Genomic DNA, 71,641 nt, shown 5'->3' with positions numbered 1-71,641 from the left:
GACAATGCCGTGTGGATGGAGGTCTGGGGAAATAAAAACTCGCATGTAACTGTGGGTAGGAGCGTAGACTGGTGCAGCCATTCCAGAAGGGATAGGGCAGGTCTTCATCCAATTCAGTAAGAGTGTAGCCTGTGACCTAGGAACATCACTCCTGGGTATACGTCCCAGAGAAATTCTTACCTTGGCCCATAGGGGAACATCCGGAAGGACCTCCTCACAGCATTGTTTATAGAAAAGGGGATTGAAGGCAACCTAAATTGGCAGGGGAATTGGTCAGTTGGAACTGGTCCATTGCTGGGGGACTAGGTCAGTAAAATGTAGACGCACACGATAGAGGACCAGGCAGATGCTTGCATCAATGAACCAGATATACACAGTTCACCATGGTTAAACTGTAAAAATAATGCTGAATGGGGGAAAAAGAGAGACACAGAATGAGGTCCGTAGACCAGTTTATGGAAATCATGTCTTCACGTAAATTTAAAATGAATATGCACAGAAAATAACATTACATTTTCCAAGGATACATGCAAAGTCAAATATATTTATGGAATGCACCAGAACTGTTGCGGGAGATGAGACTGGAGAATGCTGATGAGAGAAAACAACATGCATTCAGACAGAAAAATGTACAAGAGAAGCGTCTTGAGAAATGGAGGCTAAGAAAAAGGATGTATGCACCCCAGGTCTACCAAGTTATTACTGTGTGACCTTGGATAAGACATGCCATCTCCTTGATACTAGTTTTTCTTGTGTGGAAGATGGGGGATAAGGACCTTCACATCCTGTGTCATGAAGGATGTCTACAGAGGAAGTCAGTGCGGCAGAATGGAAAGTGCACGGGCTTTGGAGCCAGACAGATCCAGCCATTCACTGTGTGGCCTTGAGAAATCACTTCACTCCCTAAGCTTCTGTTTTAAATGATGTGGTCGAGGCAAGCTTCACTGAGAAGGGTACATCTGAGCAAAGCCTTGAAGGAGGTGGGGGAGTGAGCCATATGGTTATCTGGGGGAAAATGTAATTCAGGAAGAGGGCAGAGTCACCTCTATCCACAGGTAATACTGTGAAGTAGTCCTCACGGTGCCTGGCACACGGTAAGTGGTCAGCAAGTGTCAGATATTCATCTCTTTCCCTCCTCTTACAGAGAGGCCAGGATCCAGGTGACCAGTTAATACACTGTTAGCTTCAGTGACAATGGCACTCTGGCTTCAGAAGTTCTTTGAAACACTGCATTCATGTGCACCATCCACCTTCAGGAGTGCCCTCCCTAACTGACCACAGGAGCCTCATCCTGGAAAGAAGTCATTGCTGCTGGGGCTTCAGCCTACATGGGGAACAGGAGAGCCCTCAAAGAAGACTCTTGAAACAGCAAGGCAGGGGCCCTTGCCAGCTACTATTCCCCTTGAGGGATCCCTGCCCCAGCGCACACCAAAGCTGGGACAGTGCCTAGAGCAGCTTGGGTGAAGGCACAGTCACACAGGGGGAGGAGAAAAGGGAAGGGACCCATATTTTCTAAGGCAGATCCGGGTTTGAATACTATTCTGCCACTTACTAGCTGTTTTACAAATCACTGAACCCCTCTGAGCCTCAATTTTCCCATCTGTAAAGTAGGCATGAAAATATCAATTCTGTACAGTGGTTGTGAGGACTCAAGGAGATAAGATTTATGAAAGTGGCAAGCAGCTGTCTGGGGCTTAACAAAAAGTAGGCCCCTTTACCCCTGTACCGAGTACCTGGGAGGCAGCCACTGTCTTATTCAGTCAGCTGCAGTCCTTATTACTTTATTCATTTCAGTGGGGATGGAATCACCTACCTTTTGGGGAGGATGTGAGGTTTCAGTGAGACAACAGGTAAAAATTGTGCTCCGCATAGCTATTGGACCAAAATAGGTACTCCATAGGTGTTTGTTGGATACCCGGATGGATGGATAGATGGTAGGTGGGAGTACGGCTTGCTGGCAGGATGTCAGGGGAAACATTGTTTGTATTATAGGAATACAAGTCTGCACAGAAATCAGGTGTTTTACAGGGAGGTTTTATCATACCTATTTACAGCCTTAGGTCTTAAGCACGGATTTAACATAGATGAGTAAAAACAGGCATAAACATGCCCAGTTCTAGTCATCTGTGAGCTACACTTACCACTCCTGTGGCCATGACTCATCTCGATGAGGTGAGGGCCAGGCCTTGCCCGCTCCAACATTCTCCAACTGAGATCACTGTGGTTCCCTGGGGTGAAGGCGAAGAGCAGAGGCAAATGAAGGGTGAGAGCTTCCTGACGTATGAGGTAGCTTAGAAATCCTGACTGGTGATGTTTCATCAAAAGAATTACAACTCAGCTTTTCCTATAATCGCTGGCACCATTGCAAGAAGCGAGAGAAACAAATGAGCAGCAAGAAGCGAGAGAAACAAATGAGCAGGCAGTTCTGTCCTGGCTGCAGTCCCACGCTGGGTAATTTCTGCAGTCACTTAGCCCCTCCGAGTCCCATGGTTCCCTTAGTAAGATGAGGAGAGTGGGTCTTCCCATCTCCAAAATGCTCTGATCCTCTGAAAATCCCTGACATCTTCTTTAAAATATGAACATAGAACTTTGGAAGAGTATGTATTAAATTCCTTCTTATTTGTCCCTAAAGAGTCTCCTTAAACCCTTTCAAAATAAGTGCATGGATATGTCAACACGTCTGTTTATGCTGCACTCAGAGGAGAGCAGTAAGCTTTGAAGACAAACAGATCTCAATTCCAGGCCTAGATATCTTCAGGATTAAGACACAGTTCCTGCCCCAGGATGGGGAAGACAGACATTGAAATGGATAAACTTTGATAACCACGGTAATTAGGGTATAAAGAAGTTGGACCCTCCCGGCTAGAATGCTGCTAGAAGGAAGCCATTTACCCTGCCAAGAGAAATTCAGGAAGGCTGCCTATAGGAGGTGTTCTGGGCTAGGTCAAAAAGAAGAGAAGACATCTGAGAAGGTCACAATGGGAGTAAATGTGGCTGTATTCAGAGTGGTGAGGAGATGAGCAGGACTGTAGCACGGACTGCAAACTAAGATACGCCTCCCACCCCCAGGGGCCTTGGTGGGGCGGGAGACCCTGGCCTGTGTGTAGGGCCAACATTCTGGGAGAAGCAAATGGGCAATCACGAGTTACCATCTCAGGACTGTCAGACTCACTCTTTATTGAGCACTTACTGAATGCAGACCCTGTGCACTTTATACACGGCACAGCGGTGTTTCCTGAAGTGTGCTGTGTAAGTCACTGGGGCGTATGAGGTGACTCTAGACAGGACATCAAAGGCATTTTTATTTTAATAGTTACAGGCTTTAAGTTTGTATTTACCTTCTATGTGTGACAAGTAGTATTAGTTTTCATTTACGATTTAGTTGTAAAGCATCCTTTTAAGGAGACAAGTTTTGAAAAGGATTTAAAGATTTAAAGAACAATATTTATTAAGTAAACATACAGATGGTACATAGATATGCAAAAATTGTGAGGAGGGTACACGGATGACCGAAATTCGAGAGACACTGTGCTTTAGCAACAAGATTTTATCTTATTCAGAGCTCTTTTGGTTGCAAGTAATAGATAATACTTCAAATCAGCTCAAGCAAAACAAGAGAATGCATCCTAACAAGGGCATCTCACAGGACTCAAAGGAAGGAGGGCGGACTTTGAGGCTCGAGAAGGGTTTGGCCCGGAGGAGGAGCGCCGGCAGGCTCCGGGAAGCGCCTCCCCCTGGCCTCTCCAGGTTCCTGGGGTCTCCCTCTGGTCTCTGCTTTGCTCTGCACATCTCCATCTTCTCTCTGAGTCGAGCCATTTTCTCTAATACACTCATGCAGGTGGCCACCCCCTGCCGCCACCACCCCCAAGGCTTGGGTACATAGAGACACACATGTAGACACACGCTCACAGCTCCAGAGTTTGTATATCTTCAGGTAAGTGACTTGCAGAGCTGGAAACAGCATCCCTGAGTCTCGCTGCTTATTCCTGAGAGAGAGAACCAGACTGGCCCAAGTAGAGCCAGATGCTCGCCTCTCATCCATTCAGCTCCTATATGAGGACCGAGGGGAACAAATTCTCAGAAAAAGGGAGAATCTGGGATGAGCAGTCACCTTGACCAAGAGGCATCTGCTTCAGCATCCACTGCTCATTACAACCCTATGAGGTAGGAAATTCAGCTCACAGCCCCTCAGCAGGCAAGAGGTGACAAAGTGAAGACTCGAACCTGGGTCTGTGTGACACCAAAGCTCTAGGATGCTGCACTATCCACCTGGTCACCATCAGCTAAGTCCAGCCCACAGCTATCATTCCAGACCCAGGCAGGTTACTGGCCCTGGGAGGCATTTATCAGATTCAGCAATCCAGTGCTTGCCCAGCAGATAGGAAATAAGGATCCTAGCTTTATGCGGACACTAGCTGGAAGGTAGGAAAATTTCTCAGGAGAACCACGGGGCTCTGGACACCAGGGAAAGCTCCTCCAAGCACAGGGTCTGAGGCTGCCAGGTGTATACTGCAGGCACTCAGCTCAGAGTGTGAGAGGAGGCTCATTTGAATATATTTTCCGACATTCACAAGCAGGCATCTAGAGATCCTCAAGAGAAGCTGACACCTCTCTTCTGCCCCCAGAATTCAAAGCGCCAGCTGGCCCTTGGAACCATAACCACTCCTCCCACCTCCTGGAAGCTAAATTAGGAGGGCCCCCCAGAAAGCGAGGCAGGAGAGGAGATCTGACAGGCTCCTTCTACTCTGGAGGCCTCACCCACACCCAGGCACTTCCCAGCCTAAGTGCCCACTCCCGTGGAAGACTCTGGGCCTCGTGGTGCGCTGCATGACCTGAGTTTCGCTTTGAGGGACCTTGACTCCACAGTGCATGGCTGCCACATAGAAGGTAATTCATCAGGGTCTGTTGTTGAGACAGACAGATGGATGTGGAGGTTGTGTCTCTCCCGCTGGCCCAGAACTGACCCAGGCTTGAGGCGAGGGCTGTGCAGAGAGACACATCTGCTTCAGGAGACAAGCTCCCCATTCTAGCTTTCGGTTTCTGCATGTTTTATCTTCTCTGGTCACCATTCAGGACAGGTTGTTGGGTGAGTCAGAAGATGGTTCCACCAAGCCACTTCCCCTAAGAAGAGTCACAAAGACCTTGTGCCTGTGGGTGGAGACAGGGTGGCACTGTTCTAGCTCAAAAGTCGGCCCCAGGGGCCGGCCCGTGGCCAAGTGGTTAAGTTCACGGGCTCTGCTTTGGTGGCCCAGGGTTCACTGGTTCGGATCGTGGGCATGGACCTAGCACCGCTCATTAAGCCATGCTGTGGTGACATCCCACATAGAAGAACTAGAATGACCTACAACTAGGATATACAACTATGTGCTGGGAGTTTGGGGAGAAAAAAAAGAGAGGAAGATTGGTGACAGATGTTAGCTCAGAGCCAATCTTCCTCACCAAAAAGCATACTTTAAAAAAAAGTCTGCCCCAAAGATAATGTCACTCAGCTAGAGGGTTTCCGAAACCCCCCTTCTCTAACTTTATAGTGATAAAAGGAGTGGTTGCCCAAAACTTTAGGCCACACTCACTTGAGGTACTGCCCTGCTAGGGTGAACTGAGTGGCTCAGAGTCTGCCCCCAAGGTCTGCCCCTGGCCCTGATGTTCCTCCCAGAGCTATCAGACTCAGGCTCAGGATAAGGTCACCAGCCAAGATTGCTATGGCCTATGCCTAAAGGTAGCTGGAGGGGCTCATTCAAGTTCCGGATTTTCCCATAATCTGGTTCTGCCATCATCCCCACCTTGGGGAGCTAGCCTCCATATCTAACGGGCACCAGTGCCCAGGGAGGAGGTGACCAGACCACAGCAGATACCCCTTCTTCTCCCAGGTTGGTCTGTGATGTCCATGGAGGAGAAGCCTCTGGGCCTGGCCCCAATAATCAGGAATTAATTTTTGAGGGAATTGACAGGGATCTGGTTGAGTGGCATGACCCCTTCAATGCCCGTCTCTGTGGTGGCCAGGGGGCATTTCCGGCTGCTGCGCAAGCTATACAATTTCTGGGTGAGGTGCTTGCGGAAACTCTTGGTGAGGAAACAGTAGATGATGGGGTCTAAGACACAGTTGGTGCTAAGGAGGCAGAGGGTGACCTGATGTGCATCGTTAATAGCCTGGTGGAATTTGTTGTTCTGGAAGCCCAGCTCAGCCAGGGTCCAGGGCAGCTGCACCATGTGGTGGGGCACAAAGCAGATGATGAACACAGCCAAGACCGTGCAGACCATCCACAGTGCCCGGCGCTTGACTTCTGCATTGCGCTGCAGATGCTCTGGCTGCATGAGTAGCTTGCGGATGATGACCAAGTTGCAGACGAGGATGATAAGGAAGACAAGGAAGAAGCTGAACACCAGGAAGATGTGGATGATGAGGACTGGCACACTGCCTTTCTCATAATGCTCAAAGCAGCGAGTGATGTTGCCTGAGCCAGCCTTGTTGGGCACTATGTTGGTGGAATCCATGAATAAGAAGTATGATGCAGCAGCCACAATGGCCAGCCAGATGACCAGGGACAAAGAGATGCCACGCTTGCGGGTGGAGGCCTGAGCGGTCTTGATGGGCTTTGCCACTGCCTGGAAGCGGTTGTAAGTGATGACGCCCAGGAAGGCCACAGAGCAGTAGGTGTTGATGAAGAAGCAGCAGCCAGTCAGGTTGCACAGGAACTTGGGGAAAATCCAGTTGCCCTGGTTGTAGTAGTAGACGACCCACAGTGGCAGGGTGAGCAAGAAGAGCAGGTCGGCCACGGTGAGGTTCACCATGAAGATCTTTATCTCATTGAGTTTCTTGGAAGAGTACAAGTGGCCAAAAACCCACAGCACGTAGCTGTTGGCGATAACCCCCAGCACAAAGATGATGCTGTAAACAATCGGGAAGAGAGTGTACCGAAACTCAGAGTCCACACGAGAGCTATTATTTGACTCCATCGCTCTGGGCTGGAATGAGGCAGCTGGTCACAGGGTCCTGCCTGTGCCTGGAAGATCACACAGGAATTCTGGTCAATGAGGGGCCAACAAAGGACTATCTTATTTCATCAATTCCAAGACTACCGCTTTGCACATTTTTAAAACCCTAAAATCAAAGGCGTCTTCCAATTAATTGGCAGCATCTTTTTTCTTTCTAGAGAAAATAATAGTGTGTTTCTACAATGGATGACATCTGAGATTCAATGAAACTAATGGCAGTTCAATATCTTTTCTACAAGAGAAATGTTCCATTTAAAAATACATCTTTATATGCTTCTACATGGCAAAAGAAACCATCAATAAAATGAAAAGACAACCCACCAACTGGGAGAAAATATTTGCAAGTCATATACTGGCAAGTGGTTAATTTTCAAAATATATAAAGAATTCATACAACTCAACAACAACAAAAAGAACAATTTGATCAAAAAATGGGCAGAGGATACAAACAGACATTTTTCCAAAAAAAGAAATAGCGATGGCCAACAGGCACATGAAAAGATGTTCAACATCATTAATTATCAGGGAAATGCAAATCAAAACTACATGAGATATCACCTCACATCTGTCAGAATGACTATAATTAACAAGACAAGAAATAACAAGTGTTGGAGAGGATGTGGAAAAAGGGAACCCTCATACATTGCTGGTGGGAATGCAAACTGGTACAGCCACTAAGGAAAACAATATGGAGATTACTCAAAAAATTAAAAATAGAAATAGCATATGATCCAGCTATTCCATTACTGGGTATTTATCCAAAGAACATGAAATCGCTAATTCAAAAAGATAGATGCACCCCTATGTTCATCACAGCCTTATTCACAATAGCCAAGACTTGGAAGCAACCCAAGTGCCTATCAAGGGATGAATGGTTAAAGAAGATATCTATATCTATATCAATATCGATATCGATATAGATATAGATATAGATATAGATATAGATATAATGGAGTACTACTCAGCCATAAAAAAGACAATATCATGCCATTTGCAACAACATGGATGGACCTTGAGGGTATTATGCTAAGCAAAATAAGTCAGACAAAGACAAATACTGTAAGATTTCACTCATATGTGGAAGATAAACAAACACATAGACAAGGAGAACAGATTGGTGGTTACCAGAGGGGAAGAGAATGGGGTGGGCATAAGGGGTAAAGCAGCACATATTTATGGTGAAGGATAAAAACTGGACTATTGGTGGTGAACACTACGCAGACTATACAGAAGCTGATATAATAATGTACACCTGAAATTTACACAATCTTTTAAGCCAGTATGACCTCAACAAAATAATTTTAAATATATGTATATACCTTTTTATTCTTTGGCTTATTTTGACTTAAAGTTTTAGATAATCTATTTATGGTGATAAAATACATAAAAATTTATACTATGAAATTTTTAATTTTCTGACAAAATTTGTATATTTTTCTATTGATGACATTTGAAATAAAAATTTTGATGGTAAAATGTTCTACATTGAAGTATAATTTATGGGGCCAGCCTGGTGGTGTAGTGGCTAAGTTCACACACTTCACTTCGGTGGCCCAGGGTTGGCAGGTTCGGATCCTGGGCTCATCAAGCCACGCTGTGGAATAGAGGAAGCCTGGCACAGATGTTAGCTCAGCGACAACCTTCCTCAAGCAAAAAGAGGAGGATTGGCAACAGATGTTAGCTCAGGGCCAATCTTCCTCACAAACACACAAAATACTAATAATAGTAATAATGATTTATGTGTTTATAAAAAATCAGGAAAACACAGAGAAGTATAATATTAGTGTCATCCAGGGATTGAAATACTAGCCAGTTGTTCAAAAGAGTGAGTTAGATCTGATTGTACTGACGTGGAAAGTTGTCCCTGGATAATATAGCTAAGTAAAACAAAACGAGTTGGTAGGACCCCAGTATATAGGTGTGTATGAATAGAAAATGATCTAGGGTACACCTCAAACAGTTGACAGTGGTAAGTAACCACTGGGAAGGTCAAGTGGGCTTGGTAGGAAGTCTATTTACTTTGTAGATTTGTTTGTTTGAACTTTTTATTTTTTATTTATTTTTTTTAAAGGTTGGCACCTGAGCTAACAACTGTTGCTAATCTTCTTTTTTTTTTCTGCTTTTTTCTCCCCAAATCCCCCCACTGAATAGTTGTATGTTTTAGTTGTGGGTCCTTCTAGTTGTGGTGTGTGGGATGCCGCCTCAAGATGGCCTAACAAGCAGTGCCATGTCCGCGCCCAGGATCCAAACCATCGAAACCCTGGGCCGCCAAAGCAGACCACGCAAACTTAACCACTGGGCCACGGGGCCGCCCCTGTTTGAACTTTTTAGGAGCATTTATTACTCTAGCAGTTAAAAATTTTTGAAGATAATTTTAAAAGAAAAGTATACAGTGAAGAAGCCCTTTAGACAATACTTTAACCAAGTGATGGAGATTAACATCATCATTAGCAAGACTTATCAACATCATGTCCCCCGGAATTGATGGACTGGAAAGGACATAACATCACTTCTCTGGTATTCTTCCCCAAAATGCATAATCTCAGTTTAGTCATGAGAAAACACCAGACAAACCCAAACTGTGAGACATTTTACAAAATGACTGATCAGTACTAACCAAAAGCGTCCCACAACTAGAAGGACCGATAACTAAAAATATGCAACATTTGGCTTTGGGGAGAAAAAGGGAAAAAAAATTTTAAGAAAAACAAGTGTCAAGGTCATGAAAGATAAGGAAAGACTAAGGAACTGTCATAGATGACAGAATATTAAGGAGACATGTGACAACTAAGTGCACTGTGGGATCCTGGGTTGCATCCTGGAACAGAAAAGGTCATTAAGAGAAAAACTGGTGAAGTTCAAATAAGGTCTATAATTTAGTTAATATTCTATCAACGTTCATTTCCTGGTTTTGGTCATCGTATTATGGTATTATAAGCTGTGAACTCTAGGGAATGTTGGGTGAAGGGCATACTTGAACTCTTTGTACTGTTTTACAACTTTTTTGAAGGCCTAAAATTATTTCAAAATAAACAAGTTTTTAAAAGTATATTAAGGAAGATTAAAACCAGCCACAACCCCATCACCCAAAGTGCAGTCCATTTTCAACAGTGCCTCGCTGTCATCTGCTCTCCATCAGAACCCGTGGCTCCCTCCCCACCTCTTGTTCCTCCCACTTTGTCGCTATCACATGAGCCTGGAAGGCCCTCTGATGTTTTGTTGCAGCTGATGGGGAAGGGATGGCAAGAGACTTAGATTGGAATTAAGCAAGGCCTGAGGCTCGTCATATATCATAATGCAGTGAAAAGAGCCCAGAATTGAGAGTGAGAAGCAAGGAAGACAGTTAACACTTCAGAGCACTCCTTTTAGAACCAGGCACCCTTCTAGATGCTTCCACATGCACTACTCATTTGAGTTTCACAAAAGCCCTTTGAGATAGGAAGTAAAACCCCCCTTTTATGTAACAGGAAACTGATCGTAGGGTGGTTATGTGACTTGTCCAAGGTCACACAGCCGTTAAGGGATGGAGCCAGGATCTCAAGTCCAGCTCTGTGTTCATTTGTTCATTCACATATTCATCCAACAAATATTTCTGAGCATCAACTGCCTGTCAGGCTCTCTGCTAGGCACAGGAGATACAGGGTGAACACAGCCAATGGGGCCCTGCACTCAGGAAACTTACAGTGTCATGGGGGAGGCAGACAAAAGCAATGTAAACAAACATAGCTGCTATACAAAGAAAATGGGGCACTGATATGGAGAATCAAAAAAGGGATTTGCTTAGAAAAGAGGTGACCTTTCCGTTGCGGCCTGAAGGAGGAGCAGAGGAAGAATTTCCCAGGCAGAGGGATCTGCACGGGTCCAGGACTGAGGCAAGAAAGAGCTTCGTAGGTTCCAGGAACTGAAAAAAGGGCCACCTGACAGCCCTTTGTCCTAACCTCCAGCTGCCACTCCACCCTCACTTCGTGCTACCTTCCCCCGAGGCTGCAGCCAAAATGGACTTCCCACATGGGTCTTCAAACCCACCCAAACCTTTCCTGCCTCAGCCTCCACACGTCCCCACGCCGATGCCTTGAACATTCCTCCCCACCCACACCCCGCTTCCACCTGGCCATGTGAGCTAATGCTTCAGACCTTAGCCGAATTTCACTTCTTCAGAGAGGACTTCACTGACTCCAGGGCCAGTTCAGTTCCGTTCCTGTCTCAGAACTCACTGTACTTCTTCGTAAATCTGAGCACGCTTGTAATCATATTTGCATTTGACTGCACTTGACTACGAGCACGAGGAGGAGAAGGGCCTTATCTGTCTATTCAACACTATTTCCGGCATCATGAACCAATAACCGAAGGAATGAGTGAGAAGCCTTTTAATTATGCCCATTCCTTAGGGGGCCCCGGAGTAGCGGAGACACTTGAAGAAACCTATAGATACTTACAGGTGAGTTTGAAGAAACGACTGGCTCTAATCGGAATTTTGTTGATTGAGAACTTTCTTTTTTTGAGGAAGATTAGCCCTGAGCTAACTGCTGCCAATTCTCCTCTTTTTGCTGAGGAAGACTAGCCCTGAGGTGACATCCGTGCCCATCTTCCTCTACTTTATATGTGGAACGCCTACCACAGCATGGCTTGACAAGCAGTGCCATGTCTGCACCCGGGATCCAAACCTGTGAACCCCGGGCTGCGGAGAAGTGGAACACGTGGACTTAACCGCTGTGCCACTGGGCAGCCTGATTGAGAACACTTTTGTGCTTTGCCGCATTCCTGTAGTCGTAGTTTGTCTATGTTAAATTAAATAAATGTAGGTTCCATTATTCCAATAAATCGTGATTCCTTTAAAAACAAAAAACCCACCAAGTCATGTTGTAAATTACATAGTTGATTTGAATTACACAGTTGTTTTGTTTTTTTTTTTTTTGAGGAAGATCAGCCCTGACTTAACTGCTGCCAATCCTCCTCTTTTTGCTGAGGAAGAGTGGCCCTGAGCTAACATCCATGTCCATCTTCCTCTTCTTTATACATGGGACGCCTATCACAGCATGGCTTTTGCCAAGCGGTGCCATGTCCTTACCTGGGACCCGAGGCCAGGGAAACCTCAGGCCGCTGAGAAGTGGAATGTACGCGCTTAACCGCTGCGCCACTGGGCCAGCCCCTGAATTACATAGTTTTATGCTGCTTCCCCAGCAGCAAAATTGCTAGCTTCTACTCGGCTGGGACCTTTTCCACTCCTAAGGTGGAACCCACCTGATGCCGCCACTCTAGGATAATAGATCTCAAGGGTGGTCCATGGAAACGAGGGAGGAGAGAGGAATCTCTCTGAAACCGTTTAGGGGATCCCTGAGGTCAAAACCATTGTCATAATAATACCAAGAGATTATTTGTCTTTTTCACTGTGTTGACATTTGTGCTGATGGTACAAAATGATGAGCAAAACTGTTGCCTCTTTAGCACAAATCAAGGCAGTGGCACCAAAATGTAGCAGGAGTTACGGTCTTCACAGCCATGCACGCAGTGTACCAAAATTTAATTAAATTTTTTAAAAAGCCAATTTCACTTTAAAGTGTCCTTAATAAAGCAAGGAAATTATTAACTTTATTAAATTTTGAGTATACATCTTTTTAATTGTCTGTGTGTCGAAACGGGAAACACCCATGAGACACTTCCCCCGCACACTGAAGTTGTCTTCAGGAAAAGCGCTTATGCCATTGTTGGGGTTGAGAGCTGAATTTTGCTTAGTCACCATTATCTCTCAAAAAAATGACTGACAAACTATGGCTTTCAGACTTGGGTATTTGGCAGACATTTTTTCAAATATGAACGAAGTGAACCTGTCACTTCAAGGAAAACAAACGATGGTATCTGTTGCCGGTGATAAAATTTGAACTTTCAAGAGAAGATGACAATTTTTGGAGAACTTGTATTTGCCAGCATGAGCTTGACAACTTTCCCATACTTAAAGAATTTTCCGATGAGATAGGTGGTGATATTAATGAATGCAATTTCTTTTTTTTTTTTTTGAGGAAGATTAGCTCTGAGCTAACTACTGCCAATCCTCCGCTTTTTGCTGAGGAAGACTGGCCCTGAGCTAACATCCATGCTCATCTTCCTCTACTTTATACGTGGGACGCCTACCACAGCATGGCTTTTTGCCAAGTGGTGCCACGTCTGCCCCCGGCATCTAAACCAGGGAACCCCAGGCCGCAGAGAAGCAGAACGTGCGCACTTAACCGCTGCACCACCAGGCCGGCCCCTGAATGCATTTTCTTGATATCTTATCATGAAAGGTCGAGATGTAGAAGACCTGCCTAACTCAGTGAACCCGAATTTTCCGAAGGAAGAAGGCGTGATATTTCAACATTCTGTCTAGGTAAAAGATTCAAAGGGCAAGCTGGATCGACACATTGCTGTGTAACAGATCCCAAAAAGTTCATGGGTATGGTTCAGGTTCCACATGGCAACTAACCTGTAAGAAACAGACTACCATTTGTGAAGCCTTGATGCAATGTCAAAGAGCATCAACTATCATCCGAAAAAGACGTTAAAATATCCTTCCGTTTACAAACACACAACCGCGTTAGGGCGGATCTGCTTTGTGGACGTCAACCAATCAACATCTCTCAACAGACTTGAGTGCAGACGGAGGTACGAGAATCCAGCTGTCTTCTATTAAATCCAACATTAAAGGAATTTGCAAAAGAAATAAACCAATGCCACTCTTCTCTCTAAATTGTTTATGTTTTGAAAATTTTTATTATTTTTTGCTAAAAATATTATTTATGTTACCATGGAATGAATGTATTGCTTGTTTTCATGTTTAAAAACCAAAAAGATTTTTAGACTGTCCTCGTTTTAACTTCAAATATGGTAAAACTTGAGAGATATGACCCGCATACACACAAACTCTCTGGGGCCCTCAACAAATGTCAAGGATATGAAGAGATCTTGAGACCAGAAGATCTGAAAATCACGGCTCTACAATTTCAGCCCTGCCCGCCTTTCCTCTGAGCCCAAGATGCCCATTCATCTGGGCTGACTTTGTTTCTTTCTCGTGCTGGACCCTTGGGACTTGGGGGACGCTGTTCTTGGGGGCTGAGAGAGGCAGGGAGGCAACCACTGCTGGGCAGTGCGTGGTGCTCACTCTGGGTCTGTGAGGAAGTCACATCTCTAGCCACCCCACTCCCCACCCCTATCGCTCAGTCAGTCCCTTCCTCTTCTTGGGTTCAGGCTCCAGCTCAGTGGGGTGGGGGCATCTCTCCCCTGAAAACTGTCTTTCTCCAGCCAAAGGACTTAACCCAGGACACCTTAAGCCAGGGCCCCCTGTCCCCGTGCCATGCCTACCCAGGCCTGTGGACAAAGTCTTCCCACCAGGAAGCAGCAGGACTAGGGTAACTCTTGTGAGGCCCTCACCTGGGTACAAAATTTAAGGGGGTGCCCAAAACCTCAGGAATCAAAATAAATTCTATTTTAATGCAACATTTTAAAAAATCAAAATCAGTGTAACTACTGATTCTTCCCTGTGCCTCATGTTCTAATATGGCTCTGCCTGGTGCTATTAGGATCCTGTCTCCATTTAAAATTTTGGTATTTTGTTCATCATGAATTTTTTTTTTTTTTTTTGCATTAATTGGTTCTTTAAAAAGCCTTTTCACCATGTGAATGGGGCACACATGCAAGCTGACCCAATTCGCCCATTCGGTCACTCATTCATGCATTCACTGGCCGAGCGCCCACTGCTCCAGGCCCTGGGCAGAGCACCGAGGCCTCAGAGAACAGACCTTCAGCGGCTCACAGACCATTCTGTAAGAGAGAGATTCAGAAACAGACAAGTGATAAGTGTTATGATGGTGGAGGTCCCAGATGTCAGGGTAATTCAGAGAGGGTGCTGTTAGCACAGACTTGAGGGTCAGGAATGACCTCCTGCTCATGCTGAAGGGAGAGAAGGAGTGGGCCTGAGGAGGAATGCCAGGCAGAAGGGACGGCACCGCGGAGCCCTGGAAGAATAGGAGAGGGTGTACCTTGTTCTTAGGGAACTTGAGACATTCGGTTTGGCTAAAACATAAAGTGAGAGCAGGGATGAGGAGAGACAGGGCCTACAAAGTGAGCAGCAGTCAACTTAAGGGTCTTGAATATTAGTCTAAGGAGTTCGTACTTGATTCTGCAGAAAATGGGGAGTCCTTGAAGGATACGGAGTGTGGAAGGGACAAGGCTGGATCCGGGTTTAAGGAAGATGGCTCTGGCTGCTGTGCACAGAATGGACTGGCGGGGCTTCAGACCGGAGGCGGAGAGACAGCCCAGAGACAACTGCAACTGTCGCAGGGCTGGAAGAGGCTGGGACCATGGCAGAAAGGATGGAGGGAAATGGATGACCGTGAGAGTTATTTGAGAGATGAAATGGACAGAACTTGGTGATGGGCGGGATGTTGGTTGATAGAAAGGGAGCAGTCAAGGACTGCCAGGTTTCTGGCCCAGACGGCTGGGGCTGAGGTGGTGTCTATCCTCATGGAGACGACACTGAGGAAGAACAGAGTGCGGTGGGGAGGATGAATTCAGCTGAGGACATATCACATTAGGAATGTCTGTGAAACATCCAGGAGGATCCAGGATTAAACCCTGAAGAGCCCAGCACTGAAACAGAGGGCAGAGGAGGAGAGAAACCTATGGAGGAGGCAGGCCCAGGCCGGTCCGAGTGGTCGGAGGAGAGCCAGGCAAGTGCCATGCAGGAGACCTAGCGGAAGAAAGTTTCAAAAGTGGGGAGTAAGTGGCCAACAGTGTGAAAAGCCACAGGGAGATGTAGACAGAAAAATAAACATCGCATGTGGCAACACAGAACTCTATCTTCCTTCATCAGAGGGATAGTGGTTTCTGAAGCATGAGTTGGGGAGTAAGTGAGATGAGGAAGTGGAATGTCAAGTTCTCATTCAAGAAGCTTAGTTCAGCAACTAAATTCTGTGTGTGGACCTTGTTTGCATCCTGATCAAACAAACAAACTAACTTAAAAATTATTTGTTAGGGGCTGGCCCCGTGGCCAAGTGGTTAAGTTCTCTCACTCTGCTTCGGTGGCCCAGGGTTTCGTGGGTTCGGATCCTGGGCACAGACATGGCACCGCTCATCAAGCCATGCTGAGGTGGCATCCCACATGCCACAACTAGAAGGACCCACAACTAAAAGTATGCAACTATGTACTGGGGGGCTTTGGGAAGAAGAAGGAAAAATTTTTAAAAATCTAAAAAAAAAAATTGTTAGACAATTGGGAAAACTTGAACATAAACTAAGAATTAGATGCAATTATGAAATTAATGTTAATTTTGTTAAGTATAATAATATTATGATTATACATTTTTTAATTTTTTAATTCCTTATCAATGAGATATCCATACTGAGGTATTTATAGGTAGAATTATACACTATCTGGGTTTTGCTTTAAAATATTCCAGGAAAAATGTGCCTACATGCTAATCTCCATCTCAGCGTCAGCTTCCCAGAGTCAGCTGTGACAATGTATACTCCGATCTGTCTGAGCCCAGAGCCTCCCCAGTCCACAGAGCCTCCCCAGTAGGCCCAGCAGTGGTAGGCCACTTCTTTCCAGATAAAGAATGAGAATCAGTGTGGGCAGTCTTGGGTGGAACCCCTGCCTTTGCCCGAAGCCTTGCCCGTGGCGGTTCCAGTACCCATCACCCTGGCTCTTCCTACTTCTGCTGCCTGCTATCCAGTCCCAGGTCCTGATTCCCAGGTGACTCCCATTCGCTTGGTCCTCTTCCCAAACTTAATACCTAGCTGTCCTTTTCATCAACAGAACCCTTAAAATCCTCCAAAATGTAACCAGTCAAGTCTCCTGTAGGTCTGGGGGCTCATATTCCATGCCTTTGTTCATGCTTCCCTCCCTCTCTCTGCCTGGCCGACTACGGATCATCCTTTAAGACTGCTCAGGCCTTCGTTCCTCCAGGTAGTTCTTCCTAGGCCTCCTTGCCTTCCGCACCCTCCCCTCTGCCCCCAGGCCTGGTTAAGTGTCCATCCTCTGGGCTCCCAGAGCTCACGGCTTCTTATCCCACTGAAATTGCCTGTGTATGTCCGCCTGCCACACCAGACTGAAGCACCGAGACTGTGTGCGTTCATTCAACAACAGTAATTGACATCCTGCTGAGTGCTGGGCACCGAGCTGGGGATACTGCAGGAATAAGACAGGCAAGATTCCTGCTCTTGAGGAGCTTACACTAGTCAGGGAAATCAGACAAAAATAGTTAGAGAGATAAACGAACAAGGGAATTTCAAATTGTGATGAATTCAATAAAAGAAATAAAAATAGCGACGTGACAAAGATTGAGGGAGGGGCTGCTTTAAATAGAGTGATCAGGGAAGGCTCCTCAGAGGAGGTGACATATAAACGAAAGCAGAGGCAGATTTATCACAAAACCAATGAAGCTTAAGCTTCTAGGCCCCCTCCTAGGCCTTGTAGCTAATTGTGTATTTATAATTTGGTATCTTTTCTTCAAAGATGGCCCCAAAATTGTATAAGCTTTAGGATCCTGCAAAACCTGTATCTTCCCCTGGCTAAAAATCTAAAAAATGAGAAGAAACAAGTCAAGAGAAAATCCAGAAGAAGAGTATTCGAGGCAAAGGGTATGATGTATGATGTGCAAAGAGTCTGTGGTGGAAGTTAGTTCATCATCTTTTGAAGTGGGAATACATTTGTCATATTCAAGAGACTAAAAGGTCAATGTCGCCGTAGGGGCGTGAGAAATGGGAAGATTGGGAGGAGATCAAAGGGTAACAGGCTCCCAATAGCTCCCAGGCCACAGTAAGGATTTTGGATTTTACTCCGCCAGCGTCGGAGAGCTGTTGGGGTATGTCAAGTGCATGAATAACCTAATCTAACTTGCTCTGGCTGCTGGGCAGAGACTAGATGGTAGGGGACAAGAGTGGAAGCAGAGAGACCATTCTGGAGGCAAGAGATGGTGATGACATGGACCAGAAAGTGGCATTTCCAATTCCTCTCTCCATCCCCAGCACTCAGCACAAGCTTGGCCAGAGCGGGAGCTGGGTAAATGTTTGTTGAGTGAACAAATATCTGGTAACCAACAACACTGATCCCTTTGTGACAGCTGCAAGAGGGCTGAGCCAAGAAGATGGCGGAGGCCTGATCTGTCCAGTGACGTGAGAGCAGCCTCCACACAAGGCAGACTGAGTCCTCACAACTTCACAACTCAAATTGTGGTCCTTGGGCCAGCGGCATCAGCACCGCCTGTGAGCTTGCTAGAAACGCAGAATCTCAGACACCCCCGCCCAGACCTGCTATATCAGAATCTGTATTTTAACAAGATTCCCAAGTGATTCATGTGCACACTGAAGTTTGGGAAGTGTTGTGCCTCAACACACTGGCAGCCACATAATTGCCTGATCTAACACCTTCCATGGCTCCCCATGGCCCAGGGTCAAATCTAAGTTCCTTACCCACCAGCCTCTATTTACCCTCTATTTACCCTCAACTCCAGCCACACTGAATTTCTTGCTGGGTCTCTAAAAACTCCATTTCTCCTCAAACCTCTGTGCCTTTGCACACACTGAGGTCCTTTTCAAGGGTGCCCTTTGACTATTACTTTACCTAGCAAAATCTTACTCATCCTTTCAAACCTAATGTAAAGAGTGCTTTCTCTGGGCCACCTTCCCTGATCACCCCAGCAGAATGAGCTGCTTCTTACCTGGGTCCCCATGGTCCCGGGCACACTCCTCAGTGTAGCACCTGACACAATATTTTGTTGAGTATTGATTTCTCCGGTGGTTTCCTCACCAGGCAGGGAGCTTCTTGAGGACAAGGACTAGGTCTTTTTCATGTCTTTATCTCCAGTGTCAGACACTGGGGACTAGATGGATGAGTGAATGGCCAAGCCCTTGATGACTGTTCAGAGGAAACTGGCAGGAAGGAAAGGTGTCTAGCCTCTCTTGGGGAGGCATAGTGAGTTGGGGAGAACAAGGCTTCCAGAGTCAGAAAGATCTACGTTTATACCTGGCTCTGCCATTTACTTGCTGTGTGACATTGGGCAAGTGACTTTACCTCTCTGAGCCTCAGTTTCTACATCTGCAAAATCTTATGATCCTAACAGTGGTTCCAAAGATAAGCATGCAAAGTGGCCGCAAAAAGCCAAGCCTCCCTCTTCCTATTGGCCCAGCTATGTGGAGCGAGGGGAGGGGACGATGGATTACCACTGACCCCATGGGCTCTAACCCACATGATGGCTTCCCTGTCAGCTCCAGACAGGCCCTCAGGCTAACGCCAACAAAGCTTTCAACAGCTTAGAAGGGGAATGAGCACTTGGAAGGAGAAGGAGAAGATGGCTCAGACCATTCACCTTAACATAAGGGCATGGTTTCCTGATGGATCAAGGCTGGGCAGAAGGCCCAGTCCCAGTACTCAGCCGGGGGTGGGCTAGGGGGCCATAAATATTCATGGAGACAAGAAGAATTCTGCCATCTGGATTTCCCATCCTCCGCCCTGCAGAATGCTCAGCCCCAACTCCCACTCTGCCTGCCATTTCCATCCTGTCTGGAAACATTCGCAGCCCCTAGGGAACCCAGAGAAAGAGCTCCCATCCTCAGCTGGACAGTCAGAGGGGACGGACCACGAGGATCTGGGAAGAAGGAAATATTGCTGGTTACCTCCCCAGTGCGGACGGTGGGTTGGGAAGTTGGGTTTACCAGTCAGACTGGCCCCTAACATTTGGGGGGCCATTTGATGTCAAGAGTACAAATTTCTAAATATTTATAAAATCAGTCACGTCCAACTTCATATATATCCCATGCACCAGCAGCTCCTCACAGCCCCATAAGCCTGGGGGTTCACTCACCAACAGAGCGTGGGCTAGAAGTGGGGTGTGGGAGAGACACAGGCTCCAGGTGGGCCCTCTCACATGGATCTAAGGACTCCCTGCTGTGCGGGGAGGGCAGGCCTGGAGGTGAGCCAGAGCCAGAGACATTCTCACCAATGATCACGTTTCTTCCTCAAATCAGCACTGTGAGAAGAATTTTATGAAATGTCCATTTTTCCTGGGAAGAAAGTGAGATCAGAGAGGGAAACAGACTTGTCCACAGTCACACTGGGACAAGTGGGATTTTAAACTCCAGGGCCCATCCTAACTCTCCTAGGCCAAGCTGTGACCTCTGCTGTAAGCAAACCATTCCTTGGCCAAGGGGTCCACTCACAGATCCGACCCACAGCCTGAGAAGGAGCTTCAGGTGCTGCAGGGCCCCAGGACAAGACGCCTTTGCCCTGGGAATCCTGCTTGTACCTTTGCTCCCCAAAGTCGAGTATTGAAAGTGGTAAAGGGAGGGGAGGGTCTGCTCTGCACCCATCTCGCTCTTGCCAGGCAGCGCTGGAGATGGAATCGGACTCTCGTTCAAACACTAAACTCACCCATGACTCTGGGTCTCTGTTTCCTCATTGGTAAAACGAAGACCTAAAAATGGGCCTCAGAGAAAAGGAAATTAAGAAAACAATCCCATTGACAAGAGCATCAAAGAGAATAAAATACTTAGGAATAAGCTTAATCAAGGAAGCAAAAAACTCGTACACTGAAAACTACAAAACACGGCTGAAAGGAATTAAAGAAGACACAAATAAATGGGCAGACAGGCCGTGTTCATGGATTGGAAGCCTTAATATTGTTAAAATGTGCATGCTATCCAAAGCAATCTACAGATTCAACGCCCTATCAAAATCCCAATGGCAGTTTTTGAGAAAATAGAAAAAAATCCTCAAATTTATATGGACTCTCATCTCAAAAGACCCCGAACAGCCAAAAGAATCTTGAGAAAGAAGAACAAATCTGGAGTCCTCAAACTTCTTAATTTCAAAACACATTACAAAGTATAATAATCAAAATAGTATGGTGTTGGCATGAAGACAGACACACAGACCAATGGAACAGAATAGAGAGCCCAGAAATAAACCCACACATATATAGTCAATGATCTTTGACAAGGGTGCCAAGAATACACTATAGGGAAAGGAGAGTCTCTTCAACAAATGGTGATAGGAAAACTGGACATCCATACGCAAAAGAATGAAGATGGACTCTTATCTTACACCATATAGTGTAGTCCCCCCACTTATCCGTGGCTTAGCTTTCCGCAGTTTCAGTTACCCACAGTCTGAACTCAGTCTGAAAATATTAAATGGAAAATTCCAGAAATAAACAATTCATAAGTTTCCAATTGCACGTGCTTCTGAGCAGCATGATAAAATTTCACATCGCCCCCCTCTGTCCTGCTTGAGATGTGAATCATCCCTTCGTTGCATCTCCAACCATCCCCATGGTCTGCTCCTGACATCCGGCCATTGACAGCGTCATGGTTCAATGATCCTCCTTCTGACGTAGCATTAGGCTATGTCACAATACCTATGTCCTTCACCTCACTTCATCTCATCAGTAGGCATTGCATTATCTCATATCATCAGTAGAAGAAGGGTGAGTACAGTACAACATGATATTTTGAGAGAGAGGGAGACCACATTCACATAACCTTTATTGCAATATATCATTATAATTGTTCTATTTTATTATTAGTTCTTGTTAATCTCTTCCTGCACCTACTTTACAAATTAAACTTTATGATTGGTACGTATGTATAGGAAAAAACATAGTATATATAGAGAGAGTTCAGTACTGTCCATGGTTTCAGGCATCCACTGGGAGTCTTGGAACATATGCCTCACAGATAAGAGGGGCTTACTATACAAAAATTAATTCAGAATGGATTAAAGACCCAAACATAAGACCCAACACTGTAAAACCCCTAGAAGAAAACATAGGGGGAAATCTTCATGATATTGGAATGGGCAATGACATCAAAAGCACGAGTAACAAAAGCAAAAATAGACATAGGGGACTACATCAAACTTGAAAACGTCTGTGTAGTCGCAAAGGAAACAATCAACAGAGTAAAAAGGCAACCTACAGAATGGGAGAATATATTTGCAAACCTATATTAGGTAACGGGTCAATATCCAGAATATATAAAGAACTCTTACAGCTTCATAACAAAATAAATGAATAAGTAAATAAATAAATAACTCATTAAAAAATGAGCAAAGGCCTTGAATAGACATTTCTTCAAAGAATATATACAAATAGCCCAACGAGCATATGAAAAGATGTTCAACATCGCTAATCATCAGGGAAATGAAAATTAAAACCACGATGACACATCTCCTCACACCAGTTAGGAAGGCTACTATCAAAAGAGCAGAAAATAACCAGTGTTGGTGAGGATGTGAAGAAATTAGAACACTTGTGCATCATTGGTGGAACCAGAAAATGGTGCAGCCACTCTGGAAAACATGCAGCTTCCTCAAAAGATTAAAAATAGAACTACCAGGTGACCCAGTAATCTCACTTCTGGGTATATTTTCAAAAGAATTAAAAATAAGATCTTGAAGGGATCTTTGTACACCTGTGTTCATAGTATCACTATTCACAATAGCCAAGAGGTGGAAGCAACCCAAAGGTCAATCAACAGAGGAATAGGTCAATGAATGTGGTATGTGTGTATAATGGAGTACTATGCAGCCTTTAAAAGGAAAGAAATCCTGTCATATGGTACAACATGGATGAAACGTGAAGATATTATTAAGTGAAATAAGCCAATTACAAAGAGACAAATATTGCATGATTCCATCTACATGAGGTGTCTACAGTAATCAGACTCATAGAAACAGAAAGTAGAATGGTGGTTGCCAGGGGCTTGGGGGGAAGGGAAATAGAGAGTTGTTGTTCAATGGGTACAGAGTTTCAGTCATGCAAGATAAAAAGTCCTAGAGACCTATTCTACAACAATCTGCATATAGTTAATAATGCTGTAACGGACACTTAAAAATTAAGAGGGTAAATTCATCTTATGTGTTTTTTACCACAATAAAAAAATAAATTTTAAAAACGGGCCTGAGAGATGGCAGATTTGAAAGTACATTGTCTATTTCTTTTTTTTTCTTTTTTCTTTTTTTTCTTTTGAGGAAGACTAGCCCTGAGCTAACTGCTGCCAATCCTCCTCATTTTGCTGAGGAAGACCAGCCCTAAGCTAACATCCGTGCCCATCTTCCTCTATTTTATACGTGGAATGCCTGCCACAGCATGGCTTTTGCCAAGCGGTACCATGTCCTCACCCAGATCCGAACACGGCGAAACCTGGGCTGCAGAGATGCAGAACGTGCGAACTTAACTGCTGTGCCACCGGGCTGGCCCTACATTGTCTATTTCTAACTTGGAATCATAGGGCTCAGTTTTATGACTAAATAGCTGTGCAACCTTTGGTAAGACTGTTTCCCCTCCCTGGGCCTCATCTATAAAGTGGGGACAATAACACATTTACCTTACAGAGCTTTTGTGAGCACCCAGTGAGATAAAAGATATAAAGCATTTGGAAAGGACAGTGGTTAACACACAGACTCTGGAGTCAGACAAACCCGAGTTCAAATCCTGCCTCTGTCACGTCCAACTTCATGACCATGGCCACCACGTCACCCTCCGGGCCTCAGGTCCTTCCCTTATAAATGGAGCTGGTCATATTCCAAGTGCATATCTCCCTAGAGTGGTGTGAAGATTCAACGAATAACGCGTATAAAGTGTTTAGCACAATTCAAGGTATTCACACTCCACAGCTCTAAAAAGCTGTATCTACAAGCAACCCAGACAATCTGCTGATTAAATCAGATCAAATGTTTTTCAAAATAGCACCGCTGTCACTGTGATCACTCAATCAAGCTCACCCCAGCCTGACGCCGCCTACATAAGGCTTCTGGATATATCATCAACCCTGAAAGCTTCTGGGAACAAGTCACATCTTTTTATAGCAGTTGGGGACAGCTGGCAAAATGCTATCAGCCAATTCTTGCCCAGGGTGATTAATTTAACTTCCATGAGCCCCTGTTTATTCATCTGTAAAACAAAATAATAATAATGTTACCTACCTCATAGGAGAGTTGTAAGGATTAAATGGAAAATGCCTGATCCATCACAGGAGCTCAATGAGTGTTGGCTACTGTTAGTCTTACTTCTCTACCCCTGACAGGGTTAGAGGTGCCACCTCTGATTCCTACAACACAGCGCATCACGTTGCATTACAATGGCTGTAGGCTTCTCTTTCCTTCTGGGTTAGGAATTCCCTGGGTGAAGGCTTCTGGCATTTCACCAATACGCATCAGAGGCCCTCCTGCGCAGCAAACGCTCAAGGAATATTTACCAAATAGATACTCACACACAAACACAGAGTGTCTAACTGATCCCCCCCTTCACTTACAAACCCGCACGTACCAGCCTCAACGACTCCCAGCCCTGGGATTCCCTGGGGCCACTCAAACACCACAGTTTAGTCATTTCCCTTCCGTGAGTACTAGTTTACTCATCTATCAAAGGGAAATAGTATCATCACTGACCTCATAGGACAGCCCTGACGTTGAAGGTAGATAAACCTCTAAGATGTTTGGCATACAGTAGGTGCATAATAAAGCAGTTACGTCCTATTCTGACCTCCCCTGTTGCTGACATTTGTGCCCTGGCCTGGCCATGCTGGCCACACCCTCTAAAGATCCCCTTGTGGAGTGGTTTCATGACCATTTCTCCAAGAAGCAGAGGGATTTGAGGGGCAAATTAAGGAAGCAAGTATGCTGAGCTCCGGAGAATTCTGTGCTGGGCTCCCCACGGGTTCTGGTACAAGGAGTCTAGTGCCGTGCCAGGTACACTTTTTGGTGGATGAATGGAGCTCCTTGTCTGGGGAGAGGTCAGGGACAGGGTCTAGGGTCCTGGAGATGGGGGTGGCCTGGGTACCAGAGTTGCTCAATTTTCCTTGTCACTGGGGCCCCACCCTGACCCCAGGTATGTATGTTACACTGATGAGACTCAGTCTCTGCTCAGCTGGCCTAGGGCATCCCTGTGGAGTGGGGGGACCCTGAGCCTGGCCTGGGTCTCTCCTGGCTCCCAGATACCCAGATGGTTTCTGTCTGAGTCATGCTCCCTGCTCCTTGTTCCCTGAAAGTCAGCCAGGGCAGGGAGGAGGGAGAGGAGAGGAGCTTCCTATTCTGGGCTTTTCCAGAACTGGCCACACCCCTCTGTTACGTCAGGAACCATGCTGACCACATCTTCCCAGCCTGCGAGCTCCTGAGTCCTGTGGACACTCTCATGGGAACCCAGGGCCTGGCCCAAGGGAAAACAGAGAGTACAGGGCGCAGTCCCTGGGGTCACAGGGACCTTGATCTGTACCTGGCTCTGCTCTTTCCTAGCTGATCGTTGGCTCTCATAGCCGCCCTTTCTTCATTTGTAAAATGGTGATAATAAAACTTGCCTCACAGGGTAGTTGTAAGAGCAGAATGAAGCAACTTAGGCGCTTGGTTACCGGTCAATAACTGTGAGCTCCTCCCTCACCCCGAAAATATTTGTTGAATGAACCAATGAATGAATAAGCAAACAAACCAGCCATGCACCCACGAGCCACATCTCCTTCTTTGGAAGCAGCAACAAGGGGTGGTTGAAGAGAAATCACAGGAATTGGGATCAGAAAATGTGAGTTCTGGCCTCGGCTGTGCCACCCACAGTCTTGAGTGAGTCTCCTCCCGGCTCTGAGCCTTGGGATCTTTATCTGTAAAACGGGCCCCCCCACTTCAAGCATTGCTGTGAAAAGGAACTAAGATTGTTGGAATAAAGGGTTTGGTACACAGTAAAGTACTTGGTAAACTGAAATGGATTTTATAAACTATAAACAGATCTGCACAAATTTTTGACATGCTTCGCCCATCAGCCATCTAAGCTCAACTCCAAACCCAGGCCCCAAGGGTCCCCCTCCTGCAGAACAAAGGGGATGGGGAAGGGGGGTTGCTGAGTGGTGGTCCTCCCCCCACATATTCTCTCTCGCCTTTTTCTCTTTCACACACACACACACAGAGAGCCTGGCTCTGATTTCCTTTGGCTGAAGACACAAGGAAAGAAAGATGTACCCACCTCTCAGCTGCTTTTGTCAATGATCCCGCCTCTGGGAACCGCTCGGCTGTACCAGCCTCACCTGCAGGTTGGACATGCTCCCGGCACATGTGGATATAGCCAGAGCCAACTCCCCAGCTCACCCCACATAACCACAGACACACACGCACGCACAAACATACACCAGAGGGTTCTCTACCCTCCCACTGATGAGGATCAAGGCTACACCAGGGAGAGAAGCCTAAGGCGTCCTGTCCTACATGCCAATCTATATCGTCCTCCAGGAAGTATAGGACTTCCTGACCTGATTCGACCTGATTCATAGACAAAGTTATAGGACCACCCAATAACTGGACCCCACCTGCACTGATACCTTTTTAACGACTTTTTTACACGATCTCTTCTTTGTCTAATAAAGAAATAACTCATATACCTATGCCTTATAAATTTAGCCCTGCCCTCAACCCATCACAGCTCTTCACTGCCCATGGGTCCTGTCCCCATGCCTGCAGCTTTTTACTGTCCATGGGTCCTGTCCTCATGCTATTCTTTGGATAAAGGAGCACTACTACCAGACCTTGAAAGTTCAAGAAATCTTTCTTTTGACTCCTCTGCTCGCAGAGCCCACATCACCACCATGCAGCCTAGGAACCCAATAGTGCTGGTCAGAGAAGTGGCCACGCTGGGGACCCATCATTTGTCCTTGTGGGAACAGGCTCCACTCCTAACCCAGACATACCCCCCAGGACCACTCGGGGCATGCTCCCAGGCTACAGCTCAGCTGTTGCCCCCTCCTTGCCCACCCATGGGGGAAGGGGATGGGACCAGTGTGGGAAAGGAGGGGCTGCCCCTAAAAAGAGGAGCATTCGCTTCTCCTCAACAAGGCCTTGTTCACAGGCCCAGAATGGGGAGGAGGAGGTCTCCCCATAAAGGTCTCCTTAGAAAAGGACACGCAGGACCCCAGCCTTTCATCACACCCCCTGCCACCCCAATACCAATCGGGAGTAGAAACTCGGTCCTGGAGGCACATTGTATTAATGTCATAGACTGTGAATCCCTTACCAAACCTTCATTGCACAGATGGGGAAACTGAGGCCCAGAAAGGATTTGCCCAATGCGACAACAGTATCAGGGGCAGAGCTGGAACTAGATGCTGGGTCTCTGGCTCACTGTCCATTCTCTTCCAAGTACAAAATACTACTTTATCATTCATTTATTCAATTCATATTCTAAGATTATATATAAGCCAAATTCTGTGCTAAGGGTAAGGATAAAGCCATGAACAAAACAAATTCCTCATTCTTAAGGCATTTTCAGTAAGAATTACAGTGTTGGCAGTGGCAGTAACACATTGCCTCACGTTTGTGTAGCATCTTACGATTGATGAGGCATTTTCCCACCCAGCTTCTTACTTCATCCTGCCCACAAACCCACAAGGTCAGTCCTTTTAACTGCAATCTGCAAATGAGGAAAGCGAGGCTCCTAAAGTGCCCAAGGTCCCAGCTTGTGAGCCAGAGCCGAAATCAAAACCCTGTTGCCGGCCTCAGGCCCAGGGCCATTTCTTCACCTCCAGAGCGGGCGTCTTTCCTTGGCTGGGTTGTCGGTAACTAAAGGTAGGGATGTCTCTTTCTTTTGCTTTCCCAGCACCTCCCGACACACACACACACACACATACACTCTCTCCCTCTCTCTTTCTCTCTCTCTCCCTCTCCAAGCACCAGAACACAGCTGTGGAGTCAGTCAGCGCTAAATTAAAGCTGCCTGAATGCTCAGGGAGAGAGTGTGCTGGCTCCTCATTTCTCCCAGCCGAGGGAGTGCCTGGAGCATCTCTGGGTCACCAGGTCTACATCTGGACCTCCTGCCAGCAAAGGACAGGAGGGCACAAGCCTGTGCTCTGTCCCTACCCCCTGGAACCTGGTGAAAGAACCTGGTTGTAGGCCAGGCCCTTTGTACCAACAACCTCTGTCTTCATCTTCCCCCGGGAAAGCCTAGCATCTAGTGAGTTCCTAAGCACCCGTGCCTGTACCAGACCCTTTACTTGTCCTGACAACTCTGCTGGGGAGATGGCATTATCCTCATGTGACAATTTAAGAGACTGGGGTGCAGAGAGGGAGTGCCACTTGGCCAAGGTCACACAGCTAGTAAAGTAGGCGGCATTCAGCTCCCCGAGATCTAGGTAGCCCCTCTCTCATCACCATCACCACCTCCCAGTGAGGTCTCTGAGGTCACTTCAGCACTGCGTTGGCCTCAGAGAACCGAAGAGGGGAGCTGATTTCGTGGGAAGTTTGGTCACGAGAAATTCTTTCTAAATATGATACTCTGGGCCCAAGGAAGATGTGAAAACAGTTTCTTAAAAGCAGAACCCCCCATTTGCTTAGGCACAGTCCAGAAGCACGCCCTTGGTCTCCTGAGGACGCTCTCATATGCCTCCCCCTTGCCCAGCCAGGGCTGGGACCCCCTTACCTGCACCAGGGGCAGCAGCTGCAGCGGCAGGATCCTGGTGTCTCTGTCTGCAGACCCAGCTTCTGTGCCGTCTGGAAATTGCAGAAGTGAGGAAACAGAGCACGCCACTGCCAAGTCACCCCCGGGAGGAAATGCCGTGACCTTAGGGCCTCTCCAACGGATGCCACGGGAACCTCCAAGTTGGGTCACCCAGGCCCTGGGCACTGCTTGGAGATTTCTCACCGAGCAAGGGGCACGGTAGGGTGTGGGCAGTGGCCACTGTGCCAGAGAATTAGAGTGAGAGAGAGAAAAAGCAAAGAGAGGGAAAGCAAGAAGTGAGAGAGCATGCACTTGAGAGAGAGAAACTGAGCATGAGCGCAAGGAAGAGGAGAGAGGAGAAATGAGTGATGGAGAAAACAGAATAAGAGCGGGAGAGAGGGAGTCAGGAAAAAAAATGAGAAATGGAGAGAGAAAGGCATACGCAGAAAGACAGACAGATGTAAACAGAGAGAGCGCATGAGAGGAAGCAGGAGATATAAGGACAAAAAGCAGGGGAGTTAAAAGAGAAAGAGGACAAGGACAGCGAGCGTGTGCCTGCGTGTGCCTATGTAGGTGTGTGTCTGTGCATCTGTACAGGCGGCAGAGAAAAGAACGAAAGAGAGAGACAGAGAGGAGGAAAGAGAGTGACAACTAGAATTTAAAAAAAGATGAGAAGGGAGGAGCTCAGAAGAGCTACTGTGGTCAGCGGCGTGACTGGGCTGGGCATCCTTGGTGACCAAGAAGCACTGAACCCAAGGAACCCATGGGGACGGAGTGCCATGGGCCTGGGGGAGGGAGGGAGCGTCATAAGACCCTGAGCGGGAGTTTTGCAGTGTGGGAGTGAGTGGGAAAAAGTGAGGGTGAATAGGTGTGGGCAACTGAAGGGGTGAACACAGGTGAGTTTGAGAGTGTGTGTGCATGTGTGTCTGTGTGTGTCCGTGTGTGTGAAAGTCAGTTGAGTGGAGGCTTTGTGTGTTCATAAATGAGGGATGGGCCAGAGCTTCCTGCCTCAGTTTCCAATCCACTTACCCACACATTCAACCAATAAACATTTATTGAACATCGCCAGGTACCGGGCACTGTAGTGCACACTGTCTAAGAAAGCAAGTTGGATATTAGCCAATCCCACCCCCCGCTACACAGAGAGGGGAACAACTGTAGACAGGACCAGGGTCCCAGAGTGAGGCAGGTGCAAAGCAGAGCCAGGAGTATAGGCTCCTGACTCCCCATGCAGGGTCCAGCCTCAGCTCTGCCCTGCGTGTCTGGGCCAGCCTCCTTACGCTGACTGGGACCCACTGCCGTCCTTTGTCAAAGCCAAAAACAGATCTCAAAGGACAAACCAGCTTTAACCTGTGCCTCGGCCCTGGAGACTAGAGCCCCAAATCTGCCCCTCTACCCCACCCTCGCCACACACAGGGAGAAGCACTCAAACCACTTAGGCATACAACCCTCACATGTTCATGTACGCTCAATACATTCTATCATGCAAAGACACCACGCACAGCCACATCCCTCCACTCACATGCACACTCACCTACTCAGGTGCCCAAATCTGTCACCCCCTTCCTCACATCTGCCCAGAGTCACCTCCTCCCTCATGGTCATTCACACACACTTCCCCACGTTCACCCACCACAGACACTGTCCTCGAATCCCAAGATGCGGCCCAGGCCTGTTCAGGACTTTGCAAAGGCACAGTTTGGTCATCCCTCCTCGTCTCCCTTCGAGGCATTTTGAGCCTTGAGTGCCCTGAGACACAAGCGAACACAATCTGTTCATTGCGTTTAACCTTCTTGCAAACTGTCCGCTGGAGAGCCCAGGCCTCCACTCTGCTCCCCAGCCCAGACCCGCTTGCCCCAAATTGGCTTCACCTTCTCAGCCATCCTCCAGCCGCCACACTCCAGCAGGGACGTCAAGCCTGGAGGGACCTCCAGGATCAACCAGGCCCTGTTTGACCACAGATTCCAGGACACCTGGCTCAAACCCAGGGCTGTTCGGCTCAGCCTGTCTTTCAGTAGTCCCTGTTCCCGTTCCGGGGTTTCTGGAGCAGTTGCCTTTCAGTACCTCTTTTGCGATTACCAATAAGCGGGGTAGGTAGGCAGAGATCGTATCAACCTTCTACAAATGAGGACACTGAGGTCGACTCCTCCTTCCTCTCACATCCACATTCATTCCGTTAGCAAACACTGTGAGTTCTACTTTAAAATATATCCAAATCTGAATCTAATCAAGCCTTTGGATCTAACCAGTTTGTAGGAAATACAGGAGACAGAGGAACAAATGAGAAGACCTGGCAAGGAGGCAATCAGCCAAATCCGGAATGTGGGACGAGGACATTCTACAGGACAACTGATCCAATTCCTTCAAGAGACCAACCACCTGGGGGAAAAAAATGGAGAGGGGACTATTCTAGATTAAAAGAAACTTAAGAGACATAAAAATCAAATGCAACTTGTGGATCTTGTTTGGAACCTGGAGCAATTAAATCAACTGTAAAAAGACATACGTGTCAGTTACGGTCCTGGAAAGAGATGGCACACTCAAAATGGGCAGTCCAAGGATGAAGGGAGCACTTAAAGAGATGCGGGCCGGGCTGGAGATCCAAAAGGAATAGAGTAGTCCTCCAGGGCTGCAAAGAGTGGGGCACCCTTATCATACGACGGGCTGAGGAGAGAGAGCAGTTACTGGAACCCAAAGAGGGTGGCTATTTGGGGAGGGCTGAGGGACAGGAGCTGTGACCTTGGGTAGGAAGCTGCAGCTGATCCTCAATGACCCGGCAGAGAATGAACCAGGAAATAAATACCCAAATCTCTTTCTTCTTCCACCCTCTGATGTCTTACCAGTGCCTCCCATTGGCTGACCCCAACCAGAAGCAAGGGAGATGGTTAACGTAGCCCATACAGACCAGCCTCCAGGGGCACAGAGTCGGGTGGAGAAGGGCGAAGAATGGAGCTGGAGGGGAAAATAGAAGATATCTAGGACAGACGTATTTGAGAAAATCAGGGAGAATTTAATATGGACATGATTTTAGATGATTCTAAGGAATTATTGTTAATTTTATTAAGTGATAATGGTGGAGTGGTTATATAAGAAATATTTAGAGATGAAATTACAGGGAATTGCTTTAAAATATTACATTATCCAAGTGAGCCTTAATGCCATCACAGGAATCTATATAAGAGAGAAGCCAACGGAAATTTGATCATAGACAGAAGAGGAGAAAGCAATGTGGCCACAGAGGCAGAGTAACACGGCCACAAGCCAGGAATGCCAGCAGCCACCAGAAGCTGGAAGAGGCAAGGAACGAATTGTGCCCTGGAGCCTCTGGAGGGAGCACAGCCCTGCTGTCTCCGTCCGTTGATACTGATTTTGGACATCTGGCCTTCAGAACTGTAACGGAATCAATGTGTGTTTGTTTTAAGACACCAAATTTGTGGTCGTTTGTTACAGCAGCTACAGGAAACTAATACAGGTATAAAAGGATTTATTATACTCTTCCCTCTCTTTGTGTGTATGTTTAAAAACTGTCCTAGTACAGTTGTGTTTGTACACACCCAAATAGTATTGCCAAGGAAATGGATACAGAATCAGCAATTTCAATCACTAGTTTACAGGAAATATAGAAGAGAAACTGATCCTAGGCATGCACTCAGCAAATGCAGACAGTAATGAATGCACAGACAACCTGGTTTCTTCAACAAATAATTATAAGAGAGAAAAAAAGATGATGGAAGAACCTGTAGATTAAATGAGAATTAAGAGACACAGCAACCAATTGCTACGTGCGAGCCTTGTTTGGATCCTCATTCAAACAAATTATAAAAAAAGAAAGAAATTTATTAGACCAACAGAAATCTACACACTTAACAGATATTCAATTATATTAAGGAATTAATGTTAATTGTTAGGTCAATGGTTTCACTGTTATGTTAAAAAGAATTCTTATCTTGTAGCGACACACAGAAATATTTATGGATGAAATTATATACTGGAGATTTGCTTCAAAATAATATGGGACATACTTCAATTAAAAAAATGGGTTCATAATTGTTGAATTTGGCTGATGGTACATGGGGATCCATTATAACATTAAGTACACTCGTGTATGTGTTTTCAATTTTTTATAATAAGAAAGAGTTTTTTGTTGCGTTTTTTAAAGTAACGTAGCACTTGTTCGGATTTTAGAGAACGACTGAAAAAGAAAAACTGTCCCAATATTACATAATGGATAATTGTGTCTTGGGATGTAATTTTCCTGTGATAGCATCTTATTAAGATGCTGGGTTCATACAATGTAGATGGAAGGGAAAATGATGTAACCTGGAAAATTCTGTTAAATGACAGGCCAGAAGAGCAACAACGAAGGTGTTGACATCAACGATGCACATAAAGGGTCTGAATAAATCTGTTTCATGAAATTTGAGAGTGTAAAAAAAGCATTACTTAGAAAATAATAAATTATTGCCCAAAATATTAAGGTGTATGAGCAACTAAAAGAATAAATGAAATATTATAATTTGACTACGCATTTGACAACATCAGTGATTCTCAACATGGGCTCCATTTGGCAATATCTGGACACATTTTTGGTTGTCACAACTGCCAGGGAGGAAGGGACAGGGGTGCTGCTGGCACCTAGTGGGTGGAGGCCAGCAATGCTGCTAAACATCCTACAATGCACAGGACAGTCCCTACAATAAAAATTTATTTGGCTCAACATGTTGATAGTGCCGAGGGTGAGAAACTCTGGACTATATCATCTACATTCCCAGGAGTTTATATATTCAAGTTGCCCTAAAAATTCTTTTTGGGATCTTATCATCAGGAAAATAAGAGATTGCTTTTTTAAGGAGTTGCCTTATGTTTGGATTTATATTTTAAAGTTTCCTTCATCAAATCAACTTATTTTAAATTTTAAAGTAAATAAGTTTACTTTATACTTTAAATGATGATAGATGGTAGAGAGAGAGGTTCAAAGCCTGGCCACTTTTCACCATCTCCGCTGCTATGGCCCTGGTCCAAGCCACCAGCCTCTCTCACCTGGATGTGGCCCCCTCGCTGGTCTCCCTGCTTCCACCCTTGCGCCCCGCTTTAGTCTGTTCTCAACACAGCGGTGCAGTTGAGCCTATGAAACAGCAGTCAGATTAGATCATTGCTCTGCTCAAAACTCTCTAGTGGCTTCCATCTCACTTAGAGGAAAAACCAAAGTGCATTAAAATGCCCACAAGGCCCTAAAGACCTGACCTCACCTCCTACTTCCTCCCCACTGCAATCCCGCCCCTGCTCTCACTCCGCACACTGGCCTTTCTGTTCTTCCTCAACACGCCAGCCACACTCGTGCCTCGAGCTTTTGCACCTGCTCTTCTCTCCGCCTGGTACACTCTTCCCCAGACACCCAGAGTTCAGGTCTTTCCTCAAATGCCACTTTCTCAGTGAGATTTCCCTGATGACCCTAACAAGCTGTAGGGACCCCCTGACATTCCCTAGGCCCCGACCCTACTTTATTTTCCGCCACAGCACTTAGCACATCCAATATACCATCCATTTTACTTCTTTACTTTGCTCACTATCTGTCTCCCCCACTAAACAATAACCTCTTTGAGAGAAAGGATGGGTTTGTTTATCACTGTATCCCATTATCCAGAACACTGCCCGGCACGTTGCAGGCGCTCCTCGATAACGTTTATTGATTGAATGAGGTCGGAGAGAGGAAGTGCCGTACGGGAGGAAAGACAGCTGGCAGGTGGCAGAACTGGAATTAGGACCCAGATACTCTAAACACTAATTCAGTCCTGCACAGTGTTGCGTAGGCTTTGTGAACTTCTTTCCGCTCTCTCAAACTGCCCTCTGCTCAAAGTGCTGTGGACACTTCACCGCTGCGAGCTGTTCTTTTCTCGTCTATAAATGGAGGATAACGTGGAAGGAAGAATGCCACAGGGAAAAGAGCGTGGGTTTCAGAATTAAAGAGATTTGAATTTCAATCTTGACTGCCGCCAACTCTCTGTGTGAACTTGGAAAAGCTAATTTCCCTCTTTGAACCCCACTTTCCTAATATGCAAACTGGGAGGAATCGTAAGTACCTCACTCTGCTGTGAAGAACATGAGAGAAAAAAAAAGCCTACGAAGATTGGAAAGGAAAAGCAAAACTGTCATTTTCACAGGTAATGTGATTGTTTACACAGAAAAAATTAAAGCAATTCCATGGACAAATTATTAGAATCAACAAAAGACTTCAATAAAATTTCTGGATATAAAATCAATATATAAAAATCAATTATGTTCCTCTAAACAAGAAATAAACAGAAAATGTCATTTTTAAGAAAACCCAATTTACAATAGCAAGAAAACTATCTTGGCAAATAACTTTTTTGGCCAAAGATGTGCAAGATCTTGATGGAGGAAATTACAAAGTCATTGAAAAATACTTAAACGACAACTAGTTTGGGCCTGCCCAGTGGCACAGTGGTTAAGTTCGCATGTTCTGCTTCGGCGTCCTGGGGTTCACCGGTTCAGATCCCGGGTGTGGACATGGCACCGCTTGGCAAGCCATGCTGTGGTAGGCGTCCCACATATAAAGTAGAGGAAGGTGGGCACGGATGTTAGCTCAGGGCCAGTCTTCCTCAGCAAAAAGAGGAGGATTGGAAGCAGATGTTAGTTTAGAGCTAATCTTCCTCAAAAAAAAAAAATTTTTTTTAAAGAACTAGTTTAATAGATAAATGTAAAATATTCATACATGGGACTGTCAATATTATAAGATGTAAGTTCTTCCCAATTTAATCTATAAATTCAGGGCTACTCCAATCAAAATCCCAACAGATGTTAGTTAACTAGATGGTGGGATCCTTTCACAATGTATACGTATATCAAACCACCATGATGCACACTTTAAATATCGTACAATTTTATTTGTCGATTATACCTCAGTAAAACTGGAAAAAGAAAAGAAATAAGATACGTAAAGCACTTCAAAAAAAATCCCAATAGAGTTCAAGGAAATTTACAGGCTGATCCTAGAATTCCAAACAAAAAGCAAAGAGCCAAGACTAGCCAAGAAATTCCTGAAGAGCAACAAGGACATCTGAACAATAAGGACATATGATAATATTTTCCCTATCATATGTCAAGTCTTAAAGTTACAGTATTAAGACAGGGTGGTATTAATAAAAGGATAAGCCAAATAGTCCAAAGGAACAGAATAGAGATCCCAGAAATAGCACATATGTGGAAACTTGATACATGTGACAGAGTTGCCATTACAGATCAATGAGAGCAGAGCAGATATTGGTACAAGTCACTGGCTATCCATTAGGGAAAAAGAATAAAATTAGACCCCTACCCCCTCCATGTCCACGATTAAATTGCAACTGGCTTGAAGACCTAACTGTGTAAAGCAAAATAGAAAGTTCTGGAAGAAAATGGAGGATACCTTTATGATCTAAAAGCAGGGGAAATTTTCTTAAATTAAAAGACAGAGAAATTATAAACAACAAAAAAAAGTTGGATAAATCTGACCATATAAAGTTTAAAACTGTGGACATCAAAAGACACTATAAAGAGAGTGAAAAGAGACAGACCAGGAGAAGATATTTGCAACACGTCTATCAAAAAGTTTGTAGGTGCCGGCCCCGGGGCCGATTGGTTAAGTTCGCGTGCTCCACTTTGGTGGCCCAGGGTTTCGCTGGTTCGGATCCTGGGCGTGGACGTGGCACCGCTCATCAGGCCATGCTGAAGCAGCATCCCACATGCCACAACTAGAAGGACCCACAACTAAAATATACAACTATGTACCAGGGGGCTTTGGGGAGAAAAAGGAAAAATAAAATCTTTAAAAAAAAAAAAGAATTTTCAGGCATAATCTAAGTTCCTACAAATCAATAACTTAAAGACAAGCCCAATAGAAAAACGGGTCCAGGAAGGAGGCAACAATCCCCAGAAGAAAAAGCCTGAGGGGTAAGAAACATAAATTATGATCAACATTTTGGGAAATCAGGGGTTCAAATGAAAAGAACCAACCACCAGATAGGAAAAAAAATTGAAGTGTGCCCATTCCAGGTACTGGGGAGGATGCAGAACAATGGAACCTCTTATTACACTGCTAAAAAGAGAGCACTCATGGCGCCATCATTTTGGAAATGAATTTCGTAAGGAACCAGAAAATGTGCACATCCTTCCTACGTACACTCTGGAAATATTTGTATTCCCTTGTCACGCATTTTCTTGGAAATACATATTTGCGTGTTTTTACAATGTAATCTTGTAAAACACATGCTAAAATGAACAGAGCTACATGTAATAACATGGACAAGAAACACAATGCTAGACTCAAAAAGCAAGTTGCAGGATAAATAGAGCCTGATACTATTTCTTAAAACTAAAACATTATTGCTGTCGGTGGACACATACATATGCATCAATGTATAAAGATGAATTCAGGATATGATTACCTCTGGGGAGGGGGGAGGGTCAGGATTGGCCAGCTGCGCAGGAGACTGACTTCTAGTGCGTCTGTAATATTCTATTTAACTCGGCAGTGGGCACACAGGTATTTGTAATATATATATATATATATAACATGAGCCTGAGATTAGCCAAAATAAGTTGGAGAATGAGAAGTCAAGAAACATGCTGCATCATATATCAAGATTTACTATCAAGTTACAGTAGTTAAAGCAGGATGGCAAAAACACAAAGATAGACAAATAATGCAAATCAACGGAATAGGGAAAGAGCCACTGGGGGAGGGTGTTCCTACAAAACCAGAGACCCCTAAGAGCCCAAAAGTCACTGGGGCGGCGGGTTCCTTCTCAGACTCCTCTCTGGGCCGGCCAGCCGTGACGCTTGGCAGCCCTGCGTCCTCTCTTCCTCCTCACCATCACAACCTCAGGTTCCCTCTCTCTCTCTCTTTCTCAAATGACAGGGAGTTTGAATCCCAACCTTGCCACTTAACAAGTGGGCCACCTGAGCCTCAAGTTCTTCATCCGTAAAGTGAGGATAGATAGCACCACCAACCTCCCATGGGATTAGGTCGGTAAAGGACGGTGCCTGGCAGCCAGGCAGGAGCCCTAGAGGGGCTTTGGGCCCCACGCCTCACCTGGGCAGACAGAGGCAACTGGCTGTGTGCCTGGGCAGGAGGAGGGCGTGGGAAAGGCCCCAGGGTCTGGGTGCTGCTCTTGGAACCCTTGGGCTGCAATGCCTGTGACGGTTGTTAAAAGAGAGGTCTCCAAGAGGTAGGCTGGGTTTCCTCCCCAGAGCAAAATAGGGTGGTTGGAGAACAAAGATGGGAGGAGTCTTTTCACTGTGGATTCTTTGATATCTACTGAACTTTTAATTTGCTCATTTGTTAACTCTTTAAAAAATTAAAAAATTAAAATATGTGGCTGGCCCCGTGGCCGAGTGGTTGAGCTCGTGTACTCTGCTTCGGCAGCCCAGGGTTTTGCGGGTTTGGATCCTGAGTGCAGACAGGGCACCACTTGGCAAGCCATACTGTGGCAGGCATCCCACGTATAAAGTAGAGGAAGATGGGCACGGATGTTAGCTCAGGGCCAGTCTTCCTCAACAAAAAGAGGAGGATTGGCAGCAGATGTTAGCTCAGGGCTAATCTTCCTCAAAAAAAAAAAAAAAAATTAAAATAAATAAAAAAGAGGTGGACTCTGGTTGTCAGACTTACCTCTGTCCAAATCTCATTGCTGCCTCCTAGCTGTGGTATATCAGGCATGTTTCTTAACCTCTCTGAGCCTATATTGAAACAGCTGTAAAATGAGGTTAATAGTATCTACTTCATAAAGATATTGCATAATTAAATAAGATAATGTTTGTAAAAGCACTGAGCATGGTGTCTGACCCACAGCAGGCCTGTGACAAATGCTAGCCAGCTTTTTTCTTTTTGCTTGCGCTGAGTCCCAGGGCATAGGAAGCAGCACAGGTGTCTCTCCTATCGTGCTCCATGGTGTGGCCAGGACCCGGGCTCTGCTCCTGACTGCCCCTCAATGCAGAGCCCGCAGGCGGTGAGAAGTGGGAATGGTGTTGCTGACTGGGCCCCTGTCCCTGCCCCAGCTGAGCAGTAGCACTCAGGGATCTTGGGGGCCTGTTTTGGGGTGAGGGGAATCTCTGTGATGTGCACAGGTGATTGCATTGATCTGTGTGTGTGTGTGTGTGTAGGGGGATGTTTGTGTGTCTATGTGGAGTAGGTGTGTTTGCAGAGAGTGTAGGTAAGGACATGCATCACACGATGGGTTGTGTCAGTTGTGACAGTTTGTTTTTTTGTGTGTAGTGAGGGGTCACAGGTTGTATCAGTGGACGTCAAGCGTCCGTTGTGTGCTGCATGTTTGCGAAAGGCCATGAACTGTGTCTGTGGTGATCAGGGTGTGTTTTGTGTGATGTGTGTGAGGGAATGCTATGACTGTAGGTGACTGTGTATGTTAAATGGCTATGAGGGGTGAAAGGATGCATGCTGTGTCTGTGAGTGACGAAGGCGGACTGTGTCCATGAGCAGGTGCTGAATGGAGGGGAGTCAGGCATGACCCAGCTCTTCAGACCCCTCCAGAGCCTGACCGGCCTCAAGGATTCTGCGGGGCAGCTAGACAAAGCAGCCATACCTGACCCTCTCACCCAGGCCACCAGCCTCTTACCTGAGAAACGGCGGGGGCAGTGGTCTAGGAGGTGGCAGAGAAGCTGAGGGGCAGGTGGGGGCTGCTGAGAGCATATTTCCTGGACAGCTTCTCAGGAAACTCCGGAAGCAGGGCACACAATTGGGAGGAGGCAGAAGGCAGGCCCAGACCTAGGTGTGTGACTCACTTTCCTCTACGTTCCAATCCCCAGTCGCCATTCAGCAATGGCAGGATGAAAAATTAGGGGAGGTCTGCCTGCCGGCTGTGCTGGCCAGGAAGCCGCTCCTTGGTGGGGCCCCAACCTCGAGGTCACTGGAAATACTCACATCCAGCCAAGGAGTCTCTGCCAACACCACCAGGCTGGTCCCATCCGATGCAGAACCCTTCTGGGACAAAGGGCTGGGCCTGGGCTGGCAGAGGAGGGAGGAACCGGGGCTCTGGTCTGAGGGGAAGATGGGCCCTGGCCTAGGGTACTCCAGCCCCGTCCTCAGGAGCCCAAGCTTCGATGGGCACAGCTCCAATTCCAGTGAGCCCCAAGCTGATGGAAAACACCCAAAGCTGCTTCCAGAAGATATCCCTGTCTGAGAGGACACACAGCCAGTCTTGCCTGCAGAGGCCACGGTCCAATGGGTGTGACACAGCCCACCCACAGGTGCCCCCAAACAAGAGGAGACCTCCCCACCTTCAGGGAAGCCCAGTCTGTTGGGAAAGAGAAAATTCTGCCTTCTGAAGCCACCTCTATCAGAGGGGGAGACGCAGCCATCCTTGCCCTCATGAGCCCCCAGTCTGAGGGAGAAGACAAATCCTTGCTCTGAGGAGGCCCCTTGTCTGATCCAAACAAAGGACCACCGTTCTGCCAAATGCCTATGACTGCGGTAGAAGCTCCAGCCTTGTGTGTTCTGTGCGGAACGTTATTTCTTATCTCCACCTCCACCCCCCACCCCAACTTCGCCAAAATATCTGATTGGGCTTAGCAGGAAGCAGAGGTGCTAGGCCACAGAGGAAAGCAAACTGGGCCATGGCATGGTTGGACATTCTCAAACACCGGCTCTAAGAATCCACTAGACCCGGCTTTGACCACCGCCTCTGCTCTTCAGCTTGAGCCCTCCACTGAGCAGCAAGGAGCCTCAGGCTCCTGGGTCCGGTAACAGAGACACATCTTCCCTATGTTACACCTGGCGTGATGCCTAGTACATACTAGGAACTCATTAAATGAAAATCACTTTGTTGAACCAAGTTCCTGCCTAGTGTCCCAGAATCAGAGTTCAAATCCTTTCCCGACATCAGATTAAGCTGGAGAGCTTGTTAAAAATGATGGGTTAAAAAAAGCAGTTTCTCAGGTTCTACTTCAAGAGATTCCAATCCAGCAGTCCTGGTGGTGGGGCCCAGGAAATGAATTTTTGACAAGCACCCCCATGGTTCCAAGGTAGGTGGCCCATGTTGCAGAGCAGGCGTGGAGGGACTCCAGAGGAAGCGAGCGACTGGGGAAGGAGAATTCAACTACAGAAGCACTCTTAGTAGCTATGCTTACCTACCCATCATCTTAATAATGGCTGCCCACTGAGCCACAGGTGTAGGGTGAGAATATTGGCATCTCTGACAGAAGCTCAAGCTCGCCCCACCCCTTACCTCATGGAGGCCTGTCCGTCCCTGTCTGATGTTCTAGTGCTGGCCGAGTTAACCTGGGAGCTTATTAAAGATCCAGCTGTCTGTCTCCCCACTGTGCACACCCCACATACTCCACCCTAAATCCTGAATCAGAATCTTGAGGGAGAGCAGAGAATGTCTTTTTTTTTTTTAGATTGGCACCTGAGCTAACATCTGTTGCCAATCTTTTTTTTTCTTCTTCTCCCCAAAGCAACCCCAGTACATAGTTGTATCTTCTAGTTGTGGGTCCTTCTAGTTGTGGCATGTGGGACACCGCCTCAACACAGCCTGATGTCTGCGCCCCGGATCCGAACCGGCAAACCCCTGGGCCACTGAAGCGGAACGCACGGTCTTAACCGCTCGGCCACAGGGTCGGCCCCAAGAATGTCTTTTTAACAAGTGTCCCAAGTGTCCTTAATCCTCTGCTCTTTCACCCAATTCTTGGAACAGGGAACACTATGCTGGAAGAGGGGGGCAGGGAGGAATACCCACTGTGCACTTCACTGTCCTGGGCACCTGATTTCTCTAATCTCCTTAACCCTCAGGGCAACATATTTAAGAGATGAGGAAGCTGAGGCTCAGAGAAGTTTCAAGATTCCAGTCTGTCTGACCCCAAACACAGGCCTGTTACTTTCATTTGCAAGGTTTGTTCTTTTTGCAATAAACAGAATGTCACCAGAGTTCACGGAACAGGAACAGGGCGGGTGAGGGTGTATTTTACCCTGGTTTTACCGAACAGGAGGAAGCTAAAGCCCAGAGAGGTGAAATGACTTGCCGGGATTACAGAGCTGGTGAGTGGCAGAGCAGGTAATCAGGAAGGTGACTGCAAGCCCTTTCGATGCTCCTTGCACAGCATTGGGGGTCAGATGTCCCCACAGTTCCCGATTCCAATGGTGAGAAGAGCTGATAACCTCCAGGAGGGGGCGGATGAACCAGATGTGCTGGGACAGGGACAGGGACGGGGAAGAAGCAGCAAGTGGAGGCCCAAACCCTACTTTACTGAGGTTCTGCCCTCAGGGCAGGCCCAGGCTCCTCTGCAGCCTCCCACTCACTCACTGCCACCTCCTCTGGGGCTCCAGGGAAGCCAGAGGTGCCAGAAGGTGGGGCCTGGCTGCAGCTGCCCCGGGCAGCTGCTGAGAAACCTTGACTGAACTGCCAAAGGCAATGACTGGTGCTGCAGAGGGTTAGACCTCGTTTTAAAGGTAAATTGCTACTTTACACACTACTTTACCCACGAGGAAGCAGAGGCTCTGAGTAGCGGTTGGGTTGATTCACTGGCCCAGTTGCCAGGACGCTAACCCCCTCTGTCCAGCTCCTTCCACTGCCCCGTCGCCTGCAGCAGTCCTCAGGCAGCGGTCGGCTGGCAGTGGGAGGTGTGGGGGTTGGCTAAGTGTTCCATTAGTCACAGCAAACCGCAGGAAGAGGAGTGAAGTGGCTCTTCCAGGCTTTCATTCTCTCTGGGCCCTGGGGCCTTTCCTGCCCAAAGAGCCCCTTCACCTCTTCACGGATGAAGGCGCTGGCAGAACTGCCACAGCCACGGCCCCACCCTGGAGGCATCTTGACTAATGCTGCCTTAACTCAACACCCCACATACAGCCCTCTCCCTGGCCAAGCCCTCACTGAAGATTGCCCTGAGAAGGGTCCTGAGAATGGCTGAGACCACTGCTGATCCTCCCAGTGGGTCTGTGGCTAAACTGTGCCAGAGAAGAAATGGGCAGGTTTTAGTCTGTACGGGAAAACAGGATGTCATGGCTAAGATGCAAATTCCTCATGACTCTCTGATCTTCCTGGTCTCACCTCACCCTTTCTATGCTCTAGGCATGACAAAGGATGTTCGATTCCGTGAATGGGCTATGCTCTTACCGCTGGGTCTTGGCACACACTGTTCCCTCTGACTGAAACATCTTCCCCTCAAGTCCTACCCCAACTATGCCAGACACTCCAAGTCATCCCCAGAAATCAACCTCTATTTCTTCCTCCTTACAAACAAAACATTACTGGAAAGAGTAGGTGCCCAGCCCCAAGGGACAAGTCCTGGTCTATGACCTGCCCATTCTCCTTTGCTGTTTTCCCAAATTTACAGTTAGAGGCGGCCATGTGACCCATTTTTCTGGCCAATGACATCTCTTGGCTTCCAGGATGACCTCTGCTTGGCAATTGACATGGGGTGTGGTGCTGCCACAGCCTTCTGTGAGACTGCGCACCCTAAGATGACAAGCCCTCCTGAGAGGATGGAGGGGAGGCACTCTAAGAGCTTGCTTCCCTGGGGGTAGCGTTGAGCCCATGAACAATACCTGAAACTGCCTGCCACCAGCCTTCTTACGTGAGCAAGTACTCCCGTGTTTGTTGATGCGAGTTATCCCTTGCAGCTGATAACACTGCGAACTGATGCAACGGCCTCTGGGTTCCAAGTTTAAAAAAGCCCCTTCCTCCAGGAAACATTCCCTGGCTGCCTAAGAATAGGATCAAGCGCCCCCTCCTTGGAGCGGGGGATGCACTGTGCCTTTCACGATCTTTGCACCTGTTCACTCATCCATGAGTCCCAGTAGAGACTGTGAGGTAGGCAGCAGGGGCCCCAGGAGGATCACCGTTTATTCTAACCGTTTATTCCAGCAGACTTGAAGCATGAGCACACTCATAGCTGATTGCCGGCACCACTTCCTTGAGGGCAAAGACTGGGCCTGGCCCTCACGAGCCTGCAAAGACAGTTGAGCTGTGACCACCAGAGAACCTCTAAGGAAGGGGTGGGTGTGTACACACATGCTGGAGTGAGGTGGGCGTCGCCTTGCCTGGCTAGAAGAGATAGCTGCTGCTCCCTGCACAGGACAGTCAAAAAATGCAGCCTGTGTGACCCTGCAGGGTGACAAAACATTTCCTTCTCTCTGGCTTGGTCCAGTTTTAGCTCTAGCCACCCCCACGCACCCCTGTGCTCTAATTCTCCTGTAGTTTGGACGTGCTCAGCTGTATGGACACCCACACTTCTGTCCCCTCCAAGAAGCAAATCAAAGCGGCACTGTCTTTGGATACTGTAAGACCTCGTGCCCTCGTGACCACTGTACCTCTTCACTCATCTACAGAATACTGCAAAACGTCTAATTTCAAGTTGCCCCGTTTCTCCTATCATCACACTTTAGGTAAGAACACTTTTAGGTGTTCTATTTCTCACCTTATGTCCCTCCCAAGGGCTAATCCTGTCTCTCATAGCCAGCAGGCCATTTGAATATATACTATCAGCTGAGTGCTTTCATACATTATTTCATTTAATCCTCAAAATACTCAGTACCTTCACTTTGCACAATGTAATACTGGCGGGTACCAGCCCCATGGCCAAGTGGTTAAGTTTGCGTACTCTGCTTTGGCAGCCCAGGGTTTCACTAGTTCGGATGCTGGGCGCGGACATGGCACTGCTCGTCAGGCCATGCTGAGGTGGCATCCCACGCAGCACAACCAGAGACGCTCACAACTAGAATAGACAACTATGTACTGGGGGGCTTTGGGGAGAAGAAGAAGAAGAAAAAAATACAAAAGATGGGCAACAGTTGTTAGTTCAAGTGCCAATTTTTTAAAAAAAAAAAAAGAGTATATGCTCTGGCATCCATCAGACCTCAATTTGATTCCAGGCTCTGCCATTTGCCAGCTGTAGAGCTTTAAGCAAGCAAAAGAACAAAAAAAGAAAGAACACTGGCAACACCCACTGAGCACTGTGGTAGTTACCCTGTACATGCCGCAGCTAGTCCTCCCGAGAAGCTGCCACAGTAACCTATATTCCCATTTTGCAGATGAAGGAACTAAGGTTCAGCAAATAAGGTAAGGAGCCAGGTCTGCCCAACATCCAAGCCAGACAAGAGACCCACCCCTGGAATAATACCTGAGGACGAGTACATCAATGGTTAGGGTATAAAAATTTATTACACATACAGAATACTACCGCTAACAAACGCAGACAGGCTAGGACACAATGGTACTGGGTGGAGATGGCTAGCTCTTTGGAAAGTGAACAGGTTTGGGTGGCTTGGCGCCTCATGCCACGCGGATGGGTCAGATGGGAGAGCACATGCCAAACACCATGGGATGTCAGGGCAGCGAGTAACTGCTCCGTGTGCCCAATGCCCTCCCTGCCTGACCTGGGGCTTCGAAGGATGCCACATCCAGAAGCAAGCAGTGGAAGAGAGGGTGGCCCAGGCTTCCCAAGGTGGCCTAGGCTTAGCTCTGAAGTCACGGCAACACCGTTTTAAGCAATATGTTTAATTGCATGATTTCCACAAACTATACACGAAGTTTCTAACCATCACAATTCAGTGAAGTACAAAACATTAAGTTACAGGCTGTGGGAAGGAAAGGCAGCACCAGCGGTGGTACCTTCCAATCCTGGTTGGTTTAGGGGTATGGGGTCGGGGAAGGTTTTTTTTAAACCAAGCCCCTAATTTCAATGTACAAAAGAATTACTCTGATCGATATTAAATTGTATTGAAAACAAAATGGACTAAAAAGCAAATACTACTCTATGTTGGGGTGGAAATGGGAGGAAAGAATGAGTCCTTCAAAGCAGGAGGGGAGACAGTTGGGGGAAGGTTCTGTGGCTGTGACCCCATGCGGTCACTCACGCTGCTCCATTTTTACTTTTGGTGGTCTCAGGAAGGTCCGATTTTTCTTCTCCTTCTTCCCCTTTGTATTTGCTTGGAAGTTTCGCCAGCTGTCCACACGACCATCTCGACTTTCCTAAGCACAAAAGAGGTTTGAGGTGAGGAAACCAGTTAATGAGACGAAGAGCCTGAACCTGCTCTGCCATGCCCCCACAGCCCAGCGCAGCTCAGTCCTCTGGAACAATCCAAGAGTAGAACAAAGCAGAGCTTTTCTCCCATTTTGTGTGGCACAAAAAGGTGTCACAGCATCCCCAGAAGGAAGGAGAAGCCACAGGTTGGAAGACGAGGACAGATGAGTAACACTCATCACAACAATGAGACCACCAATCACTGGGGACCTCTGGGATGGACATTTAGCATATGCTCTCTCTAATCCTCACAAAAAGCTGACTGCAGTGTGTAGTGCCACTGGCATTTCACCAATGGTGACACTGGCTCAGAAAGGTTAAATCATCTTCTCAAAGCCATATGACTAGCAAACATATGACTGCCACTCTTTCCACTGCACATTCCTTCTGCCCCCTAAAACTTGGGTGGAGGTTCAAAGCCAGCGCAATGCCTAGCTGGCTGTGCTGAGAGGGCCACTACGATCTCTTCCTCCTTACCAAGGGGCCTACTCCTTTTCTCTCTTTGCATACAGAAACAAAGTCATCAACTCTGGTTAGCTAATCCCTAACCTAGGTTCTGAATCTTAAGAAGACAAGACTAAATGTTGCTCAATTCAGGAAATTGGCTGGGCACCTGAAGGATGCAACCAGGGTGTCACAGAGGAGCCCAGTTCAAAAGCCATAAGTGTCTCTGCAGGCAGGACACCAGGGCCACAAGAACCTCGGTTTCTAGTAACAGCCCTCTAAGCAGGGCACTACTCCATGCTTACCCCTAAATTAAACATGCAAGTCTTTCTCTTCAGCCCACTTGGCAGCTGAGCCCACCACAATCTCCAAAAACCATTCAGGGAGCCTCACGGCCCTTGCCAAGGCAACAGAGCTTAGAGGTGGCTGGGCCAGGACTCATTCTCCAAAGCCCCCACTCTTCCCTCCATATCCCATTTCCCTGACTGACTGCCCCAGTCAGTCCCGGGAATGCTCCAGAACCAAGTTTCTAGGCTGGGGAGTTTTCTTAGTCTGGAATAAGAACCCCTGGCCAGCCTGAAAATTTACCTCAAAGTTTTTCTGCCACTCCCTTTCCCGTTTGGCTTTTTCTTGAGCTTCAATCTCTTCTTCCCTTTGTCGCTTCCTAGGAAGAAAACCAGACCATAGTATTTAGATGAAACTTAGAGCCCATGTTAACTAAGCAAGTTAAGGCATCTCCCCACAGAAGCAAGCAGACAAAGGAAATCAATTCCCTAGGGTTCTACAAAGATGGCTGCCTGGCAAGGGCTCAAAGCACTTTCATGAATGTCTCACTCTAAAACACGCAGATGCGACCCTGCGCAGGGCTGTGGGGCAAGATACAAACACTCCTGTCACGTGTCATCAAAGCTCAGCCAATACTAATCGGAGGTTCTGGGCTTAGTTCGTGACGAAGCCATCTTCATTATATTACATACTTCATCACATTACATACATTTTTCATTATGATATTACAATAGCAGAGGTTCTTACTCAAGAGGATCTCTGGACCTATCCCAAAACAAAAAAGCCTATCCCAAAACCTATCCCAAAACCAGGATATTTCACACAACCTCAACTAGCAAAACGTATTTATTGCTAAACAGTAATTAACAATACAAAACATATAAACTAGCGGCATTGGTGGTACAGCGGTGAGCACAGCTACCTTCCAAAATACATAAACTAAATTAACCTCAATATTTTGATGAGCACGGGAAATCCTACTTTAGGACAATAAACATTTTATCAGTGATTACGCTGTATGATGCTGCATACTCACCACAGCTGCATCCACTAGCCACACAAAGGCTCTGGCCTCAGTAACAATGGCCTCAGTAACTCTGCCTATTTCACTCCAGGAAATCAGGAAGAAAACACATAGCACTCTTGACGATAAACTCCCTAAGGATAGGTCTATTCCATATTTCCCAAAAGTGAGAGGAAATTTCTCACCCTAGTAATTCAAAAGTTTGGCTGTTTCAGAGAACTATATTTTTTTCTTTTTTTTTTTTTTTTTATTGACTTCATGATAGGTTACAATCTTGTGAAATTTCAGGTGTACATTAATGTTTGTCATTCGTGTTGTAGGTGCACCCCTTCACCCTTTGTGCCCACCTCCCACCCCACCTTTCCCCTGGTATCCACTAAACTGTTCTCTTAGTCCACATTTTTAAATTCCTCATATGAGTGGGGTCATACACAGATTATCCTTCTCTCGCTGGCTCATTTCACTTAACATAATTCCCTCAAGGTCCATCCATGTTGTTGCAAATGGGATGATTTTGCTCTGTTTTGCAGCTGAGTAGTATTCCATTGTATATATGTACCACATCTTCTTTATCCATTCATCTGTTGCTGGACACTTAGGTTGCTTCCATGTGTTGGCTATTGTAAACAGTGCTGCAATAAACATTGGGGTGCATGGGACTTTTGGGATTGCTGACTTCAAGCTCTTTGGGTAAATACCCAGTAGTGGGATGGCTGGATCGTATGGTAGTTCTACTTTTAATTTTTTGAGAACTCTCCATACTGTTTTCCATAGTGGCTGCACCAGTTTGCATTCCCACCAGCAGTGTATGAGGGTTCCTTTTTCTCCACAACCTCTCCAACATTTGTTACCATTAGTTTTAGATATTTTTGTCATTCTAATGGGTGTAAGGTGATATCTTAGTGTACTTTTGATTTGCACTTCCCTGTCAGAGAACTATTTTAGACAGCCTCTTAAGTCATGTATTACCTAACCCCTTCCTTAAGAAAACCCCCAATGACCAATGTTGGTAACCAAGGCATTTAGATATGATTTAAATGAATATACTAATAGATACCTTTCATGCATCTCTTTGGCTTCTCTCTCTTTCCTTTTAATTTCCAACTCAGCGAAGAGTTTCATGGTCTGTTTGTATACTGCTTGTTTGAACTACAAGAAAATTAAGAACAAAAGAAAATCCAAGTAAATATTTTACCAGCAACTTGAATCAAGTACTTTTAGATGGAGCCCAAGATAAAAGCAGATTAGAAGCCGGCATGGAAAAAGATTCTTCAGAGAGAACCACTTCACAATGCTCTCTCAGGAGAAAAACAACACATCCACCTATGAGACCTGCCCACTTTCACCACATAGATGATACACGGGAACCCTGCTCTAAAAAAAGCACCAATAAGGGAAAAAAATCTACCTGCTCATCACAACCATTTGAGATTTCGGAGGGCCTTTACCTCCAAAGACCTTCCAAAATTTTCACAAATATTTTATAATTACTCTGTGCTAGGCACTGAGCTAGGTGCTAAAGATACGAAGTTGCTATCCAGCACACCAGTCTTAGGGGTCTACTGACTGTGGCAGGGCTACTAGTTGTCCCTACTCCTCATCTCATTATCTCTTTTCCCTCCATCTAAAATTGCTTATCTTAAGGCACATGACCACCCAATGTAAAAGTCTGTATTTCCTAGGCTTCCTTATAGCCGGGAGTGCCAAGGTGACTTAAGTTTTAGCCAACAGGATGTTAGGAAAAGTGATTAAGCAATTTCTTGGAATGTTCTTAAAAGGAGCAGGCTTATCCCTTCTTGCCTCCTTCCTCTATTCTGCTGTTTGGCACATAAGTGAGGTGATGACACATCCTGGACTGTGAGGATGAGGGCAACATCCTTGCTGGCAGAGCCACAGAAAGGAGGAGACTAAGTCCTTGGATTACAGATGGCCCGGGGCTGCCATACCAATGGCCATCTTCCCAAAGACTATTACATGGGAGAAAAAACAAACTGCTATCTTATTCCAACCACCACCATTTTGGGTCTCAGTTGTATGCAGCTGAACTTATATTCTAATCACTGCCAGAAACAGTTTACACAACATTAGATAGAAAGCAGAACTTTATCTTTAAAACTCTTTCCCCCAAATACAAAGGATTTTAAATATAAAAAGAAACATAGAAAATAACCCAACATGCAGATTTCACAGGGCCTATACCCTAAAATCAGAGACGGTTGGAGCAAAGAGTGCTGCGTGGAAAAGAAGGCAAGTAAAAGAGGTCCAGAATTGCCGTCGCTTCCACTAGCCAGGCACTGCTTAATGAAAGCAGTGCTGCCACTCCAGCCCTAAGAAGGACAAACATCAAAGGGGTGCAGGCGTCTGCAAGGAAGACTTCAACACCTTTAAAGTTCCAAACTCTTCTGGATGGACAGAGACGGGGGGTTTTTCATCTTTTCATATTTTTCTGCTTTTTCCAAATATTCTATTATTAGCATGTGCTCCTTTATCATCAGACAAAAAAAAATACAACTACAAAAAGTTAGGGTCTTTAACAACTCAGGAGGGCCAAGGAGTATTTGTAAGAGGGTCTTCAGAAAAGACTGAAGAGGACAATTAAAGAGAAGAGCAAATAGGACTGAGGAGAAAAAACTAAATATGGGAAAAGAGTAAACCCAAAACAGGTGGCTGGTGGAAAAGATGACCTAAGAGTTCTCAAGCAGCGTTAGCACCCAGAAGAGAGGATTGGTCACCGTGAGCAGAATCGCTGAAGCGAGCAGGTGCAGCCTTTCTTCCAAAAATCTTCAACAACAAGACACGCACACAGCTAAGTTACACACCGACCTCAACTGAGGGGTCAGTAAGAAGACTTTAAGTTCGCAGGCTAGGGAGGCAATTAGACACAGATATTTAAGTAGAATCTCCTAACCAATCTCCACTAAATAACCCAGTGGATTAACCACTACTCTCCATTTCTCTGCAAACTATTACCTGGAGCAAAGCGAGCACTCGTGCTACGAAACAGCTGTCTATCAAGAGTTATTTGTGGTTGCTCCCAAAATTGTCTACGCCAGTTGCAATGACTACCGTACTTAAGTTATTTAAATATCATAGAAATTGACGTCATTATAAAAACAAATGCTTGTTGTTGTTGTTTTAAACTACATTGAATGCTTTAGAAAGATTTAATAAACATGAGTCCCTAAAAATAACTGCTGTTGAATTAGTTACAGGTGAGACATCTGGAAAAGACTGAAAACAGAATCACAAATATCTAAGATTTTGCTCTTGGCTTGCTTCCCGAGTACCTACATTTCCAATGCACTTCAAAAGGAATTAAGAACAGAAACTATGGATAATGCTTGGCGTGCGTGTTTTACGAAATTAAGTCAACTATAAACTCTGATCAGCAGACGCACACGCAAAAACATGGCCGCAGCCCTATGTCAAAAAAGGGGAAATTTTTTAAAAGGGTGAATGAATGTACATTTAATATTTTAAGTCAAAATAAAATGTTTATAGCATGCATGTGTGCATCATTCTTTAGGCTTCCCTGTCTTTAACCACTAATCAGTGAACTCAACCGCACAAGATAAGGTGGCTCTTCTCATATTTAACTCACCAGCTCAGGATCATCCTCCTCCACATTTGTAGGTTTTCCTTCCTTCTTTAATTGCTTTTTTCGCTCTTTCACCTAAAAAGAATTTTTTTCATCAAAAAATGAGCACTCATACTTTGAGAATGTCCACTGAGTTGCACACATATAATATGCGCACTTTTCTATAGGTATAATAAAAAGTTTGCGTTAAAAAAAGATGAACTTCTCCCCTGCCCTCCAAAACAGCAATGCAATCAAGGAAAACTAGGAACCCGGGATCCTTTTTCTAACTTCATCTAAAATTCTTCTACCTGGAAGGATGAAAAGGGACCAGAAGGGAGTTTTCCTCAACTCATCGGATCCTAGGCCAGATCAAAAGAGGCTCTGATAAACTGAACAGATTACCTGTTTACCTTTCGCACTTGCGGTTACGTGTTTATAGCAAAGAAAATATATTTGTCAAGTTTTAGAAGAAGCTACAGAACATGCGACATTAAGCATTGTTTCTCTGGCATTTCTACAACTTCATTCTTAATAATTGTGACTGTGAAATGCCCTTAAACCAGTAATTTTCACATCACATTAACTGATGTTATTATCACTTCGGTCACTATTGAGATCCAAAACAGTTAAATATACCCATTCACCCAAGAACGACATTACTCCATTAACTAACGATTCAGTCTATCACACCAGCAAAAAGCCAAGTGGCTTCCAAGCTCAGAAAGGCCCTACTGCCACCTTGTGTCAGAGAGTGAGGATGGCTTCTTCAGGCAAAATACAGAGGAAGGGTAACTACCACAAGAAGTCAAGAAACTGTCAGGTACTTTTCTGATTTCTGCCAGAACTGGGCCTACAGGTACCATTTCCAACACATGACCAGCTGGACACAGTTATGTTGGCCCATCTCCTCTTTTTACTCATGTTCTTCATCTAAATTGGACTCATTATTACTATCAATTAGATAGTTCTGTTTCAGATTCCAAAGCTCTTCAAAGAAAAGGTCACATCCATATTCACCCCGGATTGAAATTGCTCTGATAAATGGCCTCGAGATTCTTGCCCCAGCAAGCAAAAAATTAAAACAAAGACCTTTCTCACCTCAAGCAAGCCATCTTAACATCTCCCACCACTCAGAAGATTTAGGTAATGAAAAAAAATAATGCCAGCAATAACAGAATTTATTTCAACTGAGTCCTTCCCAATCCTGTTATTAATAGACAATTACCTCCTCTTATTTTTTAAAAAAAGTTACTCATATCCCCTTGCCAGCCTTTCTCAAGCCCCTGTTCCAACCCTTTCACAGGGACAAGAATAAAAATCAGGGGTCAAGTGTCACCATGGCTGCTCCAGTTTTCCACTCTCAGGATGGGGTAACGTGACAACATGTGATGAGAGGGCAAGAAGAGCCCTCCTTCCACAACACAGGACTGGTAAGGAAAGAGGTTGGAGCAGTGTCCTAGCCACTCCTCATCCTGAGCTCTGGGGGTGAATTAGAGCTTTAGGCACACACTATTCACAACCACCACAGCAAAGTGCTGGAGACACATAAGCAGTCACAGTTACGCCAGGAGGCACTGCGAAGTTAACATTCACCCTCCTACAAGGTGCCCAAGGCTTGCTAATACTTCCTGTAAACACAGCAGCACTATAAATACTTACAGTGTGTTCCACGTATTCTTTTCCTGCCTGAATTACATCCAGGGCCCTCTTCTTTTGTTCCTGATCCAGTAGCAACTTGTAAGCTTTGTCCACAGCTAATGCAAAACATTGAAATTAACTGTTTCTGCAAACACCCTCTGACAGTCTGAACTATACTCAGGCAGTGTAAATGGACTTGTGCTGTCTAAAAGCACTCCCTACTTTGTTAAATTATTTACTGTTGTTAAACTAATTAAAAAACATACAACTATAGCAATGGCTTTCCTTGAAAGCCTTAGAAAAAATTAGATACACACTCAAGGCTAAATATACCACATCTAGATTTAACTCAGAGATAAAATACTTCCAATTATTTTTTATGTTCAAGGAAAAAAAAATGATCCTATGCAATAACACTCTTTGTTGGCACATAAAAGTTCTAACAAACCAAAGTTAAGGTCTATTTCTTAAACAGCAACATTCTGCTTTGGAACGACAATTGTTCTATTGAAAACCACAGCTTCTTCAGGACCAGAAGACAAAACTATAACATTCTTTTCTTGATCCAGGACAAGGAACAGTCAGTCCCTACCACTGACAATACATTACTCAGAAGCAGGTAAATTTACAAATACCTTCAAAAGCCTTTTGTGCTCTGTCAGCATCATCTTGATTTTTATCAGGATGCACCAATATGGATAACTACAATAAGAGACAAGTTAAGTTTGTCAATAAGAGGAACATTTAATAACTCTTCACCTGCACTGTGCCTCTTTAAAACCAAAAGCTCTAAGGTATTATGGCAAAAAAGACTGTCATCAGGGCTGGCCTGGTGGTGTAGCAGTTAGGTTCGCACGCTCCACTTCAGTGGCCCGGGGTTTGCAGGTTTGGATCCCTTGTGGGTTCAGATCCTGGGTGCAGACCTGCACATTGCTCATCAAGCCATGCTATAGCAGCATCCCACATACAAAATAGAGGAAGACCGGCAACAGATGTTAACTCAGGGCCACTCTTCCTTACCAAAAAAAAGAGACTATCAGCCAGAGGCATTTTTTTAAAATTAATAAATATCATAAAATGACTAGAAATACTGGTCTTTATCAAAATTCAAGCACCAAAGGCTAAATGCACACCTGGGAAACATTTATGGTTTTAATCACACAGTTGAGAACAAATCTAAGCCTAGTATTACAAGGACGTTGTGATAATTTGGAGAGAGTAGACTGAAAAGTACTGGGTTCCTATTACATATTGAAAAGTACTCAGTTCCTTATACTGAGCACTGAGGTGGATAAAACAGGTATGAGACATCATCTCGTTTCTAAAAGAACTTTTAATTTAAAGCAGTGATTCTCAGTTGTGGCTGTGCTCCAACCCTGTGAAGCTTCTCAAAAATCCACAGGTCTACTCTCTACCTTCAGACCGCTGAATCAGGCTCTGGCATCCTACTCTTTAAACTTCTACTAGACTGGGTATCAGAGGATAGTAAGGAATTAGTGTCAATTTTGTTAGATGTGAAAAGCAGTTATGCAAGAAAATGTCCTTTTTTATTTTGGGGGGATATATGCTGAAGTATCACGGTATCTGTAATTTATAACAATTCAGCCAAAAATACATAGTTAATGAAGTGAACTGTTGCATACAGATGGTGAGTATACGGGAGTTCACCATTCTATTCTTTCTTTACAAAATATAATTAAAATTTTTATAATAAAAAAGTTAAAAAATAACAACTTCCACAGACGACTCCTTCAGACGGCCAGGGTTAAGAATCACTGACCTATGTCAAGTGACAAACAGAAAGCCACTAGTTGGATAACAGGGACTGTTGGGGAAGGAGAGCAAGTGGGACTCTAATACTAACCCAGCATCAGTGGAGCCTGGGGTCTAACTCCAACTTCAAGCACCTACTAGCTGTGAGATCTCGAGCAATTCACTTAACCTGTCTCCACCTCAGCTTCCTCCACGGTAAATGGGACGATGCCAGGTACCTACATCTCACCGAGTTCCCATAAGGATGAAACGAGATGATGCCAAGCCAAGAGCTCAGCATACTGTCTAACACACACTGACGACAGTTAGCATATAAAGAGGATACACTGTACGCCAGGACTTAGTCTAAGTGCTTATGTGTATTACCTCACTTAAATCCTCATTAATAACCACATGGGGTAGGCACCATTATTATGTGCATTTTACAAAGGAGGTAACGGGCACAGAAAGATTGAAAGTATCTTGCCCAAGTTCAAACTGATTGTAAGAGCTACAGCCAAGATTGAAACTCAAGTCATACAGCTCCTGGGCCCACACTTTTAATAACTATTAGATCACATTAGAGACGAAATAAGAACTCTTACTGAGTGCTTTGCAGAGCTACATAAAAAGTTGTTTTGACTATGGATTTGAATGCCTGCTTATTAAATTGGGAAAGACTGCTAATGCATTACATGAAGAAACTTGAAATTTTAGAAAAAAGAAAAAAAGCAGAATTTGAGTGCAGAGTAGAACTCAGGAAGGAAAAAAAGCTACAGTTATATAATGAGAAATGACTGAGAAGGCAAAGATAAAAAGCATCTTGGCTTAATAGTAGATCAGATGATGACTGTGAGTCAGCAATGTGGGAGCAATCACCGTACTGAAGCAGCGAGTATAACACTGGATACTGACAAGGATGGCATGCAGGAGCTGAGGATTACATTAGCATTGGTCAGGCCCTACTAAAATACGACGTACGTAAGAGATAGAAAGAAGTTGGGGAAAGTTAAAAAATATATATATATATTAAATACATAGAAAATCCAATTTGCAAAGACATTACAAGAGTTTGCTTATTGAGCTCATATAAGGAAAGGCTGGTGGGTTACTCAGCTGTTAAAATTGAAAGGGTTTTTAAAACGGCTACTATAAGACTACAGCTTGAGTCATTAAATATTAGAATGGGCAAGAACCAGAGGTTGTTGATCTACTTTCCTGTTCCAGAAAGCACTCTTTATATTAAACCATGTACCTCCTGGGTATTCATTTAAGTTTGCAAAAGATAAAATTATTGAGGAATGGGGTCTAAAAAATAAAAAACTGCTACAAATCATTTAACATGTTCTCTCCTGGAAGCCAGGGGATTAAGTCAGTGTGACCCCAAGTAAGCATGACTGTTCTACCTGGTACCTCTCCCTCTTAATTAAGGGGCTGCAGAGAGCCTCTTTGGATATAAAATTCATTCTATTCAGAGGTAAGCTATGGTCATTAAATTACTTAAGTTTTTTTTTTTTTTTGAGGAAGATTAGCCCTGAGCTAACTACTGCCTGTCCTCCTCATTTTGCTGAGGAAGACCAGCCCTGAGCTAACACCCGTGCCCATCTTCCTCTACTTTATATGTGGGACGCCTATCACAGCACGGCGTGCCAAGCGGTGCCATGTCCGTACCCGGGATACGAACTGGCGAACCCCAGGCTGTCGAGAAGCACACGTGTGCACTTAACCGCTGAGCCACCGGGCCGACCCCAAATTATTTAAGCTTTTATGTCACTATGAGTTCTTTTTTAAGAGTTACATAGCCCGAAGTTTAAAAAAAAAGGTTAAATTTTGGCCCAAAAGTCATAATAGCAAGTCCTGAGAGAATCACGTACTTAATATATTTTCAAAAGGTTCAAACTCCATCTATTACAGAGAAATACGGTACCTGCCGAAATCTCTTTTTTATTTCTTCATCTGTCACTTCAGGATCTATCTGAAGAACCTGGAAGAATCAAAATCAAAACTGTAAAAGAGATTTAAAAAATTTAAGGTGTCCAATAATTTATACATATTATAATCAGCATCTAGAATAATACTTAGCATTCTAGAACAGTGCCTGGCATAGTTCTAAAAAATGCTCAAGAAATATGAATGACAATACATCACAATACATACATTCATTCAAACGTTTATATAGTTGCTACTACCTGCTGAACACACTGCCGTGTACTAGAAATGCAAAGATAAATAAGCAGAGGAAACATATTTTTTTAAATTACCATATAATAAGTGCATTTGGAGGAAGGGAACATTGTAAGATACACAATTAAAGCAGATGATTTCATAGTGTAGTCCATGGTTTCAACATAGCACCAATTATTTATTTACTCAGTATTCAAGGCTAGAAGAAGGTGCAGACAGGGTGGAGGGTGAGAAGAGTTTGCTAGAAATTCAGAAGAGCAGGCCCCCCTTCAGTGGTACTGAATCAGAATTAACACTCCAACAAGATCCCCGGATGATCTGAATCACATTAACGTTTGAGGAGCACTAGTAAGAAATGATGATGCAAGTGAGAACCAAGTGCATTCAAAGCTAGTAGAACTGAGGATCGGTTAAGAGGGGCAAAGGAAAAAAAAGGAAAATAAATCTTGAAGTGAAAAATACCTACCAGAGAAATTAAAACTGAAAAATAATCTGCCAAGCTTAGTCAGATGCTCACAGGGTCTTAGAAAAACTTGGCAACAAGTAATGTCAAGATTTATAGCAAGCTTTCAAAACATTCAAAGAGCCCACCTACAGCAGTAGTCACTGGTAGGCAGCCAAGCTGAATCACCACTGCATTCAACAGGCTTTTGAAGGTTATGACAAGAGCATACCCGTTCTCAAACGCTACATATACAACTGGGGGTGAGAGAGAAAGAAGAACTTTAAAGAGTCAGTGCGCCCCCTCATAACTTCCCAAGAGAGAAAGAAACTGGGAAAAAGTCACTCCAGAGGAAGAATGCAGCCATATAAGATTTACAGATAAAGGAAGGTAACTGAACACACACAACTCTTCAGAGAACCTTACCTTACCTCGGCTCTGAGGGAAAGGAATGTCCAACAAATGCCAGACGGTGTCCAAAACGAATGAGAAAGCACGGAAAACTGCCCGCCTTTGCACAAAAAGCCTCCAATAAAGCTGTAGCCTATGGCATGAACTAATCATGCAAAATGTAATTCATAAACCTTGGTTCCCAAGGTGAAAAAAATAAAATAGCTATAATTGAGTTTTTTAGCACAGCTGGGGCGCTCTGAGTGTGGACTCTATTCTGGACGACGTTACTGAGCTAAAGCTGTCTTTCCCAGGAGCGGTAACGGTGGGGTTCTGAGGAAGTGCATTCTGATTTTGAGGAGATGCACACTCAAGTACTTCGGCATGAAGCATCACACTGTCTGCAGCTTACCTTCAGAAGATCTGGCAAAAATGAAGAGGGTATGTACACAGACGCACCCCAAAAGTTATTTTTCCAAGAGTTATATCACACGTGCACTGGTCACTGGCCACAAATATTCCCTGAGTGCCTTCAAAGCTAACACAACTCCTTTTCTATCTTTAAGAGTTGGAGGTACCATATGTGGCCATAAAACACAATGAGGACAATGGGCTTATACTTGTGGCCCAAACCTCTTGGAAGCCAGCTTTATACATTCAGTCCAAACTTCTGGAGCACCTAGGATTACTAGATATTGTGCTCACTACTGTGCTCAAAGAATTTAAGCAGGGACGGGAGAGACAAGCAACAATTCTTACATAAACGATACATGTCATATTACCAATAGGGCTCTAAGAACACACACAGGTCCATTCAGATTCTTTTTTTTTTTTTTTTGAGGAAGATTAGCCCTGAACTAACATCTGCTGCCAATCCTCCTCTTTTTGCTGAGGAAGACTGGCCCTGAGCTAACAACCGTGCCCATCTTTCTCTACTTTATATGTGGGATGCCTGCCACAGCATGGTGTGCCAAGCGGTGCCATGTCCACACCTGGGATCTGAACCGGCAAACCCTGGGCCACCAAAGCAGAACATGTGAACTTAACCACTGCGTCACCAGGCCAGCCCCCTCCATTCAGATTCTCGGTAGGTTTTTCTGAACTCCTATTGTGTCTCAGGATTTGGGGACACTGCAATAGAAAATACACAGTCCTGGACCTCAAAAAGTTAATCACACAGAAACAAAAATGCATGACTGTGGCATTTATATAAGTTCCTGAACTCAAATAAACTATAGTAGTGTCCTCTAGGATCTTCTGTTTGAAATAGGAATCCAGTCTTAGGTCACACCTGAACTCTCTGACCTTTTAATAACGTACCAAGTTCCAGAGTTCTACGAGAGAAATACCTTTCTTTCCAAGGTGCTGAACAAAATAAACAGAAAACAAAGTCCGTGGAGCTGCCTGCTGGGGCCTTAAAGTTAAAGCAAAAGAAAGAAAAGGAAAAGGGCAGGACTGAGCAGGGGCACAGGTTCATCTAAGCTTATGCAAGGAAGTGGGGCAGGGCCCTTCACCTGAGGACAATGCAGAACATCTAAGAAAGATCTCACATAATGGCTGAAGGTTAGAAATGTATCCAAATAAGGAACTGCAGAGATGGCAGGAAGGGAAAAAATGCTCCCTGGATAAGGATTCCTGCACTGAGACCCCTAATTTCTCCCCTTCCTACCCGCTGCTCAGCAAGGTGGTGTAGAGGAAGACTACTGACATTTCAACTGACAGCTGAGCGGACAGCTATTACTGCCTTACTTCTCCTTACTAGAAAAACACAGCCTTGCTTACCTCTGTAGAAAAATCTAATTCATTTAGATGTCTCAATAGACGCTACATGAAAACAAGTCATTGATTTCCTTAATCACTAGGAACAACTAACTCTGACCTGGAGTCAAAAGCAACTTTATAAGAAAATGACACCCAGCCTATAGAGTGGCCAGAACATTTCTATGAAATAGAAAAGACAAAAGTTCTAATGGACAATCATGGAGTCCCGCCCACTCAAACGTATGTTCCTGAGTGTGCCAACCTCATCATATCTTTACCCATTCAAATACACTTCCTATAGTCAGGACAGGAGCTACGGGGCAGTGAGTTCCACTTTGAGAACCACATTAACCAGGAGGCATTAAAATCCCAGCCTTCATACTGGTCCCAATAATCTGTCACTCCTCACCAATCAGATCACCACAGGAAATACTAATTACTTTAACAAATAAATGGGTAAGTTATAGGATCTCCTTTTCATGGTACTATGCTCAATTTGAAAGTATGGCTAAATAGAACATACCATCAAATGTTTTACCACCTCACAAACAAATTCTCTCCCCTGTGCCCTCCCCAAAATCCTATCAAAAGCACCTTTAAGCTTTGCATCTTCCCCTTCCCTTTCTGAGCAATGCAATCCAAATACATTAACAGGGGCCAGGCAAAGGAGACATCCACTCGGGGTGGGGAGTCAAGATGGCCCAGAGCAAAGTGTCAGAGCCCACCTGGGAGAAAGAAGATAGTGACCACACAGGGAAGAGTGGCCAGTGACATGGTGCTGGAGCACAAACAGGGTGAGAAGAGCATCCACACAGAAGGGCAGCCTGAAATGAAGTGCCCAAGTGGGTTGAGGAGGGCATCTCCACAGACAGGTAGCCTGGGATAGGGTGTTAGAACCTAAGCAGGGTGAGACTGTCAACATCGGAGTACAGCCCAGCACAGGGTGCGAGAGCCCAAGAGGCATGAGGAAGGCATCCACATGGAAGTGGAGCCCAACAAGGGGTAGTTGAGACCAAGCAGGGTAAGGAAAGTGTCCATAAGGAAGGTGGCCCAGCACAGTGTACGGGAGCCCAAGCAAGGACACCTCCACAAAGGGGCGGCCTAGCATGGAGTGTGGAAGCCTGTGCATGGTGAGGTGGATGGCTATGTAGGAGGGCATCCAACGTAAGAAGGCAGCCCAATGCGAAGTATCAGAGCCCGCGCAGAGTGTGGAGAACATGTGTGGAAGTATGGGTGGCTCAGGGAACTGGAACCTCAGCAGAGTGGAGAGAGCCTCCATGCAGGGGGTGACTCAGAGTGTGGACTCAAGAGCCCAAGTAAGATGAGGGGGGTGTTCCCCAAAAAGGCAGGCTGACACAGAGTGTCAAAGCCAGAGCAGGGTAGGAAGGCCCCTGCTTGATGGGGAGGATGCTGGAGCCCAGGAGGAGTGAAGAGAGCCCCCAGGAGGTAGCGGGCAGGCACGCGGAGCCACAGCCGGGTGAGGAACATACCCACATGGAAGGGTGACCTGGCATGTGAGTTTTGAGCTCAGGTATGGGGAAAACAGTTTTTGCATAACAAGGCAAACTGGTGTTGGTGTCAAGAGTAAAGTGGAGTGAGGAGGGAAAGAATGGCAATGCGAGATCTAATGCATACAGGAGGGTCAATTAAGTAAATATCTATATAGTAGAGAGTGGGAGCCAGATTTCTCACTATCAGAGAAGGGAACTATGAACATGGAAAGAAAAAAACCTAGAATAAACCCTGGGGTGTTGGATCAAAATTGGACATAAATACGTGTACGCACACACACACAGACATACACATACACACACTCCTTAGCCATATCCACCAACAGGGTTTGGGAGTAGTGATATCCCACTAGCAATGAGTACACCTAGCACTCAGTCCTTGATTTCTAAACACCATTCTTCATTAAAGGAACCAGGGCTCCTTGATGAAATGGTTAATTCCAGCCTGGGTAAGAAAAAATACAAGAGGGCCTAGTAATCAAACAACAATGAAGAAATATAAAAAAGACAGGAGCTGTCTTAAAAGTAACCTACTGACCAAATTTGGGACAATCTGAGCATTAAAATAAATAATATTGAAATATAACCCACTGGATAAAAGAGGAAACCCCAAGTCCATACTGACAAATAAATTAATAAATTGAAACTTTGATAAAGAAAGGATATATACACAGTCTTAAAACACCTCCCAATAAAATAGTTATTACAAAGGAGAAAAAAAGTAACTTCATGAACAAACCTAGCAAGCACCTCCTTATGTGACCAAGTTAACATCACTATTAACGGGATAATCAAAATCATGTACCACTTTATAAGTTACAAAGGAAAGAATGTAGTATCACTTCTGTGATATTCCTGCCAATAGTGTACAAACTGAATCTAGTATGAAGAAATATCAAACTCAAATTGAGAGATATGCTACAAAATAACTGGCCTGCAATCTTCAGAAATGCCAAGGTCACAAAAGTCAAGGAAAGACTGAAGAACTGTTCCAGACTGGAGGAGACCAAAGAGACAGGACAGTTAAACATAACAGGAGATTCTGGACTGGATCCTTTTGATATAAAGTACAGTATTGAGACAATTAGCAAATTGGAATGGAGCCTGAGGGTTACATAGTAACAATATATCAACGTTTATTCCCTGATTTTGATGCTTATATTGTAGTTCAGTAGGAGAATACTGTTTGTAGGAAAAACACAGTAAAGTATTTCAGGGTGATGGGGCATCATATGAACAACTTAGACTCAAATAGTTCAAGAAAGTCTTCATAGTGTACCTGCAACCTTTCTGAAAATCTGAGTTTTATTTATTTTTTTGTTTTTTATTTGATTGATTTATTTTTTTTTAGGAAGATTAGCCCTGAGCTAACATCCTCCACCAATGCTCCTCTTTTTGCTGAGGAAGACTGGCCCTGAGCTAACATCCGTGCCCATTTTCCTCTACTTTATATGTGGGATGCCTGCCACAGCATGGCTTGATAAGCGGTGCATAGGTTGGTGCCCAGGATCTGAACCAGCGAACCCCAGGCCACTGAAGCGGAACATGTGAACTTAGCCAATACACCACTGGGCCGGCCCCCAGTACACACTTTTAAAAATGTTATATAAAAATATTTTAGTGGCCGGTCCCGTGGCCTAGTGGTTAAGTTCGCGTGCTCTGCTTCGGCGGCCCAGGGTTGCGCCTGTTCGAATCTTGGGCAGGGACATGGCACTGCTCATCAAGCCATGCTGAGATGGCATCCCACATGCCACAACTAGAAGGACCCACAACTAAAAATACACAACTATGTACCAGGGGGCTTTGCAGAGAAAAAGGAAAAATAAAATCTTAAAAAAAAAAAAATTTATGTAACAACATAGTATTTAAAATAGCATAAAGTGCATGATTCTTGTTTTTAAATAAAACTCAAATAAAAGTTTGACTATAAACAGTTAAGAATGGCTATTTCTCTCTTAGTTGGAATAATACATGATTATTTATTCTTGCTTTCTCTATATTTCAGATTTTTATAAAAAATATGACTTATTTTTATCAGAAAAAGTTTAAAGCTATAAAATTAAGGAAATCCAAAAAGCGCATCTGCTTGTCTATAATCTTGCGATGATTTTTTGGTTGTTTGGGTTTTTGCTACTTTTTTATTGTGGTGAAACAGAGAAGTTTTAACACGTAAATTAAATCAAAGATCCTAAATTTATCAAGGCTAGCTATCCCTTCACATCTGAAAATAAATCTTTATATATTTGGGTTGCTAAAAGATGAGGGGGAATGTTTGATGGGGCAAAGACCATTTCATTTTCCTTAATATGCTGCCTCCTCAGCTCGGCTCACAAAACCACCCAGGTTCAGTTCTAACTATGATACAAATGAGGTGTGTGTCCTAAGGTAAGTCTGCCCACAGCTATGCATAGCTACCCATCAGGAGGCCACAGCAACATCAGACAGCTCACCTCAAAAGGGTTCAAATTGAAGTAGGAGGAACCAGGTCGGGTCAGTCTTTCAATCTGATTTTTGGACGTTAGAACTGAATCTCTCTTCTCTATCTGTTTCACCTAAAACAAAGGGGATAAAAACTTCATTAGTAAAGCTCAACAGTAAACTCTGAATTGTCACCCTAACAAGTTACTCACTGGCATGTTCAGCAAACATTTGTGTGTCTACTGTTCAAGATATTCTGCTAAATACTTTGAGGAATAATTAAAACAGTTACCATTTACTGAATTTTAATCATGTAAAAACTTTACACACATTTATTCCTCTCAGCAATGCTACGTGGTAGATATTACTATTATCGCCATTTTGCAGATAAGAAACTGAGACTTCAAGAGGTTAACAAACTTGTTCCCAATCACCCAGCCTATAAAGCAGAATTTTAATCCCAATACTTTAATTTTAATCCCATACTTAATTTAGAACTGTATTTTAAGAAAGGAAAATACAATTACACTGAAATATATACTAAAAGCAGCATTAAAAGTGCATAGGGCAGGGAGCAATAACTCTGCCTAACTAACTCTACTGGAGTTAGAAAAATCCCTGACTTGAAGAGACTGCTAAGGAGAATAGGCACCAGGTACTCTCAGGACAACATCCTTGGTGCCACTGCCAGAGCTGGAATGCTAGTTGGAATGGATCTCTGGTATGGTATATACCATCTTTATTCCTACAGCCAAAATCAGATTAGAAAACATTTCAGTAACATAAAAAGCCATTCTTTCTCAGCATCTTCCCTCTTCACTCATTTTAAAATAGCATGCCACTCCCCCCATCCTCTCTACCTTCTTTCCCAGGCTAATTTTTCCTCACAGCACCTATCACTACCTGACACTATATTGTACCTGTTTGTCTATTGTTTACCCTTCTCTACAGAATCTAAGCTCTATGAAGACAGGATTCTTCTCTCTGTTGTTCACTACCAAATTTCCAGCACTTAGACAGTACACTAGTATATGTCCGATGCTCAATAAACATTGGTTGAATGACAAGTGAAGGGTCCTCCTTTAGGTACTTTCTTTCATCCAATTCAAACAAATCAGGATTTCTTTTTTTTTTTTCCAACTAAGAGAGGGTAAGTGAAACAAGTTTCACTATAATTACTGAGTAGTCATTAGAGGCCAATAAACTATGGTACCACTGCATCAACGCTTTCAAATGAATTAGGCATCTCAAAAGGACAGACTATAAAGGATGTGCTAATTTCCATTTTTAAATTTAACACTTTGGAGAAACTACTATGTAACAGCACTGTTGCAGATCCCTAACATGAAAGATGAATGTGACATGGTGCTTAACTGTGAGCTGCTCACAGCCTGGCGGGTAGCAACTCCATTCTTCAAATCCATGCCAACTTAACGAGGTCCGTCTTCAGCCTTCTTTTAACTCTTAAAGATGCTTCTGTTTTATATTTTGTGAAACCTTTTCTTACACATTAACTCCTTTAACCTTCATAAAAACTCTTGTTTTTATATTAACCCTCGTTTTACAGACGTGGAAACTGGATCTGCAAAATCAACGTCTTCAAAGAATTCAATCTCAGACCAGTTAACTCCCTTGCACAAACCCAATCAGGGGTCCTCTGACTTCACATGGCATGCTCTTCTTTCATTCATTCATCATTCATTCATTTACTCAACATATATTTACTGAGCAACCACTATGCACTATGCGCTGGAGAGGCGATAGTAAAAGAGGCTCAGACTCAACCTACTCCTGTCCTAACACGATACCAAGCTGTCTGCTCTAAGACCCGGAACAAATGATTTCACCTCCCTAAACCTCAGGTTTGTCATCCGTAAAAAGCGGAGATAGTGCCTACCTGGCATGATGCATACGGCCTGGCGTTCGCGAATGGCAGAAATAACCAGTAATACAACTCACCACAGAGAACTAAGCGTAGAGAGTGCTTCCGTTTAGAACAAAAATAGGGGCCAAGACGCTTAAGTGGCCCCCAGCAAGGCAGAGCCGCTGCCAGCCCCGCACTCCCCGGACTTAGGGAACTCGCGCGCGCTCAGGCACTTCGTTGGCCACACTCGCGGTCTCCCCGCAGACGTCGGACCCCGGCCCCTTTTCCGTTGCCTAGGGGATGCCCCAGCAGCCATCGGGGAGAGACGCACACGCCCCCAGCCCCCCGCCGCCCCGAAGGCCAAAGAGGAGGAGCCACCCAACGGTCCAGGCCAGGAGGACCACTGCCTTCACCCGCTGGAAGAGCAGGCCCGGGAGGGTCGCCCCGAGGCCACTCTTCCTCACTCGGTGTTCACCTCACTGTAGAAGGTCATAAAGGCTTCCTCCGTGCTGCCTCCGCCGCCCGAAGCCCCGCTCTCTCCTGGAGCCGCCATTTCCCCGGCCCAGCCACCACGTGACTCTTCTGCGCAGGCGCTACCTCACGTGATTCTCACAGGTCCTTCCCTAGCCCCGCCCCCTTCCTTGCGATTCTTAAAGGGCTGGAAGCGTAACCGCACTCCTTTAACGTAAGTACATCAACTCTTTTTTTTAATTGAGGTGACAAACACATAACACACAATTAAGCATTTTAAGGCAAATGATTCAGTGGCCTTTAGTACATTCACAGTGTTATGCAACCACCACATCTATCTAGATCCAAAACAATTTCATCACCCCAAAGAGGATACCCGGCACCTATTAAGCAGTCACTTCCCGTTTCCCCTTCTTCCGGACCCCTGACAACAACCAATGTGTGTTCTATCTGTATAGATTTACCTATTCTGGACATTTGACATAAGTGCAATCATACAATTTGTGACCTCTCATGTCTGACTTCTTTCATCAAAATCTTTTCAAGTTTCCTCCAAAGTATAGAATGTATCATTACTTGATTACTTTTTATGGTTGAATAATATTCCCCTGTATGTATATACCGCAATTCATTTATTCATTCATCAGTTGGTGGACACTTGGGTTGTTTCCATCTTTTGGCTATTACGAAATAATGCTGCTTGTGAACATGTGTGTACAAGTATTTGTTTGAATACCAGTTTTTAATTTGGGGGGGTATATACCTAGAAGTGAAATTGCTGAATCATACGGTAATTCTATATTTAACTTTTTCAGCAACTGCCAAGCTGTTTTCCACAGGAGCTGAATCATTTTACATTCCCACCAGCAATGTATGAGGGTTGCACTTTCTCCACATCCTCACCAACACTTATTTTCCACTTTTTAAAATTATAGCCATCCTAGTGCCTAGACGGACCTTTTGCATAAACAGCCAAGACCCTCTATTGGATGCCCAGCCTAGGGGATAATTAAGAAACAGCAGTACCTGAGAACTACAAACAGAGTTCTGAAACTGGAATGGCACTTCAATATCACCTAAAAACACACCAAATTATTATCACTAGGTAGTGGGCTTGTAAGTGATTTATTATTTCTATCCTTCTGCTTTTGTATTTTTCCAAGTTTTCTGCAATGAACATTTGAAAATGTGCCCCGCAGCCATTTCCTCTCATTTAAGTCAGACAAACCAGGGCTGGTATTTTTCCAACCAAAAGATGATCAACAAAAACAGTTCTACAATTTCATTGAAAGCAAAGAAGGTATTTTTATAATCATGAATAAGATAGATAATCTGGCCCAACCCTCACATCTAAAGGAGAAAAAACTGGGCCCAGAGAGAGAAAATGAGGCAGGCAAAGGCTATTAACTACTGTTGTCTTGTTCACATTTGTTAGACGGCTGAAGGAAGGTCAAGGCAAAGGCTTCCCTAGCTTCCTACTTATGCACTTTTCCACTTCATGGCACCACGTTACCAAAATCCCAGTTATCAAGCCCATTCGATAATGTATTAATGCACTTCACAAATATTAACTCCGTGCCTACTTGATCAAGGCCCTGATAACTTCTGAAGATGAAAAGTGCAAAAAGAGAGAGAAACAGAACAAAACAGGGAGCTAGGACAGAATGACTAAGGAGGTCAGGGAGGGTTTCTCTGAGAAGCTAACATTTAAGCTGAGACTTGAGAGCGAAACGTCAATGCAACAAAAGAACACTGACAACCTCTTAAGAGAGCATTTACATATACCTAAAAAATGTTTTTTCCCAACAGCCCTACGTCGGAGCATCCTGGACACAGCGCCGCACCGCCACCTGCCCCCCCCCCCCCATATTACCCATTTTATTGGTGCTAGTAGTCCAGGAAAGGGAAGGCTTCCTATCGGTTGTTTAATAATAACTTTAGGATTGGAATCGTGGGGTGGGAGGCGTGGATGCCACGCCTCGTTCTGATGAATACAGGAGCCAAAATTTCAGCTCCTGACCTTCTCCTCCCCTTCCTCCTCAACCTCCTCCATTATTATTCTCCCGTCCTTTGGCCCCGGAGCCCTTGCTAGGAATTGGCTAAGAATAGGCCCGCCTCTCGCTCAGGATTCGCTGAGAACCATAGGAACCCCGCTTCCTCCCTCTCATGATTCGCTATTCCTAGGTTCATCCCGCCTCTCCACCGAAACGATTGGCTGCCTGGCCATCAGCGCGGTTGGGGCCTATAGAGAGGCTGCACCTCCAGTGACCGGAGAAGTGCTGCACTGACAGCAATGGCAGTCACGGCTCTGGCGGCGCAGATGCGGCTGGGCGTGTGGGGCGCGAGGGTCATGCAAGCCCGAGGCTTCAGCTCCGATCGGGTACGCCGGCGGCAGTGTCCGCTGCCCCAGCCCCGAGCGCGGATCCCGTGTCCCCCTCCGCCCTTCACCAATGTCTTCCGTCTCTCTCCGCAGTCAAAGGATCACGACTCCCCCGCGGGCTCGATCCGGGAGGCCGGAGGGGCCTTCGGAAAGAGAGAGCAGGCTGAAGAGGAACGATACTTCCGGTGAGGCCTACGGGGTCCCGAGTCCAGCCCTGGATCTCTCAGGGCCTTCCAGTCGCCCCACCCATCCCTCCTTACTGCCCTGGGGCTCCCTGTTCCCCAACAGAACTCCCGGGCCCCCGAACCCATTACGCCCAACACTCGAAGCCCTGACTGTTGCCACCTATAGGGCGCTCCCAGCCCTGCCGAATATCCCAGGGCCCCCCAACGCCAGCCATTTCCTCCTGCGGGTCTCCAGAACACTCATCCCACGGCTCAACTTTTCCTGAATCATTTACCATCCCCACCCGTGGAATTCTCCCCGGGTCGTGCGAAACGCCGCTCCGATACTTCGCAGTGTGTCTAGATCCGACCGTCTTGCAGACCCTCCGAGCCTGACTCCCTCGGCCCTCACAGACCTGTCGCTCCTCCACGCTCTCTTTTCTCCTCCACACGCCTTAGTTTTGCAAGCCCCGTGTGGATGGATTCCCTGACTCTTCAGACCTCCTCAGCCATTTCTAGACCCCCACACACCTCCTATTCGGCCAGCGCGAGTAGGTCCTAGGACCTGGTTGGTGGCAGCTCCTCATGGTTGGAATCCACACATACACACATTTTCTAGAGACTTTTGCCCTGCCCGCCCAGCCCATCTCCTGGGCTGTGTAGATTTCCCTCTCCTTTAGCATCTGGGCCTATCCTCTTTCTCAGCCCTGAGTTATCTTTTACTAACTTCTATTCACAGTGGGGAACAGCATAGAACTAATCTCCTTCTGCTTCTCCCTTGGCCTCTTTTCACTTCTGCCCTCTATTGCTCACTCTTAAGAATTATCACCATAGCACCTGCCATACCAGAAAGCCAAGGTACAACCCTTAGAGACCATCTAATTGGGCCCTATATTATACAGTTAAGGAAAACTGAGGCCCAAATGTGGCCGAACCAACATTTGAATTGCCCCTCTTGAGACCTAAATTGGACTGCAAGTACTGGCCATGCAAGAGACCCCTTCTTTTTTTTCTTTCATTTTGGCCTTTACGGTGAGCCATGCATTTCTTCAGGCAAGGGAAGCCCTAGATAAATTGAGATAGGATGCAAATATTTGTCCTTTAACTGTACCCCTTGGCTTACCCCCCTTCTTTTGCTCTTTTTTTCCCCCAAAAGGGGATTCTGTTCTCTGGGTTGTTACTCTTATAAGGTATTGGGGATTTATGTCACACTTCTCTGGAGTTTCCTACTCTAGCTCGTTAATGCTGGAATTTCTGGTACTAGCAGCAGGAAAAAGAAATCACTTTGGTCATCTAAAGATGACTACATCTTAAGATAGAGTATTCTTTCCCAAGTAGGGCTTAAGGAGGTAGAAGAGGATGACTAGCCTGACTCCCATGAGATTGGAACTCCTGTCCTTAGCCTTAGGTATTGTGGGTTATGCTTAGAGAAACTCTCTGGGGTGGAGGATTGGGATTAAACCCAGAGTGACTGTGTCCTTGTAGAAAGCGGACTAGAGAACAACTGGCAGCCTTGAAGAAACACCATGAAGATGAGATCAGTCATCATGTAAAGGAGATTGAACATCTGCAAAAAGAAATTGAGCGGCACAAGCAGAGGATCAAGACGCTAAAAGATCATGATGATGATTAAGTGCACACAGTTCCCCGTGGAATGGCTACATATCATTACCCACTTCTATGTAGACAGAGTTCTGGTTTAATGACTATCTGTGTACTGCCAACAGATTATAATAAATTGTCGTGTCATCAATGAACTGTGTCTAATGCCTTCTATCTGGAGAGGGGTAGGGGGACACACTCCCTGGCTGAAGTGAATCAGACAGGGTACCTGCAATGGGGAAAGGCCCCTTTCCCTCCCTGTCTTGACACTAGTCAAAGGTGTTCAGAGAAGCTTCTTGAAGGATAAACGCCAATGCAGGGCATAAGGTGAGGAGCAGCCTGGAAAATAGAGAGGAATGATTGCTTAAAAAGATACAGTGCGGACTTTGAATAAGATTTGGGTGGGAGAATGAGGGGCAGGAACTGGCCTGAAGAATCAACTTTTAACAGTTGACCTGGGTAATTTTGGTGAGTGCTCAGTTCGGCAAATTGTTGAATGGCGCGCACTCAGATCCTATATAAAGGGTATGACAATGGCATATATTATTGCTCTGTATTCACAAATCAAGAATAGCCTTTTCTAGCCAGCAAAAGTGTGGGTAGGTCTGGAGAAGGGAAGCAAGACTCATGGACAAACTGAGCTCAAGACTTTGGCTGGTTGCTTGCCATACCAAAGGCACCAGAATGCGTAAATCGTGAGCTAAAGAGTGGGAGACAGCCCTAATTCCACCGTCACCCCTCCTAGCTAAAATGCAGCACAAAGCTGTGGATTCAGAAAAAACTATTTTGAATCCTGACTTTGTTAAGGCACTAGCTGTATGATCTTGAATAGGTTGCAGATTATCTACCGTCTGAGTCTTCATTTCCTTATTGTTAAGAAGCTGATAAGAATACCTGCCTTCTGAATCTCAGGATGTGGTTGGGATTAAATGAGATAAAATATTAAAAAAAAAAGAAAGATACAATGCAGGGCACCATCAGTCTATTTTGTATTTATAAAATGGCTTAGAGAATTCTTCATATGGACTAGTTAGCCTTGTTCTAATTCTCCTCGTGCAGACTGAGAGAACTGGAATTAGAAGTCAGATTGCCTGTGGTTACTCAGTACATTGAGCTGAGACTTGGCCTCCAAGGTTTTTGACTCCTAATCCAAGTGTTAATAACAGTCAGAGTTATTTCTTAGGTTATGTTTTGCTGCGCCAAGTGTGCTCTTAATTCAAATAAGACTTTAAGGCCTTGTTTAAATTGTTATACAAACTAGTTGTGTGACCCCTCTAGGCAAAAAAATTTGAGGTCACCTTTGGGGCCATTAGCAAGACATTTTCAATTCACCAGTTCCATAGATCATTGCCCCAGAATTGTAAGGAGTTGTTTGTTGCCAGACCCTGTTACACAAAGGCCCTTAGGGCCACTGAATGATAAAGGCTTGGACAAGTCATTGACCGTGTCCTCAAAGACCAGGCACTAGAGGACTTTCCAAACCACGTGTCCGTCACGCTGCTGATGGAAAGTGTAGAGACCATCCTGAGGCGCGAGTGCGGGGATTCAAGTGGCCAGCGACAAAATGACCTCAAAGATGGAGGGCAAGAAAGGATAATTTTTTGCTCAACTTTACAACAGTACAAGATTTGAAAAGTTTAAAAATTAGTTGAGGAACAGGTAATGTCTTCCATTTTGCATTTTTGTAACAACAACAACAAAAAAGACATGCAAAATCCCCTAAGTTTGTATGTGATAGAGTTTTTGTGACTTCTTACAATCAACAATTGCCTTGTTAGGAGTGATGTTTCTGAGTTGATTCCTTAACAGGGGTGTACCATCTGCTCTTGACATATGTTTTATTTTAGACAAAAATCAGTCTAATGATGATTGAATGAAGCAAGCAAAAAGTTGAAATTTTAAAGTGACGATGAAGAATCATAAGCTTGAATTCTTTTTTTTTTCTGAGGAAGATTAGCCCTGAGTTAACTGCTGCCAATCCTCCTCTTTTCGCTGAGGAAGACTGGCCCTGAGCTAACATCCATGCCCATCTTCCTCTACTTTATATATGGGATGCCTACCACAGCATGGCGTGCCAAGTGGTGCCATGTCTGCACCCGGGATCTGAACCGGCATACCCGGGGCCACTGAAGTGAATGTGTGCACTTAACCACTGCGCCACCAGGCCGGCCCCTAAGCTTGAATTCTTAAACAGATAAAATGAACAATTTTTGGAGCAGCCTAATTTAAGACTACCTGAACTTTATGAAAATGGTAACTCATGGTCTTTTTGTTAT

At 45.2% G+C, this 71,641-nt stretch overlaps 3 protein-coding genes across 3 annotated transcripts; 1 reads left to right on the top strand and 2 right to left on the bottom strand.

The window, feature by feature from the left end:
• Window positions 1-5,358: 5,358 nt before the first annotated feature.
• On the bottom strand, window positions 5,359-28,552 carry PTAFR (platelet activating factor receptor). Its single transcript, XM_046660249.1, has 2 exons — window positions 28,413-28,552; window positions 5,359-7,001 (listed from the first exon to the last, which is right to left on the bottom strand). The coding sequence occupies exon 2, from the start codon at window positions 6,952-6,954 to the stop codon at window positions 5,926-5,928; it is 1,029 nt and encodes a 342-aa protein (XP_046516205.1). The 5' UTR covers window positions 6,955-7,001; window positions 28,413-28,552; the 3' UTR covers window positions 5,359-5,925.
• Window positions 28,553-44,569: 16,017 nt separating this feature from the next.
• Window positions 44,570-65,345, bottom strand: DNAJC8 (DnaJ heat shock protein family (Hsp40) member C8). Its single transcript, XM_046662233.1, has 9 exons — window positions 65,224-65,345; window positions 62,917-63,018; window positions 56,106-56,162; window positions 53,062-53,128; window positions 52,448-52,542; window positions 50,810-50,881; window positions 48,266-48,357; window positions 46,488-46,563; window positions 44,570-45,403 (listed from the first exon to the last, which is right to left on the bottom strand). The coding sequence occupies exons 1-9, from the start codon at window positions 65,299-65,301 to the stop codon at window positions 45,281-45,283; spliced, it is 762 nt and encodes a 253-aa protein (XP_046518189.1). The 5' UTR covers window positions 65,302-65,345; the 3' UTR covers window positions 44,570-45,280.
• Window positions 65,346-67,440: 2,095 nt separating this feature from the next.
• On the top strand, window positions 67,441-69,520 carry ATP5IF1 (ATP synthase inhibitory factor subunit 1). The gene is made up of 3 exons (XM_046662234.1): window positions 67,441-67,599; window positions 67,693-67,784; window positions 69,249-69,520. The coding sequence occupies exons 1-3, from the start codon at window positions 67,513-67,515 to the stop codon at window positions 69,394-69,396; spliced, it is 327 nt and encodes a 108-aa protein (XP_046518190.1). The 5' UTR covers window positions 67,441-67,512; the 3' UTR covers window positions 69,397-69,520.
• The last annotated feature ends 2,121 nt before the right edge of the window (window positions 69,521-71,641 follow it).

This window comes from Equus quagga, chromosome 5, assembly GCF_021613505.1.
Source record: "Equus quagga isolate Etosha38 chromosome 5, UCLA_HA_Equagga_1.0, whole genome shotgun sequence".
Lineage (NCBI taxonomy): Eukaryota > Metazoa > Chordata > Mammalia > Perissodactyla > Equidae > Equus > Equus quagga.
This window is presented reverse-complemented; position numbering and strand designations above follow the sequence as displayed.

Coding starts and splice junctions, on each gene's coding strand:
- ATP5IF1 (XM_046662234.1), top strand. CDS start 67,513: ATGGCAGTCACGGCTCTGGCGGCGCAGATGCGGCTGGGCGTGTGGGGC. Junction 67,600..67,692: donor GAGGCTTCAGCTCCGATCGG/GTACGCCGGCGG, acceptor CTCTCTCCGCAG/TCAAAGGATCACGACTCCCC. Junction 67,785..69,248: donor GAAGAGGAACGATACTTCCG/GTGAGGCCTACG, acceptor GTGTCCTTGTAG/AAAGCGGACTAGAGAACAAC.
- DNAJC8 (XM_046662233.1), bottom strand. CDS start 65,301: ATGGCGGCTCCAGGAGAGAGCGGGGCTTCGGGCGGCGGAGGCAGCACG. Junction 63,019..65,223: donor TTATGACCTTCTACAGTGAG/GTGAACACCGAG, acceptor CCTTTGTTTTAG/GTGAAACAGATAGAGAAGAG. Junction 52,543..53,061: donor AGCACAAAAGGCTTTTGAAG/GTATTTGTAAAT, acceptor GTTTTGCATTAG/CTGTGGACAAAGCTTACAAG.
- PTAFR (XM_046660249.1), bottom strand. CDS start 6,954: ATGGAGTCAAATAATAGCTCTCGTGTGGACTCTGAGTTTCGGTACACT.